The 72,046-nt window shown below is 34.5% G+C and overlaps 3 protein-coding genes across 3 annotated transcripts in view; 2 read left to right on the plus strand and 1 right to left on the minus strand.

Annotated features, from left to right (window-relative positions):
• Positions 1 to 30,694: 30,694 nt before the first annotated feature.
• LOC110103531 (monogalactosyldiacylglycerol synthase, chloroplastic) lies at positions 30,695 to 46,994 on the minus strand. The gene is made up of 7 exons (XM_028692696.1): positions 46,324 to 46,994; positions 45,349 to 45,521; positions 44,949 to 45,110; positions 44,698 to 44,839; positions 44,368 to 44,592; positions 31,091 to 31,153; positions 30,695 to 31,002 (listed from the first exon to the last, which is right to left on the minus strand). The coding sequence occupies exons 1-7, from the start codon at positions 46,837 to 46,839 to the stop codon at positions 30,919 to 30,921; spliced, it is 1,365 nt and encodes a 454-aa protein (XP_028548529.1). The 5' UTR covers positions 46,840 to 46,994; the 3' UTR covers positions 30,695 to 30,918.
• Positions 46,995 to 49,688: 2,694 nt separating this feature from the next.
• On the plus strand, positions 49,689 to 55,812 carry LOC110103555 (protein PHOTOSYSTEM I ASSEMBLY 2, chloroplastic). Its single transcript, XM_020832326.2, has 3 exons — positions 49,689 to 50,029; positions 54,671 to 54,820; positions 55,428 to 55,812. The coding sequence occupies exons 1-3, from the start codon at positions 49,775 to 49,777 to the stop codon at positions 55,500 to 55,502; spliced, it is 480 nt and encodes a 159-aa protein (XP_020687985.1). The 5' UTR covers positions 49,689 to 49,774; the 3' UTR covers positions 55,503 to 55,812.
• Positions 55,813 to 67,129: 11,317 nt separating this feature from the next.
• LOC110103559 (AP2-like ethylene-responsive transcription factor At1g16060) overlaps positions 67,130 to 72,046 on the plus strand; it is a 9,362-nt gene continuing 4,445 nt past the window's right edge. Inside the window, exons 1-7 of the mRNA XM_020832331.2 lie at positions 67,130 to 67,290; positions 67,378 to 67,460; positions 67,615 to 67,623; positions 67,707 to 67,795; positions 67,883 to 67,956; positions 68,041 to 68,091; positions 68,540 to 68,616. Coding sequence (XP_020687990.1) covers positions 67,130 to 67,290; positions 67,378 to 67,460; positions 67,615 to 67,623; positions 67,707 to 67,795; positions 67,883 to 67,956; positions 68,041 to 68,091; positions 68,540 to 68,616 — 544 coding nt within the window. The remainder of the gene's footprint in view (positions 67,291 to 67,377; positions 67,461 to 67,614; positions 67,624 to 67,706; positions 67,796 to 67,882; positions 67,957 to 68,040; positions 68,092 to 68,539; positions 68,617 to 72,046) is intronic.

The raw sequence follows: 72,046 nt of genomic DNA on the forward strand, positions 1-72,046 counted from the left end.
AAAACCACAAAGTTACACCACACCAAAAAAATCCATTATGAAAATAGGGAGAAATAAGTAGAGATCTTTCTTCTCTTTCACTCTCTCATTGCTTATCTTCTCTGTTACACCGTTCTCATAATTCTCTTGTTATAATCCAATTAATCAATATAATCATATCTCACACAAAACTACCAAGAACTTCTATGCCTTTTTTTTATCTTACAAATTTTATTGGGTTGAGAATGCTTAGTGGCTTTCAATTATAAACTATTGACTACTTTGCTATGTTAGTTCTATGTGGAATCTAATTATGTCGATTAATTGAGTTGTGTTGTTGACTCTGACTTCAATTCCGTCAGTTAAGTCCTCAAGGAATTGGGAGAGGGGTGGGGCTCCCACAAACAACAAAAAAATTTCACTATAATATCCAATGATTCTCCTATAAATTTATTAGGAATACATATACTACTATCAGTCTCAAACACTGGAGAAATTATTATATGCGGAGTCCAAACATAGCTCATGTTTGAACTCCAATGAAATGAAGTTATATGACTTATAAACACTATGTACAACTTACATATATGTGTGTATAAGGAGAATTTATACACTCTCTATACAAGTTGTCCCCATAAGACAGATTGTGTACAAAAGTGACTTCATTTTATTAGTCTAGAAACCTCACAGAATAATTTCTCCGAGCACTGATAGGAAAATTGGTAACTGAAATAAACTAAGAGGAAATGTATCTAATACTAATACATAAATAATAAAAAAATATTTAAGATAAAAATAGAAAATGATGAATAGTTTTTAGCTCAATCATCAAGCAGCTATATTTTATGCCACCATAAACCCTTACGATCTTCTCAAACTATGCAACCAAACAGTCCTTAAACCTCTTGTTAATAACAAGTTTTGTTCCAAAGTATCAAAGTTAAACTCATTATAACTCAAAAGTTCAAAATCTATACAAAACAAGCAAACCTTTTGATATCTTTACAAAAAATAGGAAAGAAAAAAAAACATCTTATGACTTAAGAGAACCCTCCCCCCACACAGGTCTTAGCCTCCAACAATTTGCTTACCAACAACTTCCACTTCACCTCTTCCTTCCTGCTCTGATTCCTCACCTTCTCCTTGAAATGCCAGCAAAGAGGCACCTTGCAGCCCCCATGATTCTGTTCACAGAGCCGAGAGTGAAGTTTCAGGAGTTGCCACATTCTCTTGCAATGGATGAGCCGCCAAGAACTCTGCTTTTGCAACGGGCAATTACAGGGGCGGAGCCAAAAAAATTTTCATGTGGGGGCACAAATCATTAAAAAAAAAAAAAAATCCTCAACCTTTTTCATCTAGACTTGGGACCGACATTGACGGTTTAATAATTTTTTTTTTAAATCATTAGATTCTTTATAAAAAGATAAATATGATTAAACATCAATGCATGAGTGGAAGATATATCAAATAATGAATAGCCTATGCAACTATTGCATAACAAGTCATCTAAAAATTTGTGAATAAGTAAAAATTTGTGAATGGATCACGAGTGCATACAACAATAAAAAAAATTTGTTTCCCTACACACAAATGACATGAAGGGAAACATGCAAGCCTAATAGGATTTATCAAGTAAAGGAAAAACTTGTCCAAATTAATGGAGGTTTGCTGGATAATAACATCTCAGAATACAACAGTACATGCACTTTATAGCACTAACTGAAATGAGAAAAGATCAAGATATTTGTTGAGAAATGAGAACCATACCTTCTGAAATCTGAAATCTGGATCACGAGTGCCGCACTCAGAAATCTGCTGACTGCAATTGCCGTCCGCCATCCCGTCCCAACTAACAAGAAGTAGATTTAGCTGTCAAAGCTACAAGAGAAGGTTTCGACTATGGAAAATGGCCTAAAAAATCTGGCTTTGTATATTGTCTCCTCTTCTTTCTCCTCCAAATGAAAAACCAAATCAGTTTACATTCATTCATTCATTCTTCAACCTTATAAGATCTTTCTCTCTTCCGTCTTCTTCAACCTTTCTTTCTTCTTCTGCTCACATTTAAGACTCAGCTTATAAGCAAAATGCAAATCATGAAACTTTTTTAAGAAAATATATTTGAAAAATAACTTAAAAACTGCTTCATGGAAAAAAGGGAAATTTACATACATCCCACTATATATTACCCTATTTACATATCTAACACATAAAACTTTAATATTACATATATATCACCAATAGTTTCACATTTATATCAAATATGAGTTGTAGGAATAAAATATATGGGTGATCAGAATGAAATATGGGTGACATATTTGATATTAAAATAATATAAGGTGGTATGTACGTAATATTAAAGTTTTAGATGTTAGTTATATAAATAGAATAATATAAAGTGGTATGCATGTAAATCCCCCAAAAAAATCCTGACCAAGTCCAAAAATTTATTTTTCTCATAATTTATTACAAGGGTTTGAGCTATATATTATTGTGTTGTAATGTATAGTATTATTGTGTAGTAGGACAACTTTCATATTATTTTTTAAAATCAGTTTTTTAGTATGAAAATTTTTTGAATTAAATATTTTGGTACTAAAAAGTTGCTTAATAAGGTTGTCCCAAACAAAACCTTATGCTCAAACTTGATCTTAACTTTATGAGTTCAAATAGGCTTAAAAATCGATATGTTCTCATGAAAGAGAGAAAATTATTATTATTCAAGAAATTAGTATTTCAATATGATTAAAAAAATTAATGAGATAAAAGAATCATTGAAATAAGAAAGAGAAATATAACATTTAAATAATTTTAATGAATACGAATTTTATTAATTTTAATATATTTTAAAAGCATTTAATATTAACATATTTTTAATGAGTTGACTCTCAAGCTAAAAAGTCAAGTGGGACTAGTTCATGTTTGACTTACTAGCACATTGAACTCAACTCATCAAATATTTGACTTTTCAAAAAATTATATTATCCTTTTTTTTTTTAAATTTTCAATCAAATGTTAAAATTCACAAACAAATCTTATTATTTATTATTTATTTAATAATTTAATCATAACATATAGAAATAAATAAATTTAATAGTTAAAAAAAATTCATATGTTAGATTTCATCTTTTGACAATTAAAAAATTTAATTAATTATTTATTTGTTAAATTCATCTCCATATAAATCTAGCAAAACCTTTCAACTAAAAAACAAATGACTCACCAAATCAGCTTGGACGACAGAGTCATGGATCTCCTTCTCCATACAAAGATTGCTCTGCTTCATCACCTTCCATCCCTCAGAGAAAGCCTCGGAGCGTCGCAGAGCTGCCCAAGCTGGAGCAGATCCACCACATTCTCCAGATTCAGAAGCTCTTTCTCCAGCTTCTCCACGCAGAGCTTCTTCAACGACGATACTCCAAACGCGTGCGAAAGAACCAGTAGATGCATCACGTACTGCTTCATCTCCTAATCCTCATAGCTTAATTTCCATTATTAATCAGAACATGAGTGTAATTAGTATTGATCAGATGAGCTAAATGGTTCCTATGAAGTTTGTAATTACCATGAGTAGAGGAAGCGGAGGAAGACGTGGACGGCGCGGTGGGGAACGCCGCCGATGGAGATGGGTTTCTTCCGACTGCGGCTTTGGCTTTTGGATTGTCTCACCATCTGTTCTATTACTGGAGAAGCCATCCCCTGTTCATGCTTTATTTATTTGTTTTAATTGAATTGGAGAAACAAATTGAGAAAAATTATAATAATTTATAAGAAAGTTTAAAACTTTTCACCAAAGAGTGTAATTCTAAGGAAAAATTTTAATCTTGATTATGTTTTAATTGGTAAGATTTTAATTCTAGGCGGCGGAAATGAAGTGGGAGCTGAAAAAGCTTACCAGAACGCTGGCATGGGCAGGGATGATGCCGCTGCTGGTGCGGACGATGACACCAGCCTTATAACCCTCCTTGAAGAGTCGATCCCTATATCCCGAGTCGATTTCGATACTATGCAACCACCAGCGAGACCCGCCGTTCGTCTCCTGGCGCTCCGGCGAGCATTCAGCCCCAAAAAAGGTGGCGCCTTTGGCGAGCTATATATTTTTTCCTCCATGCCTTTTTCTCTTCCTCCCCAAAATCAAACGCTTAATTTTTTAACCAAATAAGAAGGAGAAGAAGGCGAAGGACTATAGCGGGAATAAAATGGAATAAAATCCTTTCTTTGCACCGAGAGAAGAGGGAGGCCTACGCGGGGAACAAAATGAGTAAAGAACTCTTATCGACACGCAGAAGAAGAAGAAGAAGAAGAAGGAAAAAAAAGGACAAATAACTACTTCTGCTTTGCGTTGAAATGTGAAGGAGATTCTTTTATAGTTTTGACGGCAGTTTCGATTTTGTGGTACAAAGCTTTTGGCGCGGGACGACAGTTTTTAAGCTAAATTTCTTAAACTGTCATTGCCTACTCTTGTCTGGAATCAGAAAAAAAAAAGCTGTTGAAGCTCTCTGGTTTTATCCTTCTTGAAGATAAGAGGAGGATTTCAACGATGAATTTTGCTGTCATCAAGGCTTAAAAGAAGGATTTTTTTGGGCTTTAGTTATCCTACTTTATGAAGAATTTTTGAGAGAGAGGCTCGCTTAATTTTATGGACTAGTGTTAATATCTCCACGTAAGCCAAAATAAAGAACATATATCCAGCAGAATTCTGACGCCAAAGTGGTATCTTCCCGCAAATCTCATGAAAACCGACCTCAATGTCTCAGGCATTAGAGTTTATTGGTGGCTTATCAGGAAAATACAAGAAAAAAAATTGCATTCTTTTAATGCTTAATGCAATTATATATCACATTTGGTGCGAAAGAAATAACAGAAGATTCAAATCTTCGGCAAAATGCTTTGTTACATTGGGATCTAACATAACAAAAGTTGTGAAATTCAAGATAGCTAAATGGAATAAGGGGAGTCTTCTGATAGAGAATCTATGCTTGTGAAGCTTGCTCGGTATTGAGTGAAGGACACAGTTACTGCTTGGATGTTTTATTGTCCCAAGTCGGGTTGGCTGATGGTATTGCAAAGACAATTTGGATTTTTTCTTTCATCAGGCTTTTCTCTCTTTTTAATGCATGAACGAGGATGTTAGCCTAACTATGTATCCTCTTGGATGGTCTTTGGGCAACCAGAGTATATGATCTAATAGACTCCCTATTTGACTACCTGAGTTCAGTGCATCTTCTCCATTTTCTTGGAGCAATTCTTGGAAGTTTTGTCTCTTGTTTTTGTTCTAATATTTTCTCTTTATGTTTTATTTCTTCTTTAATTTTAATCCATTTTCTTTCATTTTATTATGTGTTTTTTTTGTTATTTTGTACTTCATTCCTCATTAATAAAATGGCATAGTTCCAAAAATCCCCCCCCAAAAAAAAAAAAAACTGACCTCAAACCCCACTCGAGAAGGGCAAATTATTGCATCAGGTGACCGAACGGAGAGATCCGTTCGGATCATCTCTGTCTACAGTGAAGCGCAACTCACTGTAGCAGCTGCTACAGTGAGTTGCGCTTCACTGTAGACAGAGATGACCGAACGTGTTCGGTCACCTGATGCAATAATTTGCCCTCGAGAAGAGAAATTATTCGGTGCGGAATCCGGACGCAGGGCAACGTTCACTCGAAGAGACCAGCTCGTGTGAATAAAACGGAGACAAACAACTTCGTTTCGCTTCTTCTTCCTTATTCCAACTCCACAACAACTCTCGCAAGCTCCTTCCTCTACCTCAATACCTCACTCAACTCCCCTCTCAACCGAATCCATCCAAACTTCCTGCTTTTCTCTGTACCGAGCTTGCATCTTCCCAAACGAGAAAAAAAAAAAGTTAGCGACTCTTTGAAAGAACACAAGCAATATAATGAAAATGTGAAAGAGAAGATCTAAAAACAATTGGTAAATCTGCTTGTAAGGAAGAGGATGGATGGCCCAAACGGTGATGGCAAAGATTTTCGAGGAGACTAATGGATGGTGGATTGACTTTTTGTGGAGCTTGAAGTCTATAAAGGCCTTGACGTGCTGGACAGTGGAGAAGAGTGTGATTGTTTGTCAAATCCTTTATGGCAAAACAAGATTTGTTAAAAGTAATGGAACAAGGATTATCATTAACTAATTTGTTAATATATATGAGATTATGGGAAATGGATGGAACATGATATAAGTGATGCGGAGCATGTTAACAAGAGTATCCTGCGGCTCAGCTTATTAGTATTATAATTACTGTTCTGATAGTATACTAGCTCCACTACTCATTTTCTGTTTTTAGCACAACAAACCATGTGCCCACTTTTTATTTAGTTAGCTGTTTTTAGTCCTTCCTGTGAGAAGGAGATATTTAGCCATAGGAGGAGAAGGTAAAACCAGTATTTTTTTTTTTTTTAATTTGAATAGAAATACTGCTCTGCCGGCAGCTTACATAGAACATTTACTGTTCTATTGAATTTGATCTGTTTTACTTGAAGTTTCTAGTGCAGGATCCTACATCAGTATTGGTATTAGAACTAGATGGCTGAAAGTAGCAGGCGGGTGGCTCCTGAGGGAATCAACAGCCTTGAAGTTCTATGGACATAACACAATAAACTGGCACAACTCGCCGACGAGATCGCATCGGACGTTCACTGCATTCGCGATGAACTTCGCCAAGGATTGCGCGAAGTTAATGCTCTGCTAGATCGGCTGCAGGCGAATTGGCATGTCAATCCGACGTTTGTTCCGGAGACAAGGAGAGAAGCAACCGTTGAAAGACAGGCAGAGGGGGTCGCAAATACTGGAACCTTCAGATTCGGATGATGAATTAGATCGCCTGGAACAGTTGGAGATATCTGATTCGAAGGAAGAAGTGCAGAATGTGCGTCGACGGCAACCGCGGAACAATGACTGTAGCCATGGTGAATACCGGGTTAAGCTTGATATACCACTTTTTGATGGTAAACTGCATATCGAAGATTATCTTGATTGGGAGAGATCTGTCGAAAATTTCTTTGAGTACATGGAAATTGATCCAGACCGTCAGGTGAAATACGTAGCTTGCAAGCTCAAAGACGGGGCTAGTGCATGGTGGCAGCAAGTTCTTCAAACAAGAAGAAGAGAAGGTAGGAGACCGGTGCGCCAATGGAATCGAATGAAACAGTTACTGCGTGGGCATTATTTGCCTACCGATTACGAGCAAATGCTCTATATGCAGTATCAACATTGCTCCCAAGGTCAGCGATCTGTCAATGTATACACCGAAGAATTCTATCGGCTGAGCGCCCGGAATAATCTAAACGAAAATACCAATCAATTGGTTGCCCGATATATAGGGGGTTTAAAGGAAGTGATTCAAGATAAGCTTGAATTAAATTCGGTGTGGTCTCTATCTCAAGCTGTTAATTACGCTTTGAAAGTTGAGCTTCAATTACAGCGACATGGTCTACCAAATGCTTACCGAAGAACTACTGAATCACCGATAGATGGAGCAAGGCAATCCCTCTCTCAGACAAGCCACAATTTGAAACAAACAGCTGCCAATCCAGTGGGTAGCAGTACAAATAGTGCAATTGTTAAAAACAGTGATCAAAGAGTAGTACAGAAGTTTCGACCACCACAAGCTAAAGAGAATCCATATGCTAAACCCTCAAATATTAAGTGTTTTCGCTGTTTTCAACAAGGGCATAAATCCAATGATTGCTCGTCGAGACCTCAATTGCAATTAGTTGATGCAGAGGCGGAGGATGGGGAAGCTAGAAGTGATACAGAACAGGATAATGATTATGAAGATGTAGCAGGGGATAGTGGAGAACCTCTCATTAGTGTGTTGGAGAAACTATTACTAGCACCGAAACAGCCATGCCCATCACAACGCAATGCATTATTTAGAACCAAATGCACAATTGGCGGCAAGATCTGTGATTTGTTGATAGACAGCGGGTGCACGAAGAATGTAATATCGAGGGCGGTTGTGCAAGCTTTACAACTTAAAACAACAAAGAATCCTAACCCATACAAGATTAGTTGGGTTAAAAAGGGGGTCGAGTTGTCTGTGACCGAATTATGCAAGGTATCATTTTCAATCGGTAAGCACTATGTTAGCGAAGTACTGTGTGATGTACTCGAGATGGATGTGTGCCACATCATTTTGGGAAGGCCGTGGTAATACGATGTGGGAGCAAATTATGATGGCCGAGCCATCACGTATGCATTCGAGTGGAAGGGACGTCGTCTGCGGTTATTACCAGCTGTTGCTGGACAGGAAGGTAAGGCTTCAAGTGGAAAAACTGCATTGCATTCTGTCTCTATGTCAGCTATGATGAATGCTTGGAAGGAAACTTCTAGTATTTTTGCATTAATTGTGAAGGAAGTTGCTGCAACCATTTTGAAAGCCAATCCATCTGCGGAATTACAAAATCTGTTAGAAGAATTTGCTGATGTTTGTTCTGAATGACAGCCTATGGAGTTACCACCATTGAGAACAATCCAGCATAAAATTGATCTAATGCCCGGTGCTTCACTACCGAATTTTCCGCACTACAAAATCAGCCCAAATGAAAACAAAATCTTACAGAAGATCGTGGATGAACTCTTAGACAACCAGTTGATACAACATAGTTTGAGCCCTTACGCTGTGCCAGTATTGTTGGTGCCAAAGAAGGACGGAAATTGGAGGATGTGTATGGACAACTGAGCAATTAATAAAATCACTGTCAAGTTCTATTTTCCTATGCCTCGAATGGAAGAGATGGTAGAACGATTGGCGGGATCGACAGTTTTCTCTAAACTTGACCTTCGCAGTGGGTATCATCAAATACGAATCAATCCCGGAGACGAGTGGAAGACAGCTTTCAAAACACGGGAAGTATTATACGAATGGAAGGTGATGCCGTTCGGCCTGTGCAATGCTCCGACTACCTTTATGAGGATGATGAACGAGGTGCTTAAACTTTTTTTAAATCGTTGTTGCGTCGCATACTTTGATGATATATTGGTATTTAGTAGCAGTTTTACTGATCATTTAAAACATCTGAGAGATATAATGGAGACATTAAGAAAGAACAGGCTATACTTAAATGCTACTAAATGTGAATTTTCATCCTCTGAAGTATCTTTCTTGGGCTTCAAAATTTTGGGTGATGGCATTAGTGCCGACCCAACCAAAATCAAAGCTATTCGAGATTGGCCAACACCGCAATCATTCACGGATATTCGTAGTTTTCATGGTTTAGCATATTTTTATCAGAGATTTATTAAGGGCTTCAGTATTTTAATGGCTCCTTTAACTGATGTGCTAAAGCTAAAAAAATTTGTATGGGGTGAAGAACAGCAAGGGAGCTTTGAAAACATTAAAGAGGCGTTAACTACAACGCCTGTGCTAGCATTGCCAAATTTTGAGAAGCCATTCATGGTAGAAACTGATGCTTCCACGGTGGGAATCGGAGCAGTGTTGTCACAAGAAGATAGCCCCATAGAATTTTCAGCGAGAAGTTAAGCCTCCCAAGACAGCGGTGGACTGTTTATGAGCAAGAATTGTATGCTGTAGTGCGAGCATTACGACAGTGGGAACACTATCTACTTCAGCAAGACTTTGTTTTGTGTAGTGATCACAAGGCACTGCAGTATATCAACACACACAAAAATATAAACAGGATGCATGCTAGATGGATTCTTTTTCTACAAAAGTTCACTTTTGTTTTGAAACACAAAAGTGGAAAACAAAATCGGGTGGCAGATGCATTGAGCAGAAGGTCAGCGCTAATCACTTAGTTACAGACATATTTCCTTGGGCTGGAAGGACTGACCGAACTCTACCAACAGGATCCGAATTTCAGCGAAGCTTGGTTAAAGTGTAAAAATAGAGAATCATTAGAAGATTACTCTATACAACATGAATTCTTGTTTAAAGGGAATTTATTATGTATTCCCAAATCTTCTTGGAGGCAGCATATAATAAAAGAAGTTCACTGTGGGGGATTGGCTGCTCATGCAGGAAGAGACAATACCATAGCTCAAGTAAAGGCCAAATTCTTTTGGCCACATTTGCGAAGAGATGTAGCCAAATTTGTGGAACGTTGCTCGGTGTGTCAGCAATACAAAGGGTGCGGGCAGAACACAGGATTATATATGCCACTACCAGTACCGGAAACAATTTGGGAAGATCTCAGTCTAGATTTTGTGCTGGGATTGCCGCGCACTCGGAGAGGAAACGACTCGATTATGGTGGTCGTTGACAGATTTTTGAAGATGTCGCATTTTATAGCTTGTAAGAAGACTTTTGATGCATTAAACATAGCTAAATTGTTTTTTCGTGAAATAGTTCGATTACATGGCATACCCCGCTCTCTAACCTCTGACCGTGACGTCAAGTTTATTAGCCATTTTTGGCGCGAACTATGGAAGCGAATGAACACACAATTGCAGCTTAGCTCGTCTTATCACCCTCAGACGGACGGGCAAACATAAGTGGTGAGCAGAACACTTGGCAACCTGTTACGCTGTTTGGTGCAGGAAAATCCGAAGCTGTGGGATGAAGTGCTCGGGCAATGTGAATTCGCTTTCAACTCGATGACGAATCGATCGACGGGTAGGTCACCTTTTAGTATTATTTATACTAAAGCTCCAAATTCGGTTATTGATCTTGCAGCTATACAATGCACAAGTCAAGCAGCAGCATCATTAGCCGAGCAATTTTCAGAAATGTTGGCTAAAGTCAGAAATAAGCTGCTCGATTCAAATCAAGCGTACAAGCAACAAGCAGACCGAAGTAGAAGGGAGAAGATTTTCAATCCAGGTGATCTGGTGTTAGTCCGGTTAAGGAAGGAACGGTTACCTCCTAGAGATCACTCCAAACTCACTCACCGCAAATTTGGTTCGTTCACAGTCATGCAACGTATAAACAATAACGCTTATGTTATTGATCTACCGCCTGAATTTCAGACATCAAACACTTTCAATGTGACTGATATCTATTCATATACACCACCAAATGATAGCGATGTTCCAATGCTTTTAGGAGAAAGCATGCTTTTTTGCGGCACGGGCAAATGATGCGGAGCATGTTAACAAGAGTATCCTGCGGCTCGGCTTATTAGTATTATAATTACTGTTCTAATAGTATACTAGCTTCACTACTCATTTTCTATTTTCGGCACAACAAATCATGTGCCCACTTTTTATTTAGTTAGCTATTTTTAGTCCTTCCTGTGAGAAGGAGATATTTAGCCATAGGAGGAGAAGGTAAAACCATTTTTTTTTTTTTTTTTGAATAGAAATACTGCTCTGCCGGCAGCTTACATAGAACATTTACTGTTCTAATGAATTTGATCTGTTTTACTTGAAGTTTCTAGTGCAGAATCCTACATCAATAAGGGTTTGAGATGGAGCTTATGGTGGGGAGTAGGTACATTTCCAAAATGTGTGATTGGTAACAAGTCGCCATTGCCGATTTGCACCTGCTGATTTCCTGTATATGGTTGAGGTTGGTGAATCAAGTTTATGTCAGAAATGAGATGATAGGTTGAACCTGAGTCCAGAACCCAATCAGAATTATGGGTGGAAGAACTCGCAACAAATGCCGATACATTATGTGGCTGATATTAAAGATTACCTCTATGCCAACATTTAAACACAAAATGTCCCGGAATATGCACAAACATTAAGCATTAGAAACTTCAGCTGAGGTGAAATGATTGCTTCACTCCTCTTCAGCGGAGCTTGAGATAAAACAAGGGAGGGATTGGTCGAAGAATATGCTATACTCATTTCTTCAATAGAATGAGTCATCTGAAAATAAACTCAGTGTCAAGGAGATGAAGTTCAGAAACCACAACTTGGGCTCTAATACCATGATAACTTGCTGAAGTTGTTCTCCTGAAATGAATACAAAGAAACACGAAACAGAGAGGTAGAAGCAGAAGGTATTAAGTTCACAGAAGAACCAGCCAAAGTCTATTCTATTCGCACAAACATACATTATAATTATATATATAATAACAATCAAAGATTTGACTACAGAGAAATCACAATCGAAGGGATGCTGCCTAATATAATCTTACATATATATTTTCAACAATTTCTTCTCTTGTTTTCTAAGAATAAGCATGGAAAGCTTTTCCTTCTGTTATAGTTGATTCTGTTGCTTCCTCTTCTGAATGAAGGATTCTGCATTCTAAAGCAATGGCTTTGGTTGTTTGAATATTATCACCGGTGACCATGCGGACCTGATTTAGGCATCATTTACAACTTGTGTCAGTGCAACCTTCATTGGTATGAAAATTTTTATTTACTTGGCACATACACTAAAACAACATTTTACTAAAATCATACAACAAGAAGAAGAAGCTTTTATCTCACTATATGGGGTCGGCTACTAAAATCATAGTAGCATATAAAATATTATGTACTTTGTAGAATGAATTACTTCTCACCAATCTAGAGAAAAACATTAATTACGGAAAAAAAAGATACATCTCACCATTATGCATCAAGTCAATTCCACGTCCAAGATGTTCAAGGTTTTTTGGATATGAAACAATTATTTCATCAGCTCCCTTGGATTCAGTATTTTGTATAGTAGGTCGTACTCTACAAAAAACTCAAATGTTTCCTTTCAATAGAAAAATATTTGAATTATTAAAAAATATAGAATATATGTAAGAAAATTAAATGAATTATATATATATAGTGGCATGCATGGTAAATATAAATAAATTATAAGGAAAAGTAGGAGTACTTCATCAAACAGTTCATATTGATTACTTTGATTATAGAACTTTTGTCAAGCAATTAAATTTCTTAATGATGTCAAAATTAAATGATATTGTGCTCGTTGGATTTGACTCGTGGAGCCCCTCGATTCGACTATAAACATGTCATAGTTGAAGATTATTTGATTACTCAATTAATGCTCTGAAGTTTTCAAATATGTTTTAGCCTTCGATTTAAGCCCATTTGGACTTGAATTGGACTGATTTTGATTTCATTGGGTTCTTCATGTCAAGATGTTCAATTTGACTGTAAGTTTGTTAAGATCAGAATTCGAATGGTCCCAAATTTAATTTTAAAAGTTTATAATTCAAATATGTCTCAAGATTACTGCTTGATCAAGATAATTTTTTGTAGCGTATCAAAAACTTTAAAGTTTATGGATATACTTTTGAGATGAGTGCATCATAGCAAAATAAATCTGGAGCTTCAAATGTCATCCTAATTAATATGTTATCAAAACATCTTGATAGAAATGTTTTTTTCATGAATTTTAAACTATTTGCATTGGTGGAGAGTAATTTGTTTGTGTAGTTTTCAATGATATATATATATTAGTACAATCTAGCACACATGCACTAACAATAAAAAAAGAGAATATTTGAGAAAAATGTGTAGAAATAAGCAAGAAAATTATTTTAAAAAATAAAGATATAAGCATAATGTATAAATTGCAAGTATTTATGTGGAATAGTTTATGCACTATCATCTCTATATGGCTACACCAAAAACTTCTTGTTATATCAATCATCATATATATCATGAAATATAACAAATTTTGAGAAAAATTAGCTAATTTTGGAAGAGGAAGTTGTAGCCTCGAAATGGAATGAAAACTTCTCTCACCTTGGACTGAATTATCCCAATTGAGACAATCAACCCTTTTTTGAAAGTAAGATCGAAGCCCGTCTATAGGGATTGTAAAACTTGGGTGTCACTTATAACTCATCCTATGAATGATACTTTGATAACATTGATAGAAAATCATTGGAGTTTATAAGGGAGATGTGTATCAATAATTCTTTATATCAAAAAATACTAGAGTATGCGAAAGCGGGTTTATGCACCACTTATATAGGATAACGAATAATATCTATTAAGAGTAGGAATTGCAGCTTACAAAGAGAGAAATAAAAGGTTTAAGGTTGAGTGTTTTTCCTCATCAATGAGGGATATTTATAATTGAAAAAAAGAAAATGACTTACAAAATAGTTTCTTCTCTTTTTTTTTTTTTTTTAATTTTTAGGAAATTTTTTATGTTTTTTTTATTGTTATTTAAAGATTTTTTTTTTAACTTTCATTTTAAAATATTTGTAAGAAAATTATTCAATTCACTCCAAAAGGGAGATCTAATAAAATGGCTTATTATTAAGGGAATCAACAGAGGCCATCAAATGAAATGTTTTGGGGATTTAGCAAAATTTTATCAAACGTACATGTTAAAGTTAGAAATATATCATCATTCTCTCATGAATGGGGGATGAAACTTGGAGCTAAATTTATAGCTGAAATTGGACAAAGCTTGAAGATTTGGCGGAATAATCCGTCGCAAAACTAGCTAAATCTGTCTCAAATTTAGGATGAAGTCCGTATATTAATCCAAAGAAAAATACTAGTAAGAAAGAAAACAAAATGCCTACAAAGTTATAAAATCTTTAATCAGTTCAGACAAATTTATACTGTTTAGGCAGTGAAGAAGAATTGCTCACCAACCAAAACACAGGTAATGAAACGAGGGTAATATAAATAAAATAAAATAAATAAATAAAACATCGCAGGTAAAAACAATCACCACTTCTTTTTTTTTTTGGGAAAAGTAAGGGCTTGGCCCGTATATTAATTAAAATTGAGGAAAAAAGGAAGCCGAAACCTCAAATTATAAGGCGGCTCCAATGAGCATAACATCAAAGATAACAATCAAAACTATACCAATGGCAAAAGCACAAAGAGCTAGCAGGAAGTAAAACAAAACCTTCATACTAATAAAGGTAACTAGATAGAAAAAAATAAAGTACATGTACATGAAGATAAACCGATCTGAAGAAGAGTGTCCGCCCAGTGATCTCCAAATGCCCGCAGAAGTCACCAAAAAACCTGTCAAAATTTGAAAGCAACAAGGCAGAAAAATAGAATAGGCAATAACAGAGAAGTGCCAGCAAAAGCCAGGACTCAGGTATAAACAATCAAATACTAAATTAAAGATATTAAGAAGGAAATGAAAAAATATTTGAAAAATTGCCTAAAGTAAATGAGCGAATATTTATGAAAATCACACTAAGAAGGAAACACAAAGCAGTAATAACAAATATTTTTCCCAAAAATCAAATAATTACATAGGTTGCTTGAAGCAAATTTTAACACATGATAATTTTATGCATATGAGCGAACATTTTGATTGTCATCATAATCATTAGCCTCATCCGAGTTACTGAGGAATGATTTTATGAATCCTCATCCCATGTACTGAGTTCATCATGAGAAATACTTACAATTAATTTTGACTCTGCATACCCTGTACTTGCTTCATTTACTGAATCCTTTTTTTCATACCTCAATTCCAAAAAACTGGTTACATTTAGACCAGCACCATTTTGTAGCTTCCCAATAATGTCTCCATTGTTAAAAAAAATGACCCAACAAATAACATTAAGTGAATAAGCCAAATATTGCATACAATAAATCATAACATATATGATACCAATCATAATATTTTAAAAGGAATCCTTCTTCATATATGACCTTTCCTTATCATAAGTTGGTGCTTGATCATTGCTCAACTTAAAATGTCGTGCTAGAGGTGTAAAAACTGATTTAGAAGCTTTCAAATCAAACCTTTCAATAATCTTCTTGATGCATATTCCTTATAAGAACAAGGCTTTTTTTTTCTAACTAGATGAACTCCACTACAAGAATTTTCTTGGCATACCGATATATTTTTTAGAACTCTATTTAAGGAAAAGCCTTCCATATGGTGATTTCTTTTGAAACAAAAATTGCATGTGATATATCATCAATTGAGAGTAAAAGATAAATAGTGTCACTAATCTTTTTAGATTGCATATACACATAAGAATCATAATTGTAATGAGTGAAACCGATATCAAGCGTGCTTGAGATGGTTTGTTGTGTCCAATTTTTAATACTTCGTTTCCATTCTATTTTTGGATGGTTAGAGAAAATTTTGACTTCACAAACTTTAGGGCATTCCTGATCCCAGATAAACTATCTATGTGGAATGTTTGCTTGATTCATGCGAGGCTCCAATAAACTTTAGGAAGTTTAGCTTGGACAATCCATTGGTAAGTCAACACACTACCTATGATATTGATTAAATTAATCTGAATAAATAGTAAGCCATATGCAACATTTTATCCATCTTCATATCAAATGGCACAAACCCCAGCATAAAAATGCATGGCAAGTTGCTGATAAAATAATTGCTCATTATCCCACTGAAATAACCCCTATATCCCTTTGAAAGAAAATAATAAGCATAAAGAAAAGGTGGACGTAAGGAAAATCAAAGCTTAATCAGGGACAAGGTTTATAACCATGAGTGTTGACATTCAATTCAAGATTTTCTATGAGAAATAAAATAGAAAAATACTAAGCACAATTCAAAAACAGAAGAAAGACGTGATAAATGCAAAAGCAAAAAATAAAGACCACTGCATCAGTGATGGAAGGAAATTGCAATATTTGGAATAGTTAAAAACTGAAATGGATATAATAATTGATATTTAAGATCACAATTTAGTACCTTCACATCAGGATGCCAGTGATCCATTGTTGTCAGAGCACATGGCATGATCCATTCTGATGACGTCGATGGCTTGTAGGTGCTTTCTATGCAACGTATGCAGATGTAAAATGTCGGGTTTCCCAAAAGGTTAAGATGATGCAACGACTTTTTAGTTTCGTTACCTTCGAAGCTAACTCTCGATGCAGAATATAATAGTGATCATATATGGATTAAAATTGAGGAAAAAAGGAGGCGGAAACCTCCAATTACAAGGCGGCTCCAATGGCATAACATCAAAGATAACAACCAAAACTATACCAATGGCAAAAGCACAAAGAGCTAGCAGGAAGTAAAACAAAACCTTCCTACAAACAAAGGTAACTAGATAGAAAAAAAACAAAGTACAGCTACATGAAGATAAACCGATCTGAAGAAGAGTGTCCGTCCAGTGATCTCCAAATGCCCGCAGAAGTCACCAAAAAAACTGTCAAAATTTGAAAGCAACAAGGCAGAAAAATAGAATAGGCAATGGCAGAGAAGTGCCAGCAAAAGCCAGGACTCAGGTATAAACAATCAAATACTAAATTAAAGATATTAAGAAGGAAATGAAAAAAATATTTGAAAAATTGCCTAAATTTGATCAAGTCACAATCACACATGCAAAAATTAATCACAAAATATAAATATGAAAAGAACAAGAATAAAAGTTACCAAACAAGAAACAGGTCAAGCTTTGCACAATGAATAGAGACTTAGGTCGAAAATGAGAAGAATAAATGTGTAATTCCAAACTTAGGAAGAGGACATCAGAGACTCAAATATATCTCATAACTCAATCTTGATAAATTTATCGATTAGACTTTATGTTTTATATTACAAACTTGTTGAATATCAAATTAACTTTACTTTTTGTATTAATATATCTTCCTATAGAAATATCCTTTGCACAGCTTTCATTTAATAAATTTTCAAAATAATGTTTCCTTCATTCCATACTATTTTTATATTTAAACAAAACAAAACATGTGTCTTTACTCTTAATACACCTAGATTGATCAAAATCTATTAATATGCTTACATTCGACCTAGCTACTGAATAAATCTCTTTTTCTTCTATGTTAATTAGAGCCCAAACTATGATATAATCATTAAAAAATACATTAATTTTGTTTATTATCCTCTTATAAACTCATTTGAATTCATTAAGTTTATAATAAGCTACAATAACATTTGAGTTATGCCATTAATACGAAGAAGCTTCTTTTTTTAAATTTTTTTTTTAATCAATCATTTTCTCGTGCAATAAATCTCGATCAACTATCAATTCCAGTTTGCTTCATTTAACAACAAACTTCTAGATATTATTAACTTACAACCAAATAAGTACCACCTTCTCATCCGAGAACCTTTATCATTTTTCCCACTTTCCTATACTTCTGAAGTGCTACCTTTATCACTTAACACAAAAATATAGTGAATAAAAGTAATTATGTTACAAATGGCTAGTTTGCAAAGTTTTTATTAAGTTCATTATGATCCTGTTTAGGGTTTAAAAACAATAAAATAGAAGAAAAGATCTAGGTATAACTGTTAGGTTGCGTGCATTGATATTAGAGGCTTGATCAAATTTAGAAACATACAATCTTCTATCAAAAAGCAATGCAAGAAAGATCAGCATTTTGACAGGTTTTTTGGTGACTTCTGCGGGCATTTGGTGATCACTGGACGGACACTCTTCTTCAGATCGGTTTATCTTCATGTACCTGTACTTTGTTTTTTTTTCTATCTAGTTACCTTTGTTAGTAGGAAGGTTTTGTTTTACTTCCTGCTAGCTCTTTGTGCTTTTGCCATTGGTATAGTTTTGGTTGTTATCTTTGATGTTATGCCATTGAAGCCGCCTTGTAATTGGAGGTTTCCGCCTCCTTTTTTCTTCAATTTTAATTCATATATGATCACTATTATATTCTGCATCGGGAGTTAGCTCCGAAGGTAACGAAACTAAAAAGTCTTTACATCATCTTAGCCTTTTGGGAAACCCGGCATTTTACATATGCATACGTTGCATAGAAAGCACCTACAAGCCATCGACATCATCAGAAAGGATCATGCAATGTGCTCTGACAACAATGGATCACTGGCATCCTGATGTGAAGGTACTAAATTGTGATCTTAAATACCAATTATTATATCCATTTCAATTTTTAACTATTCCAAATATTGCAATTTCCTTCCATCACGGATGCAGTGGTCTTAATTTTTTGCTTTTGCATTTATCACGTCTTTCTTCTGTTTTTGAATTTTGGTTAGTATTTTTCTATTTTATTTCTCATAGAAAATCTTGAATTGAATGTCAACACTCATGGTTATAAACCTTGTCCTTGATTAAGCTTTGATTTTCCTTACGTCCACCTTTTCTTTATGCTTATTATTTTTTTCCAAAGGGATATAGGGGTTATTTCAGTGGGATAATGAGCAATTATTTGATCAGCAACTTGCCATGCATTTTTATGCTGGGGTTTGTGCCATTTTATATGAAGATGGATAAAATGTTGCATATGGCTTACTATTTATTCAGATTAATTTAATCAATATCATAGGCAGTGTGTTGACTTACCAATGGAAGGTCCAAGCTAAACTTCCTAAAGTTCATTGGAGCCTCGCATGAATCAAGCAAACATTCCACATAGATAGTTTATCTGGGATCATGAATGTCCTAAAGTTTGTGAAGTCAAAATTTTCTCTAACCATCCAAAAATAGAATGGAAACAAAGTATTAAAAATTGGACACAACAAACCATCTCAAGCACGCTTAATATCGGTTTCATTCATTATAATTATGATTCTTATGTGTATATGAAATCTGAAAATATTAGTGGCACTATTTATCTTTTACTCTCAATTGATGATATATCACTTGCAATTTTTGTTTCAAAAGAAATCAACATATGGAAGGCTTTTCTTTAAATGGAGTTCTAAAAAATATATCGGTATGCCAAGAAAATTCTTGTAGTGGAGTTCATCCAGTTAGAAAAAAAAAGCATTGTTCTTATAAGGAATATGCATCAAGAAGATTATTGAAAGGTTTGATATGAATGCTTCTAAATCAGTTTTTACACCTCTTGCACGACATTTTAAGTTGAGCAATTATCAAGCACCAACTTATGATAAGGAAAGGTCATATATGAAGAAGGATTCCTTTTAAAATATTATGATTGATATCATATATGTTATGAATTATTGTATGCAATATTTGGCTTATTCACTTAGTGTTATTTGTTGGATCATTTTTTTTTATCAATTGAGTCATTATTGGGAAGCTACAAAATGGTGCTGGTCTAAATGTAACCAGTTCTTTGGAATTAAGGTATGAAAGAAAGGATTCAGTAAATGAAGCAAGTACAGGATACGCAGAGTCAAAATTGATTGTAAGTATTCCTCATGATTAACTCAGTAATTGGGATGAGGATTCATAAAGCCATTCCTCAGTAACTCGGATGAGGTTAATGATTATGATGACAATCAAAATGTTCGCTCATATGCATAAAATTATCATGTGTTAAAATTTGCTTCAAGCAACCTATGTCATTATTTGGTTTTTGGAAAAAATATTTGTTATTACTGCTTTGCGTTTCCTTGTTAGTGTGATTTTCATAAATATTCGCTCATTTGTCATCTGAATAAATTATAGATGGTTTTGTTGAAAGAGATGATTTTGTTAAATTATAGATCAGCAACTTGCCAAATTACACGATAATCATTTTGGATCAAAAAATTAATTAATGCAAAACTGGTGAAGCACAAAGTGGTTTGTGTTATATGGAAGTCGATAATGCTAAGGTAGCATGATCAACATGGGGCAGCCAATGGCAGGCAAAAGCAGCTGCGAGCTTGGATGCTTCTTGGAAAAAGAACAATTCGTAGGCATCTCAATATAGATGTTGTATAAAAAATAGCAACATTTGTAAGACATATACATCACCAATCCCTCCAAACTTTTACAAACCTCAGGTTATATCCTCATGTTCGGATTATATTATTAAATGAGCATAAAATTGCATCAACAACAAGCAATATGCTTGGCAATCTTAAGGGAATGATAAGCACAAATTTAGATTATGAAGAAGAAGAAGAAGAGGAAGAAGAAGAAGAAGAAGAGAAAGAGGAGGAAGAAGAAGAAGGAAAGGAAGAAGAATAAGAAGAAGAAGAAGATGAAGAAGAAGAGAAAGAGGAAGAGGAAGAAGGAAATGAATAAGAAGAAGAAGAAGAAGATAAAGAGGAGGAAGTGGAAGGAAGAAGAGGTATACCTGTTGCTGAGGGAGTCGGCTCGGTGGGCTTGAAAGGGAGGCAAGATCGGTGTCGACGGGATTAGGGCTTCGGGTCGAACAAGGGAGATGGACCGAGAGTGGGGAGACGAACTCCTGGAGCTAGGAGACCGAGAAGGGGCGGGGTGTTCGCTCTTCGTGTGCGAAAATGTGGGTGAGAGAGGGAGGGTAGTCGAATGGGGAGGTTCTCAGTGGGCATTCGAATGTATCCCGTTAGAAAACTTTGTGAGGCCTCTTGGACAGCCCACGCTGCTTCAGTTTCAATGCGGGGGGACTAGGGTTCAATGCGGCTCAACTATACTAATTTAATGAAATTAAACCCAAATCCAACATTAATTGAAATCAAATTGGATCTGACGGGGTTGATATATGTTGATCAAAATTGATCGAGCGTAGTCAAGTCAAATTCGACTAGACCCTTAGATGGCTTGGCCACAAAAAACGGTAAAATTAGATGGCTTCGCCTTAGATGGCTTGACCACATAAAACGGTAAAATTAGAACAAAATAAAATAGCTAATAGACATTCAGCATTACCAAATACAATCATTATGGAGAATAACAATTTTTTTATCTCACTTTAAGCAAGACATTCAAATCTCAAATGTCCATTTTTTCCTTCTCGTTCTACATCAACTATGGAAATATACTACTGCAGTTTTCTCTTGTTCTCTGGTTTTTGTTTTCATTACTGCTTTTAAACCATTTGTTTTCAGTCGCTCAACTTCTTCAAGCACAGGTATCAAACTTTGTTCATGGTATCAGAGACATTAAATAAATTTGAATCTAACACATCACATATAAAATTCATATTTAAACTAAAATCTTGTCCCATTTCTTTCTCTACATATGTGATATATAATACAACATATATATAAGCATGAGAAGTTGAATTATTGTGCAAATCATCAATGAACTCAAAAAACAGAAATGTTTGATTTAAATAGAAAAGGTGGCAGTTGCATGTATAATTTTGCATAGAATAATAAGCATACAATCACTTTAAAAAAAGCAACTTCTCAGTCACTCATTCACCCATCCTTCAATAAAGGAACGATTAAATTGAATGCCCAAAATCCTTCAACTTCTGGCATTCTTTATCTCAAAAAATCTTATCTCAATGATATTTGATATTATAAAAAATCATTCATCTATAACACATTGTTTTAGGTACCCAAGACCTCAATAATATAACTATTTAAAAAAGCATTTTATTTAATACACTTATTAAGTTGTTTGTGTATTTTAATTCATGTATTAAAGACTTGTATACAAGTGTGTAACCCCAACTTATGCTCAAATAAATGCAAAAATGCATACAAAGACACAAAAGATGCATATTGCTAAACATGGTAATATTTACATTTAAAATATATTCTATCATAGATAACAAATCAAAAGTCTAAGCCAACCCCAAGTTTAATGATTATGTACAATATTAAAAAATCTATAGAGATAAGGTTGGTTTAGATCTTAGAATACTGCTAAATTAGAGTTGTCCAACTCCAAACAGTGAAGCAGCATATGACATTGAGAGAAATACTTGTAAATTTTAATGAGCATTGCCTGATTATTGAATTTTTAATAAATATTTCGGATTGTCTGACAAATCATCGAAGTCTTCCTAATGCTTTAGGGCATACTTCAGATGTGTCGGACGAGTGTATTTATTGTTTGTGATTTATTCCTTTATTTTCCGGAAATGTTTACTATTATTATGTTTATTTTCAAATTTTGAGAGAAGGTCTGAAAGGATACATCACGGGAATGCTTAGCTATAATGCGAAGGTAATCATTCTCGTCCAAACTTTATGAAGGTTATGTTGGCCTCTAGCGTATTACAAAAGTTTATAGAACTTGAAATTCGTAATTTGTTATTAAAGTTCAGCTTTATTAATCTCCCTTCTTCAATTATCTTTGAGGGGGTAACTCAATGTTACAAAAATATTTGAGAGGATTTACAAACATATCAAACAATTCTTATATATTTACATATTTAGATATGTATTCGTATAATATTTTAATACCTTTATCACATCCAAACACATACATAAAAAGATGAATTTCGTCTTAGAAAAATGAATGTTAGTGATATTTATTATTTGATTGAAATTTTGATTATAAGTAAATAATAAAATTTAGGTGTTAAATATATATATAAATTATGTAATTTGTGTAAGCCTCTTATTATTTATTTAAAATTTATATGTTAAATATGCAAATATATAATTTTTATGTATTTACATATCAAATACCCAAAAAATATTACTAATCTTTTATTTACTCAGTGCTGAATTTTATTACCAAACCTTTCATTTAAGAAGAATGAAGATTGCTTAGGTTTCATGTTAGGAACTTGGTGGAATTTAATGTCAACAATGATAAGATCTTCATTTGATTTCCATTGATGCTTTATAATATTGGAAGAACTGATTTTAATAGCTTAAAACATATCTTCTCTATTTTCTTCTTAAGATTGATGCACAAAAAAAATAATGGATAAATCCAATCATTAAAATGTTCTTTTAAGATTTAATTCTTCTTTTCATTTGTATTGTGTAAATGGTTTGCACCTCTTAAAAAATTTTCAGCATTCACTAAAAATTTATATCCTCACATATAGTTAAAGTGAATTGATTTATATATGAGCCAATGAAGGCTCCATTGGTTGTAGGCTCGTAGTATAAGCTTATCAAGATCTTAAGTTCAAGCTTCAGTTGCTCTAATTCTTCTTTGTTAAGCAATATAGATATTAAATTATTTCAGCAATCTTTTCAATTGTTTTGGTTTTTTCTGAAAATTATTCAGCATAAAAGGAGGATGTTGGCTGCAACATGCAAAGTAAAAGGTAGTTTGAAAGGTTAAATGAGGTTAATGTTTGTGGATGTGGGAAAGACAACACATGATTGAGCCATCATTTGCTTTTGAAAACATCTTTGTAGAAATTTTATTAAATTTAATTTTGTTTTAAGTTGATAAGTATAGTGGATTATATGTTCAACCACATAGAGCTATTGTTGTTTATTCTCACTGTAATAATTCACTATTGCTTTCATGATAAATTAATGCTCATGTAATACTTTTTTGTTTTGAGTTTGCTTGATTGGAAGTGGACATGTAAATACCAGTTCAACCGGTTCAACTGAACCAGCCCCTTCCCCATTTAACAGAAGCTCGCGGGAGAGAGATCGCAGTCAAGGCAGACCGCCAGCAATGCCACTCGCGTGCGTAACCCCTCCTGAACGGCTTGGATTTCATCGTCAATTGGATTTTCGCGTATAATGATGAAAAGTAACGACTCCTCTAGCGGGATATTCTTAGTTTCCTCTTTCCGGTAGAAGAAATCGCAAGAGGGAAAGTTCCTGTTGAAGAGGAATGGCTGAGAGGAAGAAAGAGAGAAGGTTTGTTTTTTTTCTCTCTATTTCTGTATTAATCCTTTTCTATTTCTTCATCTAAACAGCGAGGTGTTTCATTAAGGGCAAATGAAGAAATTTGAAAGAAATTGGGAAAGAAAGAAGAAGAATTTTGGGTCGGAATAATCCTCTTTTGTAAGTGATTTTTTTATCATACATTTTTGTTAGGTTTTGTAGGATAAAATTATTAAAATTTATTATGTGGCAATTTTAGGAAGGAAGGGAAGAAAATGAAATTTGGAGGTAGTCTGACTCAGCAAGAAGAAAAGTCATTTGAGGTAAAAGATATGGGTTAAGAATTTTATGTCTTATCCATGTTGGAGAAATTCTTAATGTTAATATCAATTGGATTAGAAAGAATTTGACTAATCTTGTGTGCGAGGTGAAGGGTTGACGCTAATAAGATAGTTTATGGAAGATTTGATTGTAGGAAGTAAGATCGTTGCAAGAGTTGAAATTTGGAAAGTATTGAAGCCAAAACATTCAAATGGGTAATTTTATGTTACTTCATGATTACATTTTATGTTGTTTCAGTAAATATTTGATTTCTTATAGCATAAATTACAAATGTTAAAAGTATAAAATTTTTATATGATTATATAGTTTGCTACATAGTCTTCTTACCAATTTCATTTGTTATTACGGTTCGAAAGTTATGCAAATGAATAAATAATGTTTGAAAGTTATTATTGTTTGAATGTTTCCTTAAAGTAAAAATTTGTATTTATGTAAGATATGCAAATGTCTAAAAATGATTAAATGAAAAAGAAATGGAGGATGGAAAAAGAAAATGGATGCCAAAAGATAAACAAACATATAAATGTAATAAGGAAAACTAGTATGCATGCAAACTACAGGAGTTCACCCCCTTATGGTACTGGCTGGGGACGCCGTACTTGTTTACGTTAAAAGGAAAAGGATATGGAAAAGGGAAAAAATAAATGGAAAAGGATGTACCTTTGGGTACATATAGACATACGCAAATGTATAAAAATTATTAAATAAAAAAGAAATGGAGGATGAAAAAAGAAAAGGCAAGCAAAAAGATAAGCAAACATATAAATGTAACAAGGAAAAAAGATTATGCATTCAAACTACAGGAGTTCACTCCATAATGATACTGGTTGGGGACATCGTACCCACTTGAATGATGTAACTTCTCCCCATCCAAATAGTACCCCGAATGTCTACTACTATCCTTCCTCAAGTCTTCCTTGATTTTCTTCAGCTCCTCGCTCTGCAAGCTTTCTTCTTTGATGCCCCCCCCAGTTAACCATCAGTGGTACTGATACTACCAACTCCTGAAGTTCCCCAACACATCTGGATAAGGCGTCGGCCGCCTTATTTTCCACCCCTGGTCGGTACTGGATCTCAAAGTCATAGCCCAAAAGCTTTGACAGCCACCTCTGATGTTCCTCTGTCACCATCCGTTGTTCCAACAAGTATTTCAGACTCCTCTGGTCCGTACGAACAATGAAGTGCCTCCCCAAAATATAAGGGTGCCATTTCTGAATGGATAGGATGATGGCCATCAGCTCTCTCTCATATACTGACTTCAATCGAGCCTTGGTCGATAGCACTTGACTGAAACAAGCTACAGGCTTGTGATCCTGCATCAAAACTGTTCCCAAGCCATACCCTGATGCATCAGTCTCCACTATAAAGGTCTGACTGAAATCTGGAAGAGCTAACACTAAAACCGTCATCATGACTTTTTCTAATCTCTCAAAAGCCTGAGTTGCTGCCTCTCCCCACCTAAAATTGTCTTTCTTCAGTTGCTCAGTCAAAGGCCACGCGATTTGACTGTAGCCCTTCCTGTAGTAACCATTCAGACCTAAGAAACCCCTCAACTCCCTTATGTTCCTAGGCCTTGGCCAGTTCTGCATGGCCTCAATCTTGGACTGGTCGGCTGCCACTCCCTCTTGAGACACCACATATCCCAAATATTCCACCCTAGATTGGGCAAAACTGCATTTCTTTAGGTTAGCTTTCAGCTAATGTTCCTGTAGGATCTTTAGAACCTCTTTCAGGTGCTCTAAGTGCGCCTCCCCCGTTTGGTTGTACACCAAAATGTCATAAAAAAAACTAGCACAAACTTCCTGAGATGCTGCCTGAACACTCTGTTCATTAAAGACTAAAAAGTAGCAGGGGCGTTAGTGAGCCCGAAAAGCATTACCAAAAACTCGTGATGCCCCTCGTGCGTCCTAAAAGCCGTCTTCTGAATATCCTCCTCCTTCATTCTGATTTGGTGGTAGCCTGACTTCAGGTCCTTCTTAGAAAACACTACTGCTTTGTACAACTCATCTAGTAACTCGTCAATCACCGAAATAGGAAGCTTATCCGGTACTGTCTCCTTGTTCAAAGCCCTGTAATCCACGTAAAACCTCCAACTCCCATCCTTCTTCTTGACTAGTAGGATGAGGCTAGAGAGAGGACTCACACTGGGTCTGACTATTCCTGCCTCCAACATCTCCTTGATGAGCTTCTCGATCTCATCTTTTTGAATCTGAGGGTAGCGGTAAGGTCGAACACTAATTGGTGACACCCCGTCCTTCAAAAGGATTGCATGCTCCTGCTCTCTGGGTGGTGGTAAGCCCTGAGGTGGCTGGAACACCTCCCTGAACTACTGTATGAGCGATTGCACCACTAGTGGAATGTCTCCCTCATCCCCCACACTCACCCTCTTCAAGCGTTGCAGTTCCACCAAATATCCACCTCCCACCTCCTGTATGGATCTGATCATGGATTTGAGAGATACCCCAACCTTGGTCAGGCCAGCATCGCCCTGAATCGTCCTCCTTCCTCCCATCACCAGTTCCATCCTTAATGTCCCCCAATTGATCTTGGTCTCACCCAATGTTTGCAGCCACTTCATCCCTAGGATGACGTCAGCACTCCACAATTCTAAGGGAAGGAAGTCCTCCCTCACCTGGATCCCTTGAATCTTCAGCACTACCCTCTACATACTCTACCCATTTCCACCTTGCCCGTGCCCATCATCACCCCATAGCCTCCTATATCCACTAACTCCATCCCTAACAGCTCAACGATCTGGGTGGAAATGAAATTATGGGTTGCCCCACTGTCAATCAACACCACCACCTCACGGCCAGCTATCTCTTCATTGACTTTCATAGTGTGACTCGGAGTGAATCACACTACAGAGTTCAAAGATACTTCTGCCACATCTTGGTGCAACTTCTCCTCTTCCTCTTCAAATCTACTCCCACCTCCCTCCTCATCTTCCTCGTCTTCACATACAATGAGAACCTCAAGAGTTCGGTCCTTGCACCTATGCCCCGGCATATACTTCTCATCACATTTGAAGCACAACTCCTTTGCCCTCTTATCATGCATCTCCTCCTCTGTCAATATTTTGAATTGTCCACCATTCCCCCCTCCAGTTTTCTCATTTGGTGCTTCCTTCAGACCCCCCTGGCGCTGCCCCTTTGGATGGTAAGAATGTGGTAGTCATCTTGTATGATCCCCCTGAATAGTTCCCTCGAGCTCCTCTTTCTGATTTCTTTTGATCTTCCATCAACTGCACCAGCTCCATAGCCTTCCCTAGGCTTCTCGGCTCCAGCACCCTGACTGTTGTTCGTATCTCAGGTCTTAGCCCATTCATGAAGTTCCCTTCCAAGGCTGACTCTGAAATGTGATCCAATCTACTAGCCAACTACTCGAACTTGTCCCGATAGTCTGCCACAATCACCTCCTGAGTCAAAACAAAGAATTGTTCATAGAAGTCTCCTCCCCCATCGGCTCGAAAACGCTCCAATAAGCAACCTTTGAACTCTCTCCAGCTCCATATGATCTCCCTCCTGTCATGTCATTGATACCAGGCCAAGACTTTTCCTTCCAAATACAATCCCGCCGCCGCCAGCTTCTCTTCCTCTGTCAACTCGTTGACAGCGAAATAACGCTCCACCTTGTAGATCCAGCCATGACCATCTTCACCCTCAAAGACAGGCATCTTCAGCTTCCTCACCCGTGGGTCTCCCCCGTGTCCCCTGAATCCTCCATAACCTCCCATTCCTCGAAGAGTAGGTGCTCCCCAACTGTCACGATCTTCCCTCCGGCAATTATACCCAAACCCTTCATCATATTCCCCTCTTCTCCCTTCAAAATCAGCACCCCAGTGATGAAATTCTTCCATTCTCCCGATGAAATCAGCACCCCTCCGATCATTTCTCAAACTCATCTCCTCTCTAGAAAGTGGCACTAGAGGTGGCATGTCGTCCTCCCCCTCAATGACCTCTACCTCCAGATTTCTCCTCCCCCTAAACGGGTTTGGATTTCCCCCTATACCATGGCCTCCGGTGGTCTCTCTTGCTTCCAATGTTGTAGGATTTGTCTTCAACTCCAACAGTTTCTTCAACATTTCTTTCATCACCGTGAATTTCCTCTCTATCCTTTCATTGTTGGAGGTGATTTGAGTTTGAAAGTCAAAGAACTTTCCTTCCAAATCTGATTTTAGTTGCCCGATCTCGCCTTCCAAGACTTCTACCTTCTTCCCGGCCATCTATCTTCTCAAGAGTCACGAAGATCTTCTTTCGGAAAAAAAAAACCCCTGAAATTTCCAGATTTCAGCCGCCAACGGTCCCAAATCGATGCTTTGATACCAATTTGATAGGAAATACTTGAGTTCGCAAGTAACCCTAAGATAATACTTGAGTTCGCAAGCAACCCTAACCCAAATCGGTGATCAAACAGCCATAATACTGCTGTCCACAACAGGAATACAGCAGAAATCTGCTGTTTACAGCAGGAAAATAGAGAAATATGAAAGAGAAACTCAAATAGAGACTTGTATTTCACTAAAAGATGAAGTAAAATGGAAAAGATACAATTGTTCTTCAATTCGAGAGGAAGAACAACTCTCCAAATCTCCGGCAACGCCAATGCCAAGAGCCCAAAGCACAAGAACCCTAGATCTCAAATCTCATTCAAATTCAAGATAATTCTAATTCCTTCCTATTCCCCTAATTAACATGAAAGGAGAATTACAAATTACCTAATCAACCCTTACATTCAAATCTTTCCCCAAAAAATTGCATTAAGCCCATCATGGGGCCCACAAGAGTTCCGCCCCCTCTCCCTGTTTCCTCTTCTGCCGAACAAAAACCTGGACCGGTCCAGCCGGCGTGGGAGCAGGCGTAACAGATTCCTTTGCGGCCAATTTAACAGAGTGTCCGTAGTTGTAATGGTGGTTATTGAGTGGAGGAAAAGGATGGCGGTGGTTGCAAGGGAGAGGTGACAGTAACGCACATAGACACAGCAACGTAGAATGAGAATATGAACTTAAAATCCAGAAAAGGGCATTTGAGGAGAAAAATATAAGTTTATGAAGAAAGACAAAAAGGATGGCCATAATCATATCAAGGAAAAGATTCTGGAGAGAACTCCATTTCTTCTGTCAATTTGGAAAGAAATCATAACTGCAACAGTATATATAAAAGACAGACAGACCTCACTTTTAGGATAATTATCATTCTCCACTAAATTAAATTTTGATGTTATGGCTTTCAAATATAAGATAAAGATTGTATGATCATTAATTAAATGCATCAAAACTTTCTTAATAAATGGCTCGAATTACATGAGAAAATAAGTTAGATTTCAAAGTATAAAAAACATTCAAATGACTTCGAATCAAATAAATGCATGATTGCATGTATTGAGTGATTTTAATTGGTGAAATATATGAATAAAACTAGACTTCCAAAATGGTATTATGTGTCATCCATTTTTTTTTTTAATATTTTTCACATGCATGATGAATGATTAAACCATAAAAGAAATTGATGAAACTAAATCATACGATTCTTATGATATAGATTATAGTCAATGGCGAAATATTGAGGTTGAAGATTATATAAAGCGATAGATATAAAAACAAAAAAATTAAGGAAAAAATAGGCATGCTCTCTCTCTCTCTCTCAAAATCTCAAAACTAGATATGTTGTTTGGATCATCGAGCATTAGTAATTGGTATCAGAATGGGATATATGTAAAGAAATGGATATAGAAAAGGTAGCATCATAAAAAATTGCTTCCATGAGTAATAGGATGAATGAGATTTCATGATAAGACCTGAACTAAGCACAATAGATTCCATCAACAACTCTTTGAACTAAAGGAAAACTTGGAACTAAGGGGTTGTTTGGTTGACTAAAAAAGGGATGCAATGTAAAATGAATGCGATATAAAATGAATGCAGTGTAAAAGAAAATGCAAAGTAAAGGAATATAGTGCAAAAAGAATACTTTGGAGTTGTTTCTTAAAATTGGGCGAGTTTAATCCACCCCAAAATGAATTAAATTGGTTTACACTACATTTACTTTATTTTACTTTGCATTCATTTTTCTTCCAATCAAACATCAATATTTTCAAAACTCCTGCATTTGAAAAACTTTACACCCATTTTACTTTCAACCAAACAGCCCCTAAAAGAAAGTATTACTAATAAAAGACCAAATTGCTAATTAGGATCAGTCCAAAATTGAAATGTTTAAACTCTCTAGATTCTAAACATATTATTAGAATAGAAATTGACTAAAAAATATACAAGTTACATGAGTTAATATATCATCAACTAGCAAAATGTTTAAAGTTGAATTGCTTTGTCAAATGGTGCATGAAGATTCCGAACGCTACCTTGATGTAAGGAAATACTCTAATGGATTTGAGAAAACTACTTTACCTGGCCAGCAATGAAATCATTGAGAATAATAGGGAGACCACGAATCATGGCTTCAGCAATAGTCCCTGGCCCAGCCTGCAGATAAAATTTGTATAGCTAATTAAAAAAAAAACTATGTAACTATCAGATAAAAAATTCGTCATCACAAGAATAGAAGATTTACCTTTGTAATTATGCAATCGCATGCGCCCATACATTCTTCCATCTTAGTAACAAAACCCTTGACCTGGATATTAAGTATATAAGAAGCTTAATAGAGGTAGAAAAGAAAATTATCTTTGACAAACAACAGAGACGATTTAACAAGCAATGTTTTAGAGGAAAATCATATGGGGCTGATGAAGGCGAGCAATAAAAATTCTGAATTTCAAACAGAACATTGTATGTAATTAGGGTAAAGGCAAAAGCAGTACATCCACAACAAGAAGAAACATGTCTTGCAATTAAACTCAGCTATATGAGCATTGCTTTTGCATGATCTGTCTCAATTTCTGATTTATGGTGATCATATTTTAAGTCATAGCCAAAAGGAAAATTGATAATGCACGATAAAAAAGCCTGCATAGAAAACAAAGTTTGTCATCACCAGATCACCTCCTTTCTTTTTTCATTCCATCCTAAGCCCGTAGAAAACTTGATGCAGTGCCTAACCCAGGCTGCAATCATGTAAGAAAATACGTTGAAATAACCCAGCAATTAGAAATGAATGAAATTCAAAGTTCGCTAATTACTACCAGCCCCAAGTAATTCTTAGGGTTTATTAGGTTGTAGTTTAAGCTAAATCAAACAAGCTAATCTAAGTTAAGTCTTTAAGTAAGATTAAGCCGTTTGGTTGGTGAAAAATATGAGCTATTGTAAGCTAAGAAAATTACTAGATTGCGTTTTAACTTTAGCTTATTTGCTTAACCTATTACAATTTACAATTCCTAGGAATATTGTGTTGTACTGCCTAACATTCAATACCAACATATAAGAAAACATGCTGTAATTGATGTAAAACCAGGAGTTGTTTTAAGAAATTAATAAAAGTTGTTGAAGCAATGATAAAATTAATCTTAAGGCGTCTCAAAATTGAAGGATCAAGAAAGCTCTTAGAAGCAAACGATGCTTAGGCAATCCATTACAACTAAATTTGCAAGTTCTTTAAAATAACAACTTAAACAAGAGTAATGAAATGATTAGTCAACTAGAATCCAACGGTTAACAAAGTGATCGTCTCACCTTGAGGCTCAAAGTCACTCTTCTACGTCTAGGGTTGTCGGAGGAAGAAGAACCATACAAGAAACGAAATCACTCCAAGGTAGACGGCGCAGACGATCCGTAGTCATGGAGAGGGATGCGGTGGTGGTGGAGGTGGCCGGCTGCTTGGTTTAAAATATCGATCCTTCACCTTGAGATCCTTTAATCAACTCTTGAGAGTGGAGCTTAGCAGAAGAGGATCGTAATCACACTTAGAGATACCACTAGTACACAAGTGATGCCGAGAGGACTTGTCGCCGGGGGAGAAGTGGGAGTTGGAGAAACGGGTGGTGGCCGTTGATGGTCCACTCGTAGTCCGAGAATTGATCGTCGAGGATGTCCACGAGATGGGGGAGGATTCGGTTCAAGTAATCTTCAACGGTGTCGTCAAAACCAAACCCGAAGTTGAATAATGGTGATCGAACGATGTGGATGTCTCCGTGGGCGTCGAGTACGAATCTGTGGTCAACTTCGGGATCCGCCATACATAATTTGCATGTAGATGAGAGAGCACGGTAAGACAACCCAAGAGAGGAGAGGTGGTGGCCGGCTTGGAGATGTGGAGGGGAGAAGCTAGGCTCCTTGGTGGAAACTAGGTTAGGTTGGGGGGCCGTGGGCTAGGGGGAAGAGGGGATCATGGTTTGGGAGGGAGAGAGGGGAGAGGGTGATGCTATTTTGTGGGGAGAATAAATCTGAAGTTTAATTTCAGATTCTAAATAAGAAAGGAGGGAAGATTCAATTTCAAATTTCAGATTTTGAAATCTGAAATTAAAATTTGTGAGAGGGAGGCATTAAAGAGGTATTTAAGTGGTGATGAGGTGGCAATTGGAGAGAGAAACAATAGGGGAGAGGTGGCCGGCCATATGGGGAGAGAGAGGGGCTTGGAATTAATTAGGTGGGGCCCAAGGGGAATAATTAAATTAAGATCAAATCTGAATTTAAATTCAGATTTGTTTTAATTTAAGAAAGTTTCCCAATTTAGTGGAATAAGGGAGGAAAAGAGGTTTGAATTTCAAAATTGAGTTAATTCCCATTGACTGACTTTCCTAAATAAAGAAAGACTATTTTAGGAAAGTAATTTACTCAATGGAATTTGAAATTCAAAGAGGGGATCATGGGGGGGCCAGCGGCAAGACTAGGAGGCTGAGGGGGGCGGGGGGATGGGGCTGTCGGGCTGGCAGGGGCTCCAGCCGGCGGTAGAGCTGGGAGGGGACGGCGGGATGGGGTTGGGTGGTGAAAACCGTGGGAGAGAACAAGGGGAAGGGGCAATGGGTCTTGGGAAGAGCTTGAGGAGGGAGAGGAAGTGATTGGAGGAGGAAGATAAGAAAATTAAGAATCACGAACCTTACTCATTGAACCACTAGAACTCACAAAGAGATCTAAATGCTCTCTCCTCAAGAACTCACAAAGAGATCTAGAGAAGTTTTGGAACTCACAAAGAGAACAATAAGATAAAATTTTTCATTCATCAACTAACTCCTCATACAAAGCATGGAGACCCTTATATATGGATCTCAAGTCTAAAAGAAAAAAAAGATACAAATGCCCATGGGGATACAAAAGACACTCACTACCCTCAGGGGTGGACTAGAAAACTGAAATAACATAAATAAAAATTACAACAAACATGTCAAAAGTAGAGACTATGAATCCTGGTCATTGATCTACGCCTCCGTCGATGGTACACGTGTCGAAATCTCTGACTGATGTCCGCGTCATTCTCCCCAGGTGGAAGAAAGCTCGACTCCGTCGAGTAGGTGTCCTACGAACTCTCGTACAGCTCTAGAAGGTCGGGGTCCAATTTCTATACCTCCTCGCGATCCATCCATGTGTTTTCTGTCTTCGGCTTCTCTTTCCATTGAACTAGGTATCTTCGGCGCCTGCCATCCCTGGTGGAAATGATTTTATCACTGAGTATGGTTTATATCTTCTCCGTATTAGGTAATGTGGGAATTTTAGGGAGTGGAGGTAGGCTCAGGATCTCACTTGGTATGGTCTCACAAGGCTCAATATTTAGTGGATTTTCAGGGTGAAAATCAGGGCAATCAAAGGCTACTAGATCCTCGATGTTAAACATGGGATTCATGTTGAAACCTTCTGGAAGGTCTAATACATAAGCATTACTGTTTATTTTGGAAGTTATTTTGAAAGGCCCGCTTTTAGCATGTAATTTCTTAACGGCCCCTGGAGGAAACTGTTCCGGACAAATCCGAACCATGACATAGTCTCCAACTTCGAACTCCTTGAATCGCCGTTTAAGATCATCATTAAGTTTCTATTTATCATTACTTTGTGCAATTCTTTTATTAATCTCTTTATGCAATTCCTGGAGATGACATGCAAATACAAATGCAGACTCTGACACTCTAAGCTTATAGGATTCATGGGAATTAAATATATGGGCTGCCTAGGTTGGTATCCGTATACAATCTCAGCTGGACTCATACCTGTGGTCTGATTAACAAAATTATTATAAGCAAATTCGGCGATAGGCAGTTTAGAATCTCAATCTCTAACGTGTTAGTCTACCAAAGTCCTAAGAAGGTTCCCAAGGCTCCTATTGACAACTTCCGTTTGACCATCCGTTTTTGGGTGGAAGGCCGTAGAGAACTACAGTTTAGTACCCATCTTAAGCCATAAAGTTTTCCAAAAATAGCTAGTAAATTTCACATCTCGATCCGACACAATTGTTTTGGGGAGTCCATGAAGTCTGACAATTTCATCAAAGTATAACTTGGCAATCTTAGAGGCATCAAACGTTTTGGAACATGAGAGGAAATGGACCATCTTAGAGAAGCGATCTACTACAACACAAACAGAGTCGTGCTTCCTAAGGGTTTTGGGTAAACCTAAAACAAACCACGGGCAATTAGGGACGGGAAGTGGCATGTAGAGGCCGGTGTTTTGCTTTCGTTGTTTAGCCAACTGGCATGTATGACATCGTTTGACCAATCTACTAACATCTCGCTTGAGGCTGGGCCAGAAAAATCTATGTTCAACTACGGCAATGGTCTTTGCTTGCCCAACATGCCCGGCTAGGCCTCCAGCGTGTAGTTCCCACATAAGGAATTCTCGAAGAGAGGTTCTAGGAATGCAAAGTTTTTGAGATTTAAACAAGTATCCCTCCTACGATCGTTGCCACTTGTCAGCAGGGAGTACATTTCATGAAAATCAGGGCATTCCAAGTAATCCTCTTTAATTCGTTCAAAACCAATTACTTCCATTCTCAGTTCACGGGTAACCATCATTCTATGACTCAGGGCATCAGCGGCCTTATTCTCAGTTCCTGCTTTATGTCTAATCGTGTAAGTATACTCTTGCAGGAATTCAACCCAACGGCCGTGACGAGCGTTGAGTTTCTTCTGTGAATTAATGTAATGCAATGCCTCGTGGTCTGAAAATATCACAAATTCTTGAGGCAGAAGGTAGTGTCTCCAATATCTAAGGGATTGGATAATCACATAAAACTCTTTGTCGTAGGTAGAGTATCGATGTCGGATGTCATTTAGTTTTTCACTGAAATAGGCCACGGGGTGCCCTTCTTGCGATAAAACTCCGCCTATACCGATCCCTGAAGCGTCGCAAGTTACTTCAAAAACTTTTGAAAAATCGGGGAGAAGCATAACAGGGGCTTCAACCATTTTTTTCTTAATTTCCTCAAAAACTTTAGTGGCGGATAACGTCCAATGAAAATCTCCTTTCTTTATGCAGTCAGTTATCGGGGCCACTATTGTACTGAACTCCTAATAAACCTCTGATAGAAAGTGGCTAATCCATGAAAACTCTGAACGCCCTGATGTTCTTGGGTAAAGGCCACTCATTGATCGTTCTAATCTTTTCAGGGTCGGCTGAAATCCCTTGAGATGATATTATGAACCCGAGAAAAGTAACACTATCTATGAGGAACACACATTTCTTAGGATTAGCATATAATTATTCTTTCCTCAAAGTCTCACAGACTTGTTTCAGATGACCTAAATGTTGGTCCACCGAGCTGCTATAGATCAGAATATCATCAAAGTATACGACAACAAATTTTTCTAGGAAAGGTCGAAGGGCTTGGATCATAACTCTCATGAAGGTAATTGGGGCGTTACTAAGACCAAACGGCATTACCATCCATTCGTACAACCCGTCCTTGGTTTTAAATGCCGTTTTCCACTCGTCCCCGGGGCGAATTCTGATTTGGTGATAACCACTTTTTAGATCAATTTTAGAAAACAGTGCGGCCCCAGTCATCATATCTAGCATGTCGTCAAGACGAGGAATCGAAAAACGATACTTGACCGTAATTTTGTTGATGGCTCGGCTATCAACGCACATTCGCCAAGAGCCATCCTTCTTGGGGGTCAGAAGGGCAGGGACAGCACACGGGCTAAGGCTCTCTTTGATGAATCCACATTGCAGGAGTTCATCTACTTGCTTCTTCAGCTCAGTATCCTCCGTTGGGTTCATAAGGTAGTGAGGGAGGCTTGGTAGGGAAGCTCCGGGTACTAAGTCGATGACGTGTTGGATGTCTCTAAGGGGTGGAAGCTGGTTAGGTAATTCTTCGGGGAAGACATTGTCAAAGGTCTCAAGAAGTGGTTTGACTTCATCGGGGACATGCGCCCCTTGATCAGTGTCAACTTCTCTAGCCACTAGTGCATATATGGGGGATCCTTGGTGAAGCTCAATGTCCACTTCTTTCGCAATCAAGAAGTGTAAACCTTTACTAGGTTTAATGGGAGTAGCCTTAACTTCGATCTTGTTGGGTTTATGTTGAGAGGGAATTAATTTGATCTTCTTGCCATTGTGTTCGAACACGCAGGTGTTAATTCTCCCATAAATGTGGACGACGTTATCAAATAGCCAAGGGCGACCAAGGATAATCTGCCCCACGTCCATTGTCAACACGTCACACAAGACCTTTTCTTAATATCCAACAAATTCGAGGGGAATAAGGCTTCTGTCTTTGATTTCCATGGATGTAGAGTTAATCCATGCAACCTTATAAGGATTTGGGTGGGGTGTCGTCTTTAGGTTACATTTGGAAATCATAGCGAAAGAGACGTCGTTGATGCAGCTTCCACTGTCGATGATGACCTTACAGCTTTTATCTCCAATCTTAGTAAAGGTATGAAAAATGGAAGTCCTACGCCAGTCATCACTTGGTTTCGGTTTGGAAAACGCACATCTAAGGACTTGCAACTCAACAGGGTCATCCTCAGTGAAGGAGTCATTTTCCTCATCAACATGATGAACTAAATCAGTCTCAGGTTCGTCATCGTCTTCATCCACTTCTTTAATTATGGTGACCTTATAGGGACTAGAACATTGCGATGCAATGTGTACATACCCAAGACACCTATAACACTTAGTTCCTGAAGTGGCTTTGGAAGTATCACGTTCGGGGGCTTTACCTTTAAAGTCCGGGCGAGGTGGGGTTGGACTAGCAGTTGGTTGATTCACCATAGAGCCCGTGGGTCAGTTTTGGGGTTGTTCGGTGGAAGTTCTATACAGAGTTAGGCGGGAGTCAAAATGCTTAGTGTGGGAATGGGTCCTAGACTCCTCTAGGTCAAGAACTAGACTGCAGACTGCTTCTAACGTGTCTATTCCTCTCACAAAAAGCTCAGTTCAGAGATCTTCCCTAAGGCCAGCTCTAAACATGGATAGAATTTGTGCGGGGGTAGCAGATTCTTCGTCATTGCAACGGATCAAGAAATCGTCGAAGGCGGAGATGTAATCTTTAACGGGCTTGCTTCCCTGGGTCAGCCTATTCCATTTATCTAGGAGCTTGGGGTAGTAAGAAGAAGGAAGGTATTTTCTCCTAAGCTCTTGCTTCATAGCTCGCCAGTCGGTGATGGGGTGTTCACCTCGAGCGTCACGCATATTTTCCAAATTTGTCCAGTACAGGTTGGCTCGACCACTGAGTTTCATTTCGGCGAACCTAACTTTCCTAACTTCCAAAATGTTGTACCATCTGAAATAACTATCCATCGCTTTGAACCAGAAGACTTGAGGGTCGAGGGTACCATCGTATGACGGGGCATCAATTCTAATGTTCTTAAGCAACTGAGCATCATTATCTCTCCAAGGGGTCTCATTTCCTAAGGTGTCCTGATTGGGCCTAGGGTTATGACAGTAGTGATCTCGTTGTAGTCCATGATCGACCCGGGTGTCATCACCATAAGGTGAATGAGGTCTAGAAGGGGTATAAATAGCAGGGTTTCCTATATGCTCGATGTTATCCAGTCGATCACTTGTTTGGCGCCTAAAGTTGGCTAAGTCAGTCTGGGTGTTGCGGATTTGCTGTGTAACCGTTCCAAGTTGACCCACTATAAGGTCCAGCGTTGCTTGGATGTGTTCCGGATCCATGGTTGGGTGCTAGGGGACACTAGGGAAGGCTAAGGGCTGAAGGGCAGCACCTAGACACTCTAAACTAATACTCCTAAAGGCTCCCAATAGTGCAGGAATTAATAGGACAGCAAGGTTCAGCAATTGTTTAAGTTGTCTAGGTGTTTTGGAAGGGTCCGAAGGAATGGACAAACCTAAACAATGACTTTAAGTTCACTAAACGAAGACTAACTATTGCTGGAACAGTGAGGACAACAGCTAAAATCAAGGGTGTAGTTGTCCTACGCAGTTAGAAACGAAGTAGGTTTAATGGCAGCACTCACACGCTAGCTAGAATGACTTAAACTCTACTAAATGCGTGCAGGAAATGTATGGACAGCAGTGAAAACAATGAATAAATTTAAACTACGCGATGATATACATGCAAATTTTTTAAGCTATAACAAAAGGCTAGACCCTAGGATGTTTTTCTAAACATGCCATGCATGTCTACCATGCTCTGATACCAAATATGATGTAAAACCAGGAGTTGTTTTAAGGAATTAATAAAAGTTGTTGGAGCAATGATAAAATTAATCTTAAGGCGTCTCAAAATTGAAGGATCAAGAAAGCTCTTAAAAGCAAACGATGCTTAGGCAATCCATTACAACTAAATTTGCAAGTTCTTTAAAATAACAACTTAAACAAGAGTAATGAAATGATTAGTCAACTAGAATCCGACGGTTAACAAAGTGATCGTCTCACCTTGAGGCTCAAAGTCACTCTTCTACGTCTGGGGTTGTCGGAGGAAGAAGAATCATACAAGAAACGAAATCACTCCAAGGTAGACGACGCAGACGATCCGTGGTGATGGAGAGGGATGCGGCGGTGGTGGAGGTGGCCGGCAGCTTGGTTTAAAATATCGATCCTTCACCTTGAGATCCTTTAATCAACTCTTGAGAGTGGAGGTTAGCGGAAGAGAATCGTAAGCACACTTAGAGATACCACTAGTACACAAGTGATGTTGAGAGGACTCGTCGCCGGGGGAGAAGTGGGAGTTGGAGAAAAGGGTGGATGGCCATTGATGGTCCACTCATAGTCTGAGAATTGATCGTCGAGGATGTACACGAGATGGGGGAGGATTCGGTTCAAGTAATCTTCAACGGTGTCTTCAAAACCAAACCCGACGTCGAAGAATGGTGATCGAACGATGTGGATGTCTCCGTGGGCATCGAGTACGAATCTGTGGTCAACTTCGGGATCCGCCATACATAATTTGCATGTAGATGAGAGAGCACGGTAAGACAACCCAAGAGAGTAGAGGTGGCGGCCGACTTGGAGATGTGGAGGGGAGAAGCTAGGCTCCTTTGTGGAAACTAGGTTAGGTTGGGGGGTCGTGGGCTAGGGGGAAGAGGGGATCACGGTTTGGGAGGGAGAGAGGGGAGAGGGTGATACTATTTTGTGGGGAGAATAAATCTGAAGTTTAATTTCAGATTCTAAATAAGAAAGGAGGGAAGAATCACAAACCTTACTCCTTCAACCACTAGAACTCACAAAGATATCTAAAGTCTCTCTCCTCAAGAACTTACAAAAAGATCTAGAGAAGTTTTGGAACTCACAAAGAGAACAATAAGATAAAATTTTCATTCATCAACTAACTCCTCATACAAAGTATGAAGACCCTTATATATGGATCTCAAATCTAAAAGAAAAAAAAAGACACAAATGCCCATGGGGCTACAAAAGACACTCGCTACCCTCAGGGGTAGACTAGGAAACTGAAATAACATAAATAAAAATTACAACAAATATGTCAAAAGTAGATACTATGAATCGTGACCATTGATCTACGCCTCCATCGATGGTACACGTGTCGAAATCTCTGACTAATGTCCGCATTAGTAATAGCCCAGCAAAGAGGTACAAGTCAAGCAAGACAAATGAAAGGAATTCAATATTAGTGGATTACTACCAACCCCAAGCAATTATTAAGGGCTTTGGTTGGTGCAAAAAAGATGGGCTACTGTCTGCTGAGATAACTATTTGATTGCATTTTTTTACTTAAGCTCATCTGCTTAACACATTACTCTATTGTAATTTATACTTATACATAAATTATACATAATAAATATTATTTAAACCTTAACTGATTAAATTTACATTAATCTCCTTTTAAGCATACCATATTTATCTTAATTAAAGGTCTTATAAATCATTACTAATTTTTTCTTACTAGCAATAAAGTGATAAATTAATTATCCCATAGCTAATTATCATAATAATAGTAAAACAAGATAAATTATTTGATCAACATATGTAAATAATTAATTATTGATTTATGGTTGATTATGTGTCTGTTAATTATTCATGGTTCATCATAGTTAATACATATGAAATATTAATGAACCAACTAAAACCTTAATTAATCTTTAATTAGTCTAAATAACTCATTAATTATCAATTAATTGTATTAATTATTTATTTAATTATCCTAAACTTGATTTTTATAATTTTATACTAATAAATTTTTAATAGTTTTCATTTGGATGATTTTTGGCTAAGCTAAACCGTTAAGCCAAGGGTTAGTCGCGCCGCTTAAACAGGTTTAGATGCAAAGCTTGGGCCCTTGGCTTAAGCCAAAGATGGTCTGGTAAATGCATTATCACAATTTGGCGCTTAAGCGGCGCCAAGCTAAGCCTAAGTTCAAACCAAACAGGCTTTTTGTAGCATGAGAATTTAAACAGTTTCACCCTCCAACAGTATATTAGGCACTAGAATGGAGGACCATTACATTGCGGCCATCAATTTGTTCCTACGAAACATCCAATATAATCCATGGTTTCAAATCCCTTTTTGGGTATTTTATGTGTACTTCTTGAAAGAACATCAAAGAATGGTGTGAACCAAGTGACAATGTACCTCTAATTTCAGTTTCTGCAACCCAGCTATGTTACAACACAAAATAGAATGCGCAACATGAACTAAATGGCCACCTATAATGCTATCAATAAAGAGATTCGCCACTACCATCCTCCACCTCTAGATCCTTACTTGCTAATGGGTTAAAAAAGAAAGAAGAAAGTAGGTTCACTAATTTCTACTTCTAATGTGCACAAATCAAAGCTTATCCTGTCTCATAGTTAGGTAGATATTTGAAGTGGATTTTCTGGGTATGCTACTAATGCATAATATTTTATACTTCATAGGAAATCATGGACCTTTTTCGTAGTTCCAGCATTAACCAATCCAGAATTTGGTGGACACAACACAAGCTAATGTTTCTATGAACCTTATCCACATTTATTTAAATGATGCTACAACCTATTAAATAGGATTTTTTAATAAAAACAAGGAGCCTCAATGTTAGAGAGCTACTAAAACCTAAGCATTTGAAGCATTGAACATGTTTCCAGATAGACAATATATTGTGGCCCGAGAAGCAGATAGAGAGGACTACATTATACTCGATATGGATGATAGTTTTTATTACTAGATAAAACATCCCTATTTACGAAGCAACGCTTCAGTCACCACCATCAGTGTGAGGTGAAGCTTTAAGCTCCCTTTGATATTAGCTCTCTGTTGTATGCTTCTATTTCTTTGATCAACTGAAGCAGTTTTTGAGTTTTTGGAAAAGCAACTGTGAGAAAAAGTTCATTTAGGATCCATTTGGGACAGCTGCACTTTTTTTAAAAAGTGGTTGTAAAACTGTTGTTGAGAAAACAGATTTTTTTTAAAGCTGCTATAGAAAGCAACTTCCTAGCACAAAAAAGTTATTGAAAGTAGTAAAAATGAAGTGGCCAAACAAAAATTATGATTGTGGTCTAAAAAGCAAAGCAGTAAGAAAGCTGTCCCAAACAAAACCTTATATGAAAGCCAAAAACATTTTTTTAGAACAATAACTTAGATAGCTTTCATAAACTTTTATCTTTTTATCTAATTAATTACAGTTCACCCTCAATGGTAATCATAATGAGCACTTAAACCCATGCGGATAACTCATGTATTTCTGACTAAAGCGTCACAAATATCTTTTCTATGCAGGATTGTGGAGAGAACTAAGAAGATTTTTTTTTGTCCCATAAAGTGGTGTTGTAGATAATGAAAAGCTGTGTTGTTATAGATATTAGGTGCCTCAAGGAGACATGGATGCCAAATGCCCAAGGCACTATGCACCAGCCTAGGGGCTTAGCTGAGCTAAGTGAGCCGCTAAGAATTAACTTATTTAATTAAGATGAATATTACTGGAGTGTACAATATGTTAATCATCGCAGTAAATTCTAAAATCCAACAGAAAAAAAATAAAAACAATTTCATTTTGTCATTTCAAATACCAAAATAACAAAATTGTGTCAAACACAATATCTAAAACAAGGTGCCCACAAGACTCGAAAGTTTAGCTTCAAGTTTAAACAAATATATAATAAGTTGGTAGCTTTATTATCTATTTTATTGTTTATCACCCATAATTTATTCCGTATCATTAGATTTGTAGCTGTTCATCTCATAATATGATTTTATATACTTTAAATATGATAAAATAGTTTGCATCAAGTGAGCACTCGAGCTCCTTAACACCAAGGTGCTTATCTAGGCAAGGCATTAGTGATGATGCTCGACTAGGAGATGTTTCGGGAATTGTTTCCTTGTCTTGCCTGGCTGTCTAGGAGACCATTCGACTCGCCTTTGATGAAAAGGAACTAAAGAGTATAGTGGATCATGGAGGGGAATTCGGGTGCAAGAGGAAAGAGATGAACATCCTTGGTGATGTTGGTGTTGAGGTTGATGGTCTAAACAACATTGACGAGGGAGCAAAGGAAGTGAAAGACCATATACAAGCATTCTCTTACGAGTCCAAATGTGATAGGCTCTAACTCATGGTGTGCATTCACCAACATCTTCTCACTATCCTTCATTGCCTCGATTGTGTCTTTAAAGCCAAAGAGGAACAAAAAATAAGAGTTTTAATGATCTATGATGATGATGAAGGTTGGCAAGTTGCAAATTGATCAATAGGAATATTTGCGTCATTATCATCACTATTCGTCGTCATCACCCTTGTCAAATGCTTGCTGCTTGTTGCACCTTCACCAAGGCGGAGGAGAGGGGTAAGAGAAGGTCCTACAAGCTTCTTGGGAAGAAAAAAAATACTTTTTGAAGGAAAGAAGAAAAGAAAGGTGGTGAGATTACATTTGTCAAGAATAATATTTTTTCTGTCATTTGTAATGGAAAAGATAATCATGACAATTTTGTCAAAAATACTTGGGGGCATGAGTATATTTTTAAACCACATTGGGGTAAAATGTATATAAACAATTTTTAAAATACTTTTACATAGTAATTAAAATTAGAATATTTATCAGAATTATAAGAATGAATAATAATATCGACTTTGATTATTCATTCTACTCATATCAATGCCACAACAATTGTTATATATCAGCAATCACAGCTCATACAAAGCATTAAATAACAATCTAAATATGATTTTAACAAACAATCATTCGCTTTATTTGACAACATAAAACTATACAATCTGGCACATAAAACTTGTTTTTTATGTTTCTAAAAAGAAAAATAAAAGTTTGATTTTAAAAATAAAAAGCAAAAAAGATTAAACAAATATATATTTTTTACCATTTAAATTATTTTAAAAAGAACAAAAAAAAGAGTCTCAAATAGGACTTAAAATAATGAGAGCCTGAATCAAGAAAAATCCTAATGCCATTTTTCAATATTCACACCTTTCTCCATGACCCAAGTTAGAAGCAATTCACCGAGAAACTTCTTTAAACTAACTCTCAAACATGCATCAATCTTCTATAAAATTTTGAAATGAAATATCAAGCTAAACATTTAGAAGAGAATTAAACTGAAAATGCAAAATACCTGAACTGGAATCTTCCAATCAATTGTAAGTAATTTATTGGCTAATTTTTTATTGCGTCCACAAACCACAAGCATTTGACCTATTGGTTCTCCAAGACTCTCATCATACAATGTCTGCCCAAGCGCTCGTGCCGTAGCCTCAATAGGACCCATGCCTTCCCCTCCTCCCATCAATAATACAGCAGGTAAGTCCTCATTCATTCCAAATTCTTTTCTCAGCTCATCCTATCCAGGAGACCAAAATACTTTATCAAGATAAAAAGTAAAAACACAACGAAGAATAATGTCTAGTTGAGACAAGATCAATAAGTCGAAAAGAAGCAAACATACCTTTGGTTGAATAGGCTTAACAAAAGAAGGGCGCACAGGAAGACCATAAACTTTTATTTGTTTAGGCTTTAGTCCGGCTTTTAGCGCTCTTTTCGCCACATCAGAAGAAGGGCAATAACATCTTGTAACTAATTTATGAAACCTAGAAGAATAATGTGAACTTCATCACTAGACAAAACATAGTTGATACAGGTCAATGGAAGAAAAGCTGCGCCATCTAGATGAAGTTTTTTGCTACTAGATCATCCTACCATGTTGGATGGCAAGTGCTTAAATCTGTAACTACTGTTGTAAAAACAATCTTGTCAAGAAGACCTTTTGCCCTTAGGACTCGAAGGGGAACATGTTGCATCAGCGGATGTACACTGATAATAATATCTGGCTGGTATTTCAACAGTCCTTTTGCAACTTCTCTGCACAGATTACAGGAAGAAAATTAGCAAATAACCATTGATTTAAAACCTCAATAAAAGTGGATATCAAAGCATCTCCAAGGTAATGGTTTTCCACCTTGATTGTACAAAGACAATTTAGCAATCTAAACTTGCAACAAGACAAAAGTCAAGACATTGAGATTGTAGTTGCTTTTTCCATGACTCCATGAAAACTGAATGGCTAAGGAGGATCAAGTGAAGATAAACAAATGCTCACCGAGCTATGAAGGCCGATGTAGCAGCAAAATTGGATTGATGCACTAAACGAGGGGCAGTTCCATAATAAGTCATCTTCCATAGAGTTCCATGTTTCACCAAGAAGTTATAACTCCTCGGTAATTGGTTAAACGGCCAAGGAGTGTGATCAGACCACAAATCAGTCACAAAAACCTGTATCAAACATAAATCATCAATGCTCCCAAAAGAGAAGGTGAAATACTTCATAAAGTTCATACTATCAAATAAAGGATGATTAAGCCCTTTTTAGAGAAATGAAAGAAGAGAATAACAAAGATCATTAGCTCTCTTCTGACAATAATACAACAAAGTTGGGAAAAATACTATGAATGACATCAACAGTTTTATCAGTGCCAATGTAATACAGATGCAACTAAATGGTGAACTCAAATTTGCAATCAAATAAAAATTTTTAATTTAACAAATCAAAAGGTTTCAGTCAGATTTAAGAAAACAAAGAATTAATTAACTACGGAATCAAATCTCAAAAAGTTCAGTATATCATCAAGTAATTACATAAGGGAAGAGTTACACAGGAGGGCAGACACAGTAGTTATGGTCAACAAAACAATCCTAAGCGTAGATTGGCTAAACCCACCTGCCTACAAGAAAATGATTGGCCTGCTTCTCCAGTCCTTCTCTAATCTTGAGATGTAACTCTAATCCACAGCCTCTAACTGAAGTTTTGGAAGAATAACAGGCACACATAGCTCTATATATGTGCCTAGCCAGGGAAGATGACAATATGGAATATATAAAGACCAATCAATTATCATTTTTCTACTAAAACTAGGAAGATCTAACCATAATCCAACAAATAATCTTCAAACTAGCTCAATCCACATAGAAATAATCCCTAAATTCATCAATTCTATTTCACACTCTCACGCACCAAATAACTGATTAAGGCTGAAAAGAGAAAGTGAAACTATTCTGAAAAAAAAACAAAAAAAACCTGATACTCGTCACCAAACTCTTGATTGAAAGCTGTCTTTATGGCTTCTGCCGAAGCACGGTGTCCACCACCAGTATCACTCATCAAGATAAGAACTTTCTTGGGGGATTCCACCTCTACGCCATTAATTGGCAAGACCTCCTCCTCAAAAACGCCATTGCCACCCTCCTCAACAGAATTGATCTCGTTTGAGGGGATCCCGGTCGGGGCAAAACCAACTGGCCCCCACCCGCAGTGCAACTGAAGCAACCTATTGTACTCATTCCAGAACGACTGGAACTTAGAACATCTGAAAGAAAGACCGCAGGAGACGCCTTTCTTCCGAGTTCTCCTCTGCGAAGATAAAGACAAGGGGGAACCACTCAAGTAGAGAAAGTTGGAGAGACGAGATGCAGAAGAGAGAGACTTAGTAGGGAAGAAGGGGGTAGCGAGACTGGAGTCGAATGGGACGCCGCGGAGGTGGAAGGGGATATCAAGATGCGGAATTGGTTCTTGGCTTATCGAAGATGGAGGCATGGCTGCGAGCACATGGAGTCGCAGAGAATGGAACCGCAGACGAAGAGAGAAAGGCGGGTGTGGAGAAGGAGAAGGAGAAGAAGAAGGAGAGGAGAATCGATGGGACGAAGCAGAGCCGCAAGCTGGGCAAATTATTCTGTGTCGGATTGCTGCTCTTTTATTGTGATTTTTTAATGTGCTTTTCTGCCTTTTCTTTTTAAAAGTTCACTTAATACATAATTTTAATTATATATTAAATATTTTTTTATTAATTATTTATAAAAGCGTAGCAAAATTATATTAAATATGTTACTCATTGAATATTTATTATTATTTTGCTGCCCTTTTAAAATACTCATTAAAAAGACAGCAAAAATCAGCTAATATGTAATTAAAATTTTGTATTAGCTGTCATTTTGCAAAAATATATCAAAGACACAGTAAAAACGCAGCAAATTCGAGCCCAAGCTTGAGTCAGATTTCCGCACATAATAATTTGCCCACAAGCTGATTCATTCCCTTCTTGGTTCAACTTGGGTGAAATTTAAGGAAGAAAGAGCAAAGATTCTCCAATTTACATAGATATTTGAATTACATGTTTTACAAACAGGGGCGGAACCAGCCTTTCATCTTAGGGGGGGCAAAATTTTCTTATTAATAGACAAATATTAAAAAAAAAACAAAATGAGAATATAATTCAAAATGAAGTCTTCTATTCCAATATGATAGATAAATTAAAAAAAAAACATTTCAATTTTATCAATCTATTTTGCATCTTTTGATAATATTGGATTACATCTTCATTGGGAATCAAATCAAACACATCTTTTTCAATGTAAGGCACAAGACAATCGTTCAGCCAATCATCACCCATCCTACTACGCAATCGATGTTTAATAATTTTCATGGCTGAAAATGCTCTCTCCACTGTAGCAGTAGCAACTGGTAAAGTTAATGCTAAAGTAATAAGTATGTAAACTAGAGGATACACGTCATTCTTCTTGAACTTAACAATCTGTTTTGCAAGATCAGCAATGCTTCTTAGAGAGAAAAACTCTTCACTGGTCCGCATATCAATAATGTACGTTGATAATTGACTTTTAAGAACAACAACCTCAATTATAGAAAAATCACTTGGATATAACTCTGCTAGACATATCAATTTCCTCTCATCGTAAGCATGAAATGAATCACTTGGGTTTAAGCATGACACATAAAGAAGTAACTCAGTACTTGATTCAGAAAAGCGATTATTTAGCTCTTGAAGCTGCATGTCAACTACAGTATAAAACAGATCAACACGATAATGATGTAGATTTGTTTTATCTTCACCTCTTTTCACTGATCGGCGACGAGTTTTGTATGTTTCATTCATATTTGGAATAACAACTTCAAAAACGTGACACTTCATCTAGTAAAGCATTCCATCCATTCTCCCTTAGTAGCTGCAGTCGTTGTTTAGAAATTTGAACCAATTTCATCGCATTTTCAATGTCTTGATCTTTCCTCTGCAATGATTGTGATAACTCATTCGTAATACCCAATATATCAATCATCAGATGTATTGTAAAAAAAAAAAATTAAAAGACTCCATTATATCAATCAGAACACCCGCTTCAACCGATTGCTGATCATGAACCCCTTCTTCTTTAATAATCTCTAGCACCTCGATCACAGAAGCATACATACGCATAAGACTAATCAAAGAGTGAAAATGTGAACTCTAACGAGTATCACTAGATTTCTGCAAATTTGTCTCTTGATTCAAACCTTTGCAACTTATGAGATTGCCAATTTTAAGATGTAGAAGTACTTTATCATGCTGAATACTTTTAAGAGCATCCGATCTCTTACAAGAAGCGCCGATAGTATTAATAATTCTAGATGTGAACTCAAAAAGATGTTTAACTTGCCAATGATTCTTTGCCACTGTCACCAAACATAATTATAGTTGATGCGCGAAACAGTGAACATGGCCATATTTGATTCTAATTCATATAAGGTTCAAACTTGACTTTGAAATAGTTCCGAACGTGAGTTCAAACTGTTTTGAGTTCGAACATGTTCGACTCTTTCTAGAAACTTCAACTTTAAAAAGCAATCAAATAATGATCGAACTGATGTCAAATATATTCAATATATAATCAAATAATATTTAAAGTCATGATCTTATCTTATTTAAATCGAGTTAAAATATCTGTCTAGTTAATACTTGAACATATCACATACATCGAATAATGTTCAAATATGGTTCAAATAAAGAACGAACAAAATATAATCAAGTTTGATCATGGTTTGAATAATATTCGAGCATGCTTCACACAATTGTTTTAACAAATATCAAAATACACTTTTGATACTCAATTTAGCTCTATATCAGAGATATACTATAATAACATAATCTATACTAAATACAATGGAAACTACATAAATAGCATACTTGTATTCTAAAGTTACCAATAAACAAAATAAAATCTCCAACTTTAACTGTATGATCTCTCGTAAGTGAAGAACTTTAATAAATACAAAATAACAATAACAACAATGATGAATTTTGAAGCATAAAGGTAAGAACATCTTCCCTCCTATAAGACGAGTCAAATGAGTATAATAAAGAATATCTTACTTCGAAACCAATTTTTTAAATAAATTTCTTAAAAATTAAAATAAGAGATATATTTCTTAAAATGTGGCATATAAAATTAAATTTTATTATATTTATTAATTTTCTTAATTTGAACCAACATTAATAACATGAGTAAATTGAATAAATACCAAATTTGACTTTTAGAGGAATAATACGTCTTTTTTTAAAATTGAAAAATATTTAAAGGGAAATCCAGCCGGATAAAATGCTCTTGCGGGTTAGCATACCCGCCCGCACTGTATCAGCGAAAGGTAGCCGCAGCCCCAACGAGCGGACCTAGAGGAGAGAATCCCAGACGGAAGCGCACAGATGTCGGCGATCTGCGGTTGTTCCTGTTCCGGTGGCGGTGCCGCCATTTCCATCGCAGGTTCTAAATTATTCTGCCTCTCTATTCCTCTTAGAAGATATTCCCTCGCCATAGCTGCCGCGGGTAGCGGAGCTTTTCCTTCTAAAAGTTACCGCAAGGCTTTTACATCCCTCTTGGTAAGGGCTTCAGCGGTGGATTCCTACGAGAACTCTTCTGATTTCGTCAAGCGTATGGAGCAGGCGTGGCTAATCTCTCAGGTGCTTGTCTGTTCCTATTCACATAAATTCTTTCCTCGATTTCTCGATTTCTGGGGATGTGAATTTATCTGCGCTATTGAAAATGAGGGATTTTGATGAGATTGGGATATGTTTGCATTGATGGCTATTTCAATGAGGAAAGGTGATAGACAGGTTTTGTGTCTGTTTTTTCTACGCGGATTGTTGCTGCAAACTGTTTATTTGTATTTGAACATTGAAGATGTAGGTGACACATATCTTATATAATAATCTCCATGAAAGGATGCCTATTATTTTGAGGTTTTGAAGATTATGCAAGAAATGTTAAAATGTGCTGTTGCTATATTACGAAGTTATCATCGTCATGTAAGTACCGTATAACGCAAAATGGTTTGTTGATCAAATAGTCATATAAGCTTCACCTCGAAATTCTCTTTGACCTTATTCACTTCACTTAGATAGTTACATATGTTAAAAGTTGAGCTTTTGGATTGCATAGTATATAAGGTGGAAAATTAAAAAGTACTTTTCTTAGAAGATGATATTCAACAAAGGTGGATGAGGTATTTTGCTAAACTTTTTAATAAAAATTGTGAAAATACGACTGACTTTAGTGACTTTATCACCCTAAATGAAAATAAAGATTTTTGTTTTTATCGGCGTATAAGTAAAATCGAAGTTTGAGAAGCTTTAAAGAAAATGAAGTGTAGAGAAGCTGTTGGACCTGATGATATTCCAATAGAGATGTGGAAATGCTTAGGAGATGAAGGAATTTCTTGGCTTACTAAACTTTTTATACTGTTTTGAAGACTAAAAAGATGCAAGATCAGTGGATAATGAGTTTGTTAATTCCTATTTTTAAGAATAAATGTGATGCACAGGAGTGTGCGAATTATAGAGGAATTAGTTAATTTGTCATACTTTAAAACTATGTGAGCGAGTTATGGAAGCATAGGTTGCGGCGTGATACTAATGTTTCTCAAAATCAATTTGGATTCATGCCGTGTAGGTCTACTATGGAAGCCATACATATATTGAGAGGTTTGATGGAGAAATATAGAGAGAATAAGGAAGATCTACTTATGATATTTATTGATTTAGAGAAAGCATATGATAAAGTTCCAAGAGAAGTGCTATGGAGAGTTCTTGAAAAAGAAGAGTTAATAATGCTTATATTCAAATTATTAAATATATGTATGCAGTAGCTATTACTTGTGTTCAAACACAAGGTGGTTTGACCAAGTATTTTCTGTTTCAGTTGGATTACATCAAGGATTAGCCTTAAGTCCATATCTTTTTGCTTTAGTCATGGATATTCTCATAGACATTTGCCAAGAGGATGTACCTTGGTGTATGCTTTTTGCTGATGATATTCTTCTTGTTGATAAGACTAGAGAGGGAGTTGAAGGTAAAGTTGAATTATGGAGGTCAACTTTAAAGTATAAGGTTTTCGTTGAGTAGATCTAAAACTGAATATATGGAGTGTAATTTTAATAGCAATAGATCTAGTGAGGGGATTGTGACTTTGGACGATCAAATCATTAATAAGAGTACATGTTTTAGATATCTTGGATCTATTGTTCAGAGTGATGGTGAAATTGATGAGGATATTATCAGCAGAATTCAAGTTGGATGGTTGAAGTGGAGGAATGCATCGAGCTTATTGTGCGATAGAAAAGTCCCCCACAAACTTAAGGGAAAATTCTATAAGATGATGGTGAGGTCTGCAATGCTTTATGTTGTCGAATGTTGGCCATTAAAAGGGAAGCATAATACTAAGTTAAGTGTTGCGGAGATGAGGATTCTTAGGTGGATGAGTGGCTTGACCCTTAGAGATAGGATACGAAATGAGCATATACATGAAAAGGTTGGAGTAGCTCCAGTGGAAGATAATATTAGAGAGAGTCGCCTTAGATGGTTTGGTCATATTAAACTGAGGCCTTCTGATGACCCGGTTAGGAAAGTTGAGGTATTAGATTTGACTTATGTTAATAAAGGTAGAGGTAAACCTAAAAAGACTTGGTTAGAAAATATTAGAAATGATCTTTATTTATTAGATTTAAATAAAAATTTAACTTTTAACCGGACATAATGGCGAAAAAGGATTCATGTAGCCGGCCCCACGTAGTGGGACAAAGACTTGTTGTTGTTGTTGTTGTTGTATATAAGCGTCAAGTTGTAAGTCTAGTTATTATTTTTTCATCTATTGACTTTGGAGATTGTAGAGAATTTTGTGATTTTTAGTAAGATATGATTTTGATGATAAGCTTATTCTGTATTGCTTTTTGTGGAAATAGTTTACAGCATGTAGCTTTTTGGTAACCAAATTGTAATTGAATATAGTGATACGCCCTAGGGTTTCACAATTTCGATTTTGCCCTAATTTTCCCCAAAAGAGAGGAAGTTCTCCACCAAAACCAAAGAGAAATAATCACAAGATTGTTGGGATGAAAAATAAGAACCTTTGCATTAGAAATTCAAGAGAAAACAAGATAAATTTGTCCACTTCGAGAAGGACAAGATCTCCCACAAGAAAGCCCTAGAAAAGAACAAGAAGAAAACTAGAAGAAGAAAACTAGAAAGAGAATACACTTTTCATAATGCCCCCAATAAAACCCTAATGGCCCCCTTCATACAATCTAAAAGTCCCTCACATCCCCAAATTACCCCCACTTAAGTGGGTGGGCCCCCTTTTTTTTGTCCAGCCGGTCCGCCCGCCTCCTATAGACCCACACGGGTCTAGGATGGACCGGGTGAACCGGTCCATCATATAGTTGGTTAAAATTTGTGATGGTTGGGAGGGTTAGTGTTATAGCCTATTATTGGATCATGCCTGATTTAGAGTTCACCTGTAAATTCTCGAGTCTTTTATGGGGCAGTTGGTTTAGTAAGAGCTAAAATTCTACCTTTGGCCAATTGGAAGGTGCCTTGACTGAAATTTAATGGTATTTTTAATAACTTAATAAACAAATTCTGAGCATTTAATGTCTAATCTAATGGCTAATTGCATTAAGAAATTTCCATTAAAGTTTTAAGAGAATCTAGAAATTAGCAGTAAAGGAGACTTGCAAATGGAGTGGGGAAGTGCAAAATGCTATTAAGGAAAAAAAAAAGGTCTTTAAATAATAAAATCAAAGCAATGCATAACGTAGGAATGTTGATACCAATTGATGTAGGATAAATTACCTCGATCTCCAATTTGATGGGGGAATATTTGAATGAGTTATTCGAGGCAGTTGATATCATTATAAAAAAATGCTTGATGATTGGTATGGCAATACATATACTATGGAGTAAGGAGAAAATGAGGTTTTATGAAAAATGAAATTTAAAGAAAGACAGAAATATCATTTTAAGATATACTGTTTTGATCAATGCTTGATGATTGGTATGGCAATACATATACTATTTTGATCAAGTTAGATGTTTTATGTGTGAAGATAAATTTTTCATAGTTGAAGATGAAGATTATTAAAGAAAGATAGAAATATCATTTTAAGAAGTTGTTTTGTAAGATATCCAAGGAAAAAAAAAAAATAAAAAGAATCATGGAGTATGCTATATATCAACTCAAAAAATGAAGTTTAATTAGCTTCGTAAAAGTGCATAATTAAAATTTTTAATTGTAGACGAGATACTTATTGATATTCGAGAATTTTGGAAAATATTTGAGTAATTTGGTTGTAAAATCATTTTAATGTAATTCTAATTGCTAAGTGAATGCCAAATAATTGAACTAGAAGTCTTTTGGTATAAATTTTTAAAACTAAGGGAGGTTTGGGCTGGGATTATAAGGAATCAAATTTTTGAGTTAAAGAGTAAAATCAAATACTATTGCTACATATGAAGAGTTTGTATTTACAAGCCTCACATAAAACATAGAACATTTAAATTGACGGAAATTTCCAAAATGCCCGAATGAGTGAACTGAAAAGGCCACCAAATTCTAGTGGTTTTAGCATCTTCTGAAGAACTAATTTGATTGCTTGTATGTAGAAAATATGCTTTGAAAAGTAATGATTTTGTTCGTTATTTTGAATGCGAAAAATGAAATAATTATTTTTGTGGGAGTTTTGAAAAGATTTGTAAAGTTTGAAACCATTATTTATGGATAATTAGATCCAACCAAATGATGATTTAACAACTTCATCAGTTTATAAGACATAATTCGGAATTTCTAACGAGCCCAAAATAGAAGAATTCCTGAGAGGAGAAAGGTGTGGGATTTGAATATCTCAAACAGAAGAATTGTAAGCTTATTTTGTTGAAGTTCGAACCATTCCTCTCCTGTCAATAGGATGATGAAATTCCTTGAAAATGTGAGATACTAAGACATTTTCTCAATTTGACATAAATTGTAAAGTGCATATTCAATGCAATTGTAGATAGAGACATTGTTGTGTGGTTGGAATCTCTCTCTCTCTCTCTCTCTCTCTCTCTCTTGTGAGCCTATGCTCCAATATACTTAGGATCCATTTGAATGAAACAGTGAGAAAAGCTATACCAAATAGACCCTTAGCTCTCTTGTGCTCATAGTCCACACAGACATAACCTGAACTCTTAACAAATCAGGTGGAACACCTCCTTTTACCTATCATTCAACCTCATTTATTTCAAAGTATTCATTATAAACTATAATAATTTGCTTCATTTGTCTTGCAGCAACCAAGACCTGTTGCTTGTTCTTCATGTGCATCAAAAGGGTGTGTTGAATGCAAATGGTGTGGGGGAACTGGCTTTTTTGTCATCGGCAACAACGTGCTCTGCGAAGTTCCTTCCAGAAACACTAGCTGCGTGATTTGTGCGGGGAAGGTAAAGTCTTTGTCCAGAAAGAAAGAATATATTAGGCAGATGTTTCACGTTTGGTAATAGAGAAATATAAAAATAAATGGGTAGACAAATGAGTGATAGAGACAATAAGTGATTGTCTCTATCAAATGAGTGTTTTTTTTCCCTTTTGCTTTTATCTCTCTCTCTTTTTTTTTTGGAACGGAGGTATCTAAGGAGTTTGGCGGCATAACTAATTCCTCGGCTAGTCTAGCAGCAACCAACCCTACAGGTGCAGGACCCGTAGTTATTTTCTTCCACTTAAGAGGTCGTGCCGCATGAGAGGGGATTCAAATATGGGTTGGAGGGTTCCCAACCATGTTCTCCCACCAACCTAGGTATAAGGCTGGTGGGGTGCTTTTATATCTTCTTTCTAATAAGGGAATGAGGAAGAGAGAGAGATGTAAAAATAAAGGATTGTAAAATGTTATATAGTTTTAGAATATATATATATATATATATATATAATTATTTTATAATTTACTGTAATGGTCTTTTGATATGAATGAATGGCATGAATTACCCGCATTTGAATTTAAAATTACATGTTCACAAAATTTAGTATAAAGTGTAAATAATGTATTTGTTGCAGGGATCTGTGTGCTGTGCTGATTGTAAGGGCACTGGGTTTCGTGCAAAGTGGCTTGGGAAACCTCCTCTCCAATAGGCGCAGCCACGTTCGGAGATGAATAAGATGCAGCCATGTCAGTGGTACAAAGCGGTACCGAGCAGTACCAAGCCGCAGTACACAGCAAAAGGGTGATGTGGCAAATTTTGATTGGTCTCCGGACAGCGTTCGTCATCCGCACAAAATAATCCAACCCCGAGCCAGCCTTTTGTCATCTCCAAAGTAATTGTATGGCTTTTTGTACAATTTATTCAAATTACTTGTGATAACTTGAAATTTGTTTAATTAGCATTCATGATTTTAAGGATAATATTGTTAAAAGTATTTAAAGATTATATATTTTAATTAAGTGATTCATTATTATTATTTTTTTCTAATTTGTCATTCTTTATCATAATTTCTCATTTGTTTTAAGTATTATATCTCACTTTTTCATATTATGTGATTTATTATTTTTTTAATTTTTTATTATTTTATTATGATAATTATTCAAATAATAATCATTTTCTCTCTTTCGTTACAAACGAGTCGGCTTAAACTCGTAGAATAAAGCTCGAGTTCGAACTCGTAGACTAAAGCTTGAGCTCGAGCTCGAACTCAAGTCATGGATGACTCAAGCTTAACTCGAATCGTTTACACCCCTATTCCTTAGTGACATTCTTGGCTCATTTGCCTTTTTTTTTTTTTCATAAAAGAGAGAATGTTTGAGTCATAGAAACCATGGAGAATTAAAATTGGATTTTACCTCTACCTACTTCTACATCTTAGCAAATTTGTTCAATTATATTTACTTACTTAAGATTGTCCAGTAATAAAATACTATTTGATTTGGGACAAACAATATCTTCTATGAGATTATTCATAATCTCCTGCATGATTACATCCCCAACATTGATTAGTCTAAGGTTTCATTTGGGGGCAGCTTTCATATTATTTTTTAAAACGATTTTGTAGTATAAAATTTTCTAATAAAAGAATTTTTTGTAGTAGAAAGCTCTTTAAAAAAAAAATTGTCCCAAAAAAAGCCTAAGGCTTCATTTAGGATGATTTTTTTATTGATTTCTAAAGCAAATTTATAGTATAAAACTTTCTAATTTAAAAAAATTTGAAATGTGTAGCAATGCATGTAAAATAAATGAAGACAATTTCATTTTTTTTATTGGTTTGAAGTAAAACAAATGCAATATAAAGCCTAATGATAGTGACAATCAATGGTCGGTGGTGCTGCGTGGTAGCTAGCAATAATAGTGGAGTCAGCCTGTGATATTTTTTAGAATTCGATAAAAATGAACGAATTCAGAATGCATAAATAATGAACCATCAAGGAAAAAATAAATTCGCCGAAACTTTAATTTCTCTCTTTTTCCATCAAATTTAACACCAAAATTTTCAAATCCATTTTATTAAAAATAATTTTATAATATTTTATCTTCAAAATTTTCACTGATAAAAAAATCGTTTAGCCAATTTCATGCTCCCATATTATTGTGAATTACTACAAACTTTTTTTTTCCTTTAATGTTAAAAATTAAATTTCATAACTTATTTATTTTGTAGCAACTTTGTACAAGATATTAATAGTACATGATTGTTAATTAATTTAATTGATTAAAAGATTAAAAATATTATTAAGATTATGACATTAAAATTTATTTATATTAACTTTATATTTTGCTCCTCATTATTTAAAAAATTATATTGGCAACTTTATAGACTTTGCAAAGCATCATTTCATTTACATATTGGTAAAAACCTCTAATCATCTCTACTAATTGTCATAAAATTTATTTAGAAATTAATCTTTTTTTTTTTTTACTTTGACTTTGAGAATGCCTCAACTGATAGATTGAGAAAAAAAGAATTTCTTGAGGACATCTAACAAAAGTACAATAATTAAATTTTTTATTTGGTCCAAAATATAAAATAAATTTTCTTATGGTATTCAAAAAAATAAAAATAAAAAGCAATGTTTGCAGTGCTAGAAAATAATGCATGTATGAGCCTACCATCACTTATCATTTCATGCATTATAATTTATTAACCTAAATTTAATTAATTTCTTGTTCAGTATTATTATTTTTATTTTTCTAATATATAATCATTCAAATAATTAGTGGAAAAAGTCATAAGTTACATGACTTTGTCAAATTTAAAATATTTTCCAATTTCAAAATGTCTATATCAAATTTGAATTTTATTATTACACGAGGAATTAAATATTCAACTTTTGTTAGAAAATTCTAATACTTTTTTTTTTAATTAATTGAAAATTAGGCTCAATGGGTAAGATAATTTCCAAACCATTATAGAATAATTTATTTGAAAGGAGTAAGCAACTAAGCATTTATAGTGAATAATAAACATTACAAAGTAATATATAATGCAATGCCTCATTTGCATTACTTGACTTTGTGCAGCGTTGAGTCGGCGCAACCAAACGACTTCATGCATATGAGTAGTTAAGTGGCTTTTCGAGAGCATGCGATTTTAATTGCATGGTTGATTAGTCAAGTGTGTATGTATGGAGCTCTGGTATCGTAGCTCAGTATCGCTGACGTGGTGCATTCTGTATGAGTAGTCAAGGCTTATTGTCTCTTTTGAGCTGTGGCAGTGGGCTGCATTGGTTGGTTGGTTTTTGGTTTATCTTTCTATGCTTGTTGTTTGCTGGATCTTCATTTCATTTTTGTGGCTATGATTTATGGTTTGTGGGCAATGATGTGGCTAGGGCTCGCCTATCTTTAGCCATGGCTCGTGGAAATCTTTGGTGGTGCAGTTTTTGCTCGCTTCGGATCTCTCTCTTACTCCAAACTGAATGGCCCGTGCCTGGCTTTGGATTGGTTGGAAGCCTCTGCCAATGCTAAGCCTGATGGGTTTAATCCCCCCTTCTTTTTGTACCTCTGTAGCTTTTCACGTTCTGCTTCTTAGCTTGTTGTAATCCCCTTTTTGTTGCAATAAAAAATTTTGTTTAAAAAAAAGAAGAAGAAGAAGATATAGGCCAACAAAATTGCCAATGACATATTGGTTATCTCTTCCTCCAAAATTTCTGACGGATAATGCCGCTTGTCATTCCCACGCCTTATATCTATCAAATCCAAAAATTATTTGCTTACATATATAAGTATATAACAAAGAAATGGCCAGTTTCTAATTCTATAATTATAAACATAAAAAAATATAATTTTAAAAGTAATTTCTACAGCAAAAATAACTTATTAAAATAATTAATCCCAAATTATAAACTCTTAATGAAAATTAAAAAATAATAATGTCAATGGATGATTATTTCAACCGAATGTTAATTTTTGAAGAAAAAGAATTGAGGTGAGTCCAAAGAGTGCTGAACTTTAGTAATGTTTGTAGTTGATTGATTTAGTATCACAACTCATAGCATATATATCATATCATTATCATCCTTTTATTTTATGAAATGTTATATTTTGTAATACAAATGCTGTAATTTCAGCCTTGGATTAGTAAAACCGAAAAGCAAGTCAAAAATTAAAGCATCACCCCCAATTAATTATCAACCAAGAGATATTGGGTTCGATGCTTACGTATATAATGTGTGTGTGAGTTTGTCTTAATTAACCTAAAATTACGGGTGTCAAAACGAGTCGATGGATCGGGTTCGGGTTCCGAACCCGAGTTGACCCAGATCTAGGGGTCCAAACATTGGGCTGACTCTCCTCACATTCAAAAGGCCTGATGCATTTCTTTCTCCTTTTATGGAGCTCTCCCTCCTGAAGCAGTAGCCATTAAAATCTCCATATTTCATTAACGGTGTAGGAAGAAATTAGAGATTAAGGCTTCGTTTGGGACGGCTTTTTTATTGCTTTCTAAAACGAAGTTTTAGTACAAAAATAAAAAAATTTGTACTAAAACTCCGTTTTAGAAAGCAATAAAAAAGTCGTCCCAAATGAAGCCTAAATCAATCACGTCAACATCAGATTGATAACTTGATTCTTTAGTTAGAGTATGGCTCTAAGCTTAGAGATGAAATCATGACCATTGATTTGTTTTTAACATGAATCAATGGTTTTGATTAGAACAACCAATTAATTCTATAATTTCCTTAAAATATTTGTTATGGGTGATCCATAAGGCTAAATGCTATGAAATTTTCACTAAAAATTCCTCTTTACTTAAAGGATTGTGAGAAAAATACTTTCATAGAATTTAATTGAATATTTAATTTTTAAAATCCAAATAACCTCTATTTTAATTAAAATAATACTTAGGGCGTTTGCAGATGTTTGAAACACCTTGAATATGTGCATAGCACTAATGTAAACCTAGTTGTGTATTTGCTTTTGTCTAATCTCCTTTGTTTAGTATGTATACATTATATGTTTGTGAATTTGGTTTCATAAATCATAATACAACAAGCTAAAAGATTGATATAACATAGTGAGTTCAATCGCAGTAGTAGATTATAAGAGATATAATGCAGTGTTCAGTCACATCCCAACTCGATCAGGATAGATCCTATCGTGTTGAGCTATGACAGATAATTCTTAAGATCTAGTTTTGAAATGCGCAGTCTTTTTCAATTTCAATTCAAATTAAACTATAGACAACATAGCTACTAAAACATTAAAATACTAAAAATAATCTCATCCACAATGGTTCTTTTATTTTACCAATATATATACTATAGTACATGTTTACAGGCAAAAGCTACAGTATGAAAAATAAACAAGCCGTGACTGTATAAACTGCTAATTAACAGTCTCATTCCCTTTCCCAGACCCTGAAAACCACAAGCAATCAACAGTGAGTTACAACAGTTCATCAATTAATAATATTGAACAGTTCAACATCATAAGTAGATAAAACATAAAATAATTTATATCATATAACATATTTATATTTCATATCCCGATTCCAGACAAAATCTCAAAGAATTCTGACCCCTTATGTATTCATTTTGCGCTCATAGCACTAAAACATGACCGTAGGCACCAAAACATGGCTTATAGCCATCAGAATATGCCTTATAGGCACCAGAATATTCTCTGACACAAATAGAATCTCATAGGATTCTAACACCTTACAACTCCCATCATATATTTTTCAATCATATATATGCTTATATCTCGTAACATAGACATATATTTCATAAAATTATGAATAATTAAAGAAAAACTAAACACATATCAGAATTGCATAGAATTGTATAACAATAATAATTGAACTTTCTACTAAGCAAATTTTCACATTGCCAAAAGGTAATCAAATTAAAAAGAAATGTGTAAAACACTATTTTAAGATATTTATTGAACTACAATGTTGTTTTTCAATGTCCAGATTAATTTATATTTAATTAAAATAGCACAAATTCCAAAATACCCATCATAAAAGTTCTAAAAAATACTCAAAATATTCATAATCATATTCTATATAACATATAATAAGTTACGAATAGTAGAATAATGCAATAACAACAAATTCATGCTGTAATAATAAATCAGTATAATAATAAGAACAATGCCTAAAAACTATGTATTTAAGTAGTTGCACTAAACAAGTAAGAAGTCCTGCATATTACGATATTTTTTAGTATTATATTAGTATCAGTAAATCATAATTTCAGTAAAAAGAGTCGTCACTCTTTACACATTGGCATAATAATCATATTCTTATAACTCCTAAATAGTATCACTTGAATAAGTAGATGATACCACCAAACTATAATATTTAAAGAAAATCGCATCAGCCCACCATCGTGTACAGGTCAATCAGTCTCCAACAAATGGGTCAACCAATCTTTACTTGTCTTTTACACACACAGTAGTATCACAGTACTATAACCATAATTTCAATCACATATCCATATTTATTTTCAATGCATTATAATAAATAATGCATAATTGAGCTTAATTAAGAAGGTGTCAGAATATCATAATGGTAGATAACAAATAATCCTATTAAGCAAAAAAATATATTATTAAAAAATTATCAAAATATCAGGAATGATATAAAATGATATTTTAATACTTTTTTTACTACACTACTATTTTTAGATGTCAAAATAAATTCTTGGATAAATAAAAATTACTGTATTTTTAAAATCACCCAATAAAAATATCAAATAAATAGTCAAAATACTCATAATCATATCTTTGTAACATATAAAAAGTTATGCAATTAAAGTTTAACCAGTATAAAATTATTCACATTTTTTAGCAACTGAAACACAAATTTGATCATAAGAATATCAAAAATACAAAATCTTTGAAATCAAATATAGGCTAAAAGTTCCTTATAATGAGACGAGTAAATCTCTCAACAACGTTAACGGACGAAATTAAATCGCACCACAGCCTCCAAATCTATATTTCTTATTTCTCTCTCTTCTTTTTCTCTCACATTTCTCTCTTTATTTTCTTAAAAAGCTCTCTGTTTCATGATATGAGCCAAACGAATGGATTAAACTTGTTTTTATATAATGCTTTTAGATATTATAATAAAATAATAATATAATATTAATATATTTAGTATAGATTTTAAGTAAATCATTTTAGGACTTCAAAAGTTATAGAAAATATTTATAAAATAAATCATTTTATTTAAAAATATCGGTGATATCGGTTTGCAAAACGAATACCTAACGATCCCGAAATTCTCACTTATATCGATAGGTACCAAATGCTTAATGATTTCACCGGTGCCCAAAAATTATGAAAAATATTATATAAATAAAATACTTCGATCAAAATACTATGACAAAGATGATTTGTAATTTGAAGTTATAATGACCCTAGAAAAAAAAATTGGCAAAGTCAAAATATGGTTTATTACAACACAGCTCATTTAGAATTATCTGTTGTAGTTAAGATGCTTAGTATGAAAATTGAATATAATATCCCATGGAAGCACTTTAGTGAGTGCTAATCTTCTTAAGGAAATAAATTAAGTGGATAATTTAATTCCCATATATTTGTATTGAACAAATAAATTAGTATCAAAGTTGGGTCTAACTGCTATAAAAATTGATTGTTGTATAAAATGTTATATGTTATATTATAAGGATAATACAATAAAAGTTTGCTATCATATATGTAGTGTATTAAGGTTCAAAAACAACTTTGTTAACAGAAAAATATTTTATGTTCTCAATTATTTTAATTACCAATTATTCTAAGACTTCAACGCCTCTACGTATTAATGAGTTCAGCATGTCATATGAGAATACATAAGGAGAAATTAGCTCACAATGATGTTTATTCGTATCCATCATATGATAAAGAATGTAAACACTTTGATTGGGCACATGCTTCATTTTCTATCGAGCCACGTAACATACGATTGTGATTATGTACTGATGGTTTCATTCCGTATAGTTTGGCACCTTCACTTTACTCTTATTGACTAGTTATATTAATGTTGTATAATCTTTCACCAAAGATATAAATTTTCCATACATGTTCTTGAAACTTATAATATTAGGATCATATAATCCAAAAGTAAAAATTGATATTTTTTGCAACCATTAATTGAGGACCTCAAGCTCTTAAGGGAAGAATATGTCCTCACATATGACATCTCAATCAAAAAAAAAAATTATTCATAAAGCTGCATTGCTATGGACCATTGGTAATTTTCTAGCTTACAATATGTTATCGGGTTGCACTAAAACAGAAAAATTAGCTTGCCCTTACTGCATGGAGAATAATACCAAAGTTTTTACCTTAAAACATGGAGGAAAAAATATTTGATTTAATTATCATCGTATGTTCTTGCCATTTGATCATCCCTTTAGAAGAAATAAGGATACATTCCTCAGAAACATAGTTGAGAGGTCACCTCCTCGATCCAGCCAAATTAAGTGGTTCTGACATTCTACAAAGACTTTTTAGAATTTTAGTAATTACTAATTTCCCAATGTTGTCAGAGCAATTACTAATTCCTTTTTTTTATTATTATAGATGAATTTAAGTGATGAGGCTCCTCGTAGATATATTACATTAATATTTGGTCATAGGAAGAAGTTGATGTACCACTGGACCAACTAGGTTTATATAGGGTGAGCAGGGTCAGAGAAAGACAATTCCACTAGTGGCAGGACTGACAATATCAGGGAGTCACCAATATTCCCCATTAAGCAGGGTTAAGGACATATAGTTCCACCTATGGTTGGAGTATCACCCATGATGGATACTTTCATCTCCTAGTTCTAATATTCCTCAATTTTCATTTCTATATCAAATAAAGTCAAGTCCATTATATTGATATTATCCCCCACCACCTTCTCAAACTAGTCCATCAACCAACCCTTATCCTTCTTACCATCAGTTATACTTTTATCCATCTTTTATCTGGCCATAACAGGGTTGACCATCGACAGAAGCAAATGTTAGAGATGAGGAGCCTACAACAATAGAGTATAAGCGTGTCTACATAGAATCTGATGGTGATATGTAAGTTTATTTTATTATTAAATTTAAAATTTGATATGTTACATCATTTGTAGTTTTTGCAGGTTTAATCTTGCCAAATAGGCCACCCACAAGATTTGAGACATAATACTAAGTAGATATGATGCTTCTTACTTATCTTGGAAGAAAATTTCAAAGCAAGTTAAAGATATGTGGTTCAAAAAATTTCATGTGTAAAATTTTAATATTACTTAAAATTTGTGATTATTTTTATATTAATATTATTTATTGTGTCATTATTATATAGAAAGATTTTAGATGGTTGCCTGAACATTTTACAATGATTGTAACTAATTTTAAAAGAAGAGGTTATACTCATCTTAGGGATATATTAACAGACATTAGAAAGACTGGGGAACATCCTTTATGACTTGGAGAGAGCGTGTGGGATGATTTGACTAAAGCTTGGGCCAGCCATGAGTTCACCAAGTTGAGAGAACAAAAAAATCATAATAGAGCATATGATTGTGGCGGTTTAAGCTCTCTTCACATAGGTGGTTTAGTGCCGCATACTAAGCATAGACGGCAACTTGTAAATGATTATTTTAATTTCATAAAAATATGTATATTGTTATAACAATTAATGCTCTCTATTACAGAAAGAATTTCTTGGTTGGGAACCAATACCGTTGGAGCTCATAAACGTACTCACCAACATCAAGCTGATGATCAGTGGATTGATGAGAAGGAAAAAAAGCTCATATGAGTATCAATTTTTAAGTAGTCATACTGCAAATAGAAACAAATTTCTACGAATTTAGTTTCTCGCATGATGATTTTGTACGACTTCGGGAGGGTCAGACGTCTACTGCTGTGGGATCATCTTCAGGATCGACGTAGTACTTTGAGTACCACATGTGGTCTGAGGCTGTTGGAGGGAGACAGAAGGGGAGGGTTTATGGATCAAATTCGAAGCGTATGTATATGAGAGAAATACATCCCACTTCAGCATCTTTTGGTAATGGTAGAGTTGATGATATCGATATTTAGAGGGTTGCTACTCTCACCAATGAGATAAAATAGATACGTGCCAACATACTGACACAATAAACTAAGATGTAGGTAGAGCTGCGATTATATCTAACTCAAAGAAGAAAGAAAAATGATCAGTAGCCTGAGTATAAATAAGAGGGGAGCGAGGAGACGAAACATGATTAGAGAGTTTAATGTTTAAGTTATTGTCTTTGTTTGATGGAGAACATACTGCTGTGTTTTGCAAAACACATTATTATTCTAGTTGTTTGGAATACTTTTCTTAATAATGTAAATGTTTTGAAGTTGTTTATGTCAAACAATTTTGTTTTGTTGTTGTTAAACTTATATTTTAAATTGTTTTCTTATATTTTGAGTTTCAATATTATATGATGATGAATTCTATTGTGTATTTATTCATTAATTGCTGCAGGCTTCGATTGAGGAATATGCTTGTGGGCTAATAAAGGCTTTCAATTTTTTTGCTCGTCCTATAGGTTTATGGTGACCAAATTAAAACTGTAGAAAAACTTTGATATGAGGGAATGAATGAAGAACCGACGGCAAAAACAACCATAAAAATTCTAACATTTTTTTGACATTCAGACGATGGTAATTCACCAAAATTTTTTGGTAGCAATTAGTTCGCGCCCGTCACTTCCCTGGCCTGTCGGTCATACCTTAACACAAATCCATTGGTAACCTGCTAGAAATCAGCCAACAAAAATTTTTGGCAGAAAAACTACTGTTGAATATTTTTTCCTACGTGACTATTACGGACAGAAAATTTTTCGCCGAAAAGCTGCCAGAACATAAGAATCCGCCGAAAATGGCCTAATTTTCGCTAGAAATTTCTGCTTTTTCCTGTAGTGATACTTGGAGGATCTATCATTTCAAAATCAAAATACTTTCTTTTAGTAAATATTCAAGGACAATTTGTAATTGAATTAGTGCCTGATAATTTATTAAAAATAGAATATGAGTACTTTAGTCTTCTAGAATTTTATAATAAAGACCTTAGCTTCTTTTACTCTAAGAGTCCCTCTTCTCAAATTAGTTTACCTAGTGGTCTAAATTTTATAATTTTCTAGTGTCAAATTAGAATGTTAACACATATGAATTTAATGGTTCATTATAAATGCTTAAGAACTAGCATTAGATTTTTTTTTTAATTTTTTTGATAGTACACACATAAATATTATAAATTATAATGCATGAATAAATGTGATTAAATAAAACTACTTTGTTTTAATTCATTAAAAAATATGATAACAAATTTTACCACAAATAATAGTCACATCCTTCATGACCAAAATATTGCTACAATAACTTTTCATATAATTAGTAAAAAATTTACAAACAATGACCAATTAATATTTACTTATGTTTTTTTTTTTAAATAATGCATGATTAAAACCTTAACTTAAAATAATCAACCATTATTAAATAAAAATTGAACAAAATAATAATGTTTTATATCATCAAAGATCGTCAAAGTGAGCTTAATATATGATGCATTATAATTCTTCAAACCAAACAAAGGTCAGATTACAAGTAAATAAAATATTATAAACATCATAGTTATTCAAATTATTTTATGAAAAAAAAAATACTTATTATTGGTGGAATTCATATCAAGATGGCTTCATTGTCTTTGGATTTGCTCTGAGCTTAGTGTTAAATATGAAATTTCAGGGCTTCACTAATCTCAATGGAAACCTAAGGACAATAAAGCCTGTATTAATGCGAAAATCTAAAGATACATGCTTAAATTTTCTTTTTAAAGTTTATAATCGTCACCTCTAATTAGAGAAGGCTCCAATTAAGCACAATATTGAGTGAGAAACTTTAGAGATAAAAATATAAATTAAAGAGAGAAAAATGACTCATTAAAATAAAAAAATAAAAAAATTCTAATACAATTTATATAATAGGAAAGGTAAATAAATATTTAAATTTTTTAAAATTAAAATTTAATATCCATTTTTATTTTCTAATTTTAAATATTTATGTTTTTTAACTTTTTTATACTGATGCAAATTTTATCAAAATATTTAATTAATTTATTTTTTTTTCAGGCCGGCAAAATCTTTTTTCCCATTACCTCCTCCAAAATCCATCCTTTGCCGGCCCCCCTCTCCACTCCTTTTAAGACTCTCTCTCTCTCCCTCCCTCTCTCTCTCTCCCTCCTCCTCCTTCTTCTTCTTCTTCTTCCAATATCTCTCTCCTTCTCTTTATCACAGTGGTGACAAAACCATGGCGAAGAAGAAGCCGAACAGCTCTGCGTCAAACCATGAGAGCAATGAAACTACCAGATCAGAGAGCAACAATGGCGTTGAGAAGATGAAGAGGACGAGGAAAAACGTGCCGAGAGAAACTCCCTCTAAGAGAAGTTCAGTTTACCGCGGTGTAACCAGGTTTTTCCTCTGATCATAAATCTCGATCTTCTTCACAATTCTTTTTAAAATTTTTTCTTATATTTGTTCTTGCTCCTGACTTCTCAGGCACAGGTGGACTGGAAGATACGAAGCTCATCTCTGGGATAAGAACTGCTGGAATGAATCCCAAAACAAGAAAGGAAGACAGGGTGATTTATATTATATCCATAATCTAGCTTGCTTGATTTTCTTCTTTCTTTCATATTTTTATTTTTTTTACAAGTTTTATAAGGTAATTTTGTTTTAATTTTTTCTGTTTCTCTGCTGTTTTTCTTCTGTGCATGGAATTCAAACGCATTGCAGTTTATCTTGGTGAGTCTGAACAATAATAAAAAAAAAAAATTAATTTTTGGTTGAATTTTTTTTTTTTTGTTTAATTTTGTGAAAATATATAGGAGCATATGATGATGAAGCAGCAGCAGCAAGAGCTTATGATTTAGCTGCATTGAAGTACTGGGGCCAAGAGACCACCCTGAATTTTCCTGTAATTTCTATTTTATTTTTCTTTATTTATCTTTTTATTCTTATTATATTCTCTTTTATTTATTTCTCTTCTTTCTGAAAATTTCAGCTGCTAAACTATCAAGAAGAGCTGAAAGCAATGGCAGGCCAATCCAAGGAAGAGTATATTGGATCTCTGAGAAGGTAAAAAATCATAAAAATACACAAAAATAAACTATTTAATTATTATTATTATTATTATTAATTAAAATTTCATGTGATTTACAGGAAGAGCAGTGGATTCTCAAGAGGAGTGTCTAAATATAGAGGAGTAGCAAGGTGAGTTATTTTAATATTACTGCAATAAATTAGAGAGAAACCATTAAAAAAAAAGCTGAAATTTCGGGTGGCTATCTTTGTATAGATCAGAAGAACAATTCCATGCATAAATATGGCTCATCCAGACAGTTAAAGTTTTTAAAAAATAAGATTATTATTGATGAATTCCTCACCGTTAGATCAGATTTGAATGGTGAGTGATTCATTTGAGGAGGAGTTTGTTGCGATTCTGATGGAATTGTATGTGATTCGCTCCTTTATTGTAGGCAGCCTAAGGATCTTCCTCCGTTGCTTATGATAATTAATTAAAGCATCACTTTTTATTATTTCTTTTTCCTTATTAAATATAAGCATTATTTTAATTAAAATAATTTAGATTATTGCATGAAATGCTATTTATTTTTATTATTTTTAATGAAAAATGTTTTTGTTTTTATATATTTTGTAGGCATCATCATAATGGAAGATGGGAAGCTCGAATTGGTCGTGTATTTGGCAACAAATATTTATATCTTGGGACTTACGGTATTTATCATTATTTCTATTTTCTTTATATTTTTTGTTGAAGAAATTATTTTTAGGGCATAGGATTATTATTTAGATTTCATTTGGGATAATTTTTTTCTGCTTTATAAATCAGTTTTTAAATAAAAAAAATTTTAAATTTAAATTTTTTTTGGTGATAATAACAATTATGAAAATTAAATTATTATTTTATTTTTAATCTATTTAAAATATAGGTTCTTAATAGTTTCCATATGTGCCATATCAGTTGAAAATTAGAGGTAAGGGTATCCCTCACAGGAATTTATATAAACCAAAAATATTTTTTTAGAATTATTAAATTTATTTTGAAAAATTAACATTATAGAATACATAAAAAATTATTTGCATATTGCATAGGATCTAAACTGAACGCAATTCAAAGGTTGAATTTTTTAACAAATTTAATGTTGGCAACAAATTTATTGATAATTTGAATATAATTGACCTATATACTGTTTAAATCTCTACTAGGACTGGCATTACAATTTAAGAGCGCGCCACTAACAGTGCTAACGTGTTCAACATTGAGAAATCTCAACTAAGTTAAAAATGAAAAAATTTTGAGTGCATAAATAATTTTCCAACCTAATTTATTTTTTTCAAGAAAAAAATCTGTGTCTAAATAAAAAATAAAAAATTATTCCTTTAATTTTGCGAATACTTAATTTTTAGATAATTGAATTTTGCAAGGGCAATTGTAATAAAAATCGAATAGTGGCAATAAAAATAAAGAATTATTTATGGAAAATAACAACTAAAAATATTGAAAATATCTATGTTAATCAAAAAAAAAAAATAGATTAATTATATGAGAAATATTATATAAGTATATTTATGACTGGCATCAAGCATTAACACTATAGAGATATATGTAAACAAAATTTCTTTCGTAATATACATCATGAAAATTTTGCCAAACCAGAAATTAACAAAATCAAAATTCCATTTATTAAAAATTTACTGTAGAAATTATACAGGAAATAATAATTAATCATTACAAATAGATACAAGTAGTAAAAAATAAGACATTGTGCAGACACACTAATCATAGAATACAGAAGAATTTATCAATAAATAATGCTCCTAAAATCAAGAATTAGAAATTCTCAATGACAATAATAAAATTTGGATGAATTCAACAGAAATAAAAACATATCAATAATTATTATGATTTCTTATAAACAAATGGTTGTTTACTAAAATAGATAAAATATGCCTGGGCGATAACCCTACAGAAAAATTAAATATCTAGGATATTATATTATTCCATTTTCTTAAATATTTATATGATTTTATTTCGCATTTCAGCAGTTTGTTTAATTTGGATTTCTAATTATAGCCACAGCAACGTGCTTATTTTTTGTCCAATGGAAAAGCTAATTAATATAATAATTAATTTAAAAATAATTATTATCTGTTCATTTAAAGCGACTTTCTTGGAAGGACTATATAAAGAAAATAATCACTTATGATCAACTAAAATCTTTTGCTAATTATAAGGTTTAACATAAGAAAATTTATAATACCTACCTTGTTGATTAGCCGTTAATTAATAAAATGTTAGATATATAAGTTTATTTTTTAAATTGAAGTGGATCCTGGTACAGCAAATTGGGTAACTGTCCAGTGGAATCTAAATAGAGTAATCAATAATATGCATGGAACTTTAGGTATATAGAGCACAATACCATCGACATGAATGATGCTAGCTTCTCTCATATAAATGTTAAAAATAGGTAATAAAATAATTAAAGAGAATTTTTTATTTACGTAATATGCCCATAAAATATTAAAAAAAAGTTAAATTATTTTAATTTTATAATACAAATAAGTTAGTTTATGATTTAGTTTTTCATTTTGGGACTTTTTTTTACCTCAAGCTCTTTAAATACTAATAGTACAATTTTTTTTGTTGAATTAGAAATTTTTGTTAAAAAAAATGTTTAGAAATAATAAGAAAGCTATAACAAATCCTTAATCATTCACAAAGTTAGTAAGAATAGTAATCAAACTTTCAATCAATTATGATAATTATATTTTCATTTTCAGCATAGAGCTTCAACTATTTCATCACCATTTGGAGTGTAATTAGTAATTTTAATAATAATTTTATTAAAAAAAATTATAAATTGATTAATTCAATATTTAAATATAAAATAACAGAATAACTTAACAGACAACCACTCACTCTAAAATAATAAATAGATAAAATGTATATTTAATAATAATATTGATAGTCAATTCAAAGGAATATAGATAATAAACAATCATGCATTATTTAACCTTTTGGAGATTGGATCAATTATAGTATAAAAGTATAATTAGTTAAAGAAAAATAAACACATAAAGGATCAAAAGAAAATAAACAAGATAAAATATGACCGCAAGATGTTAATAAACACATATATAAAAATTATTAAATTAAAATAAAATATATTTAAATCATTTTATATTTTTTATTATAAATATATTTTATTAAACACCAAGTATATCTTGAAAAAATAATTTACAGGTTCATATCATCCTTAATTAAGATGAAAGACAAACAAACACATTCTTATCAAAAATAGATTAAGACTACCACATCAATAACACTTAGTCATTTTTAATAAAAAACACATGAAAACATACACGTAATCCACACGCGAAAGATTCTACAGGTGGAGAGTAATAGTATATATCGCATTAAGAACTTTCATAAAATTTTGCAGATTCTAAACCGAGCAAATATCATTTTATATGAATTATGAATTAATTATATAAAAACTTTTATAAAATGAAATCTAACAAAATAAAAATTTACAAAAAAAAATTTTTATTAATTAGTTAAAAATTTTAATTTTTCATACAATTCTAAAATATATCATTAATGTGATATATGATTTGATAAATATAGATGGCAAGGCACAATATAAAAAGACATAAAAAAACTTATTTTATATTTTATTTTAATATATAATATTTTACAAACATTAATAAATAAACTTTAATAAAAAAATAAAAAATTTAAAATTAAAATAATCCTTTATATAATTGAATAAAATAAAAAATATTTTATTTTAATAATCCATCAAAAAAACCATAATAGATGCAAAGATCAGGCCACATAGGAGGCATCAAAATCAGAAGAGAGTTACGCACCATTCACAATACTATAAGACACATACGCTAAAATCAACCACATATAAATATGGTCATAAAAATAAGGACCCCAACATGCCACACACAAATTAACCAAATGTAACTAATCAAAATAAATAATAAATTCTGTCCTCCAACGCAAAGGGATACAGGCTTGGAAGGGGTTATGAGCTTACAGAGCGGGAGGCACTCAGTTCCACGGCTACTTAACTAATCCCTGCCACAGTGTTTCATGGCTTAATATGGGTAAAATAAAAACTAATTAAAT

The sequence above is a fragment of the Dendrobium catenatum genome, unplaced genomic scaffold (assembly GCF_001605985.2).
Source record: "Dendrobium catenatum unplaced genomic scaffold, ASM160598v2 original_scaffold_254917, whole genome shotgun sequence".
Taxonomy (NCBI): Eukaryota; Viridiplantae; Streptophyta; class Magnoliopsida; order Asparagales; family Orchidaceae; genus Dendrobium; species Dendrobium catenatum.

Coding starts and splice junctions, on each gene's coding strand:
- LOC110103555 (XM_020832326.2), top strand. CDS start 49,775: ATGTCGGCGATCTGCGGTTGTTCCTGTTCCGGTGGCGGTGCCGCCATT. Junction 50,030..54,670: donor AGGCGTGGCTAATCTCTCAG/GTGCTTGTCTGT, acceptor TTTGTCTTGCAG/CAACCAAGACCTGTTGCTTG. Junction 54,821..55,427: donor GCGTGATTTGTGCGGGGAAG/GTAAAGTCTTTG, acceptor TATTTGTTGCAG/GGATCTGTGTGCTGTGCTGA.
- LOC110103531 (XM_028692696.1), bottom strand. CDS start 46,839: ATGCCTCCATCTTCGATAAGCCAAGAACCAATTCCGCATCTTGATATC. Junction 45,111..45,348: donor ACATCGGCCTTCATAGCTCG/GTGAGCATTTGT, acceptor TAATCTGTGCAG/AGAAGTTGCAAAAGGACTGT. Junction 31,154..44,367: donor ATTGGAAGATTCCAGTTCAG/GTATTTTGCATT, acceptor CTTAATATCCAG/GTCAAGGGTTTTGTTACTAA.